Raw genomic sequence first — 72,089 nt, forward strand, 5'->3', positions numbered from 1 at the left:
CATTCCCAGAGCGGTGGCGAGAGCGGTTGGCGGCATCTTTCTGCCCTGAAGACGGATGCGTGAAGAGGCTGTGAGGGGGGAGCGTTTCTCCTGAAAGCTTGCTGGTCGCTTTTACCTCTGTTCTGTTTTACTTTTGGCAAATTACCTAGTGTGTTTACTTTTGGGGTGTTGGTCTTTTTTGTGTTAATTTCTTAAGAAGACATTAACCTCTTGAAGTGAGTTCTTCCCCCTCAACAACGTGAAAAGTCTTGGGAGACGTGTGTAGCTGTTCCCCATTGATGAGCCGGTCTCCACAGGCAGTAGATGTGCTTGGACCAGAACCCACGTACAGGCGTCGGCAGGACTTCCAGCGCTTGTGCGGGGCGGGGGTGTAACTGGGGTACAGTGGGGGAGGGGCAGAGAGACCACGCACAGAGTCCCTGGGCCCCGACCAGTCGTTTCCCGACGATCGAACGGCATGGATCAGGAAGAGGGGGGCTGTTCTGGGCCACAGGTTTTTGTGGCACTCCTTCGTGTGGTTCCCTGCCCATGATGTGGCACCTGAATGCCCTCTGTGCTCGTGGGACAGCTGCAGGGGACCCGCAGCACCTTTGGGAAGCCCTGCCCCCAAGAAGTGCCGTCAGTGCATCCATGGTGTCCGCCTTGGCATTGAGGTACATTTTCCCACCCAGGTTGTGGCTTGTGGGTCAGGAAGAGCCACAGTAGGTTCTGCAGCCAACACAGGAGCTGCTTTCGGGGCTCCACAGAGTCTGCTGTGCATGCTCAGGGCTGTCCACAGAGAACCACATCTCCTTTTGGGACAGTATTGAAGGGTTTGGTGTTAGTTTTGCTGTAAATGCCACTTTTAGAATCATAAACAAGATAAAAGGTGTTTGTACACTGATTCTGTATACTCTTAAGAAAGAATGAAAGTGAAGTCGCTCAGTCGTGTCCGATTCTTTGCGATCCCATGGACTGTAGCCTACCAGGCTCCTCTGTCCATGGGATTTTCCAGGCAAGAGTACTGGAGTGGGTTGCCATTTCCTTCTCTAGGAGATCTTCCCAACTCAGGGATTGAACCCAGGTCTCCTGCGTGGTGGCCAGATGCTTTACCGTCTGAGCCACCAGGGAAGTCCTCTTAACCTTGTATACTCTTAACTTTGCTGATGTTGAAGCTGAAACTCCAATACTTTGGCCACCTGATGCGAAGAGCTGACTTGTTGGAAAAGACCCTGATGCGTGAAGATTGAGGGCAGGAGAAGGGGTCGACAGAGGATGAGATGGTTGGATGGCATTACCGACTCAATGGACATGGGTTTGGGTGGACTCTGGGAGTTGGTGATGGACAGGGAGGCCTGGCGTGCTGCGGTTGGTTCATGGGGTCGCAAAGAGTCGGACATGACTGAGTAACTGGACTGAACTTTGCTGAAATCACTAAATGTATCTAGTGGTAGTTTGTAGACTCCCTGGGATGTGGATGTACATTGTGAGGTCTGCCCGTGAAGGGGGCTCATCACCTTCTTTCAGCGGGATCCCCTTTCTTCCTTCCTCGCCAGCTTTCCTGCCAGACCCCCATGGGTGTGGACGGTGGTCCCTGGGGGGTGTCTGTCCTTCACCTGTGGATGTGCTGTGAGCTGGGCGTCTCTGGGCACCTCAGGCTGAGGTGCTCCCTTCCAGCCCCATGTTGTTGGGGGCATTTTACACGAGAGGGTGTTGGGTTCTGTTGAGTTCCCTCTCTGCATCCACAGAGGTGGTCTTGTGTTAACTTGTTGGCTGAACCTGCCTTGCACTTGGTGGTTTTGGTTTGTTTCTCTGGATGGGACTGCTGAAGACACGCTGCGTAACTGGCATCTTTGAGTATCTGTCTCATCCACATTGTAGCATGGCGTAGGCTTTCACTCCCTGTGGGCTTGCCTGTCCTCCACATTCTGCTTCTGCATCCCCTGCTGATGTGGAGGTGCTCCCCTACTTTGAGCTGCTGTGAACATGCTATACACATCTCTTTGGAGATACACCCACAAGTGGAACTGCAGGACTGTGGTAAATACATGTTTAATATTTTGAAGAACCACCATACTATTTTCCATGGTGGGAATGTAAAATGGTGCTGCCTCCGATAGTGTGGAATAGTTCCATCTCTCGCCATCCTTGTCCTTGCCAACTCTTGTCAGGTTGTGGGGTTAAGTTTTGGGTTTGATAGTCATCATCCAAATGGGTGGGAGGTGGTATTTCATTGTGGCTTTGATTTGCATTTCTCTGTTGTGAAGTGATGTTGAGCATCTTTTCGTATGCCTGTTCAAGAACTTGCATGCCTTTTAATTGAGTTGTATGTGGTTTTGTTGTTGAATGTAGAAGGAACTACTACAGCTCTGGACACTTAAGCCCGTACCAGCTAGATGACTGGAAAATGTTCTGATTCCCTAGGTTGCCTTTTTCACTCTATTGATTGTGTCCTTTATGGCACAGACTCTTCACAATATGAAATGAAAGACATTTAGGTTAGAGTAGTGCTTTTTCTGAAAACTTAAGTGCATTCAACTGGCTGAACAGTCTGGCAGCTGGCCAACACCAACTGGACTGGGCTGGGACGGGATGGGACGTAACACAGTTACAAGCGATAAACACAGCTGTGGGGACGCACACTCACCACGAGGGCATCATGTGCAGGCCCCTCAGACACTCGTGGTGAAGCAGCAACTACAGGAAGTGGTGGTGTCTGTCTCTGGGGCATGGTGCCACAGAAGCCCCTCAGAGGGGTCCTTGCCTCACATCCACCACCAGAGCCACGCTTCTGCCAGACGGCAAGTGGCGGCCAGTCACTCAGCACCGTCTGCACCCACTGTGGGCTATTTTATCAGTGACAAAAATTTTAGCCAGTTCCTGTCTTAAAGCTTATTATAAATAGTGCCCTGCCTATCTTTTGTTCAGTCAAGAATCAATTAACCATACAATCTGGAAGGAACCTAAATGGCTAGAAGTAAACTGGGAGAGAGAAGAGAAGGCCCTTTGCCTACAAGAATCGGAAGTACCTGGTGAGGTGAGTGAGAACCCGAGGGTGGGGGTCTGAGGCTGCCACGGAGCCATAGGCCCCCAGTGGGCAGCGCAGAGCAGGACGTGGGGGAGGGCACAGGCCGCTAGACCGGCGAGGACAAGGCTGCCCGGGACACGCACCACTGGGAAGGGGGCTGGGGGGACGCGCGCTCATCACCCGGCTCGAGACAGCACCGCAGGTGCTAACCAGGTCCTAACGGGAGTCCGGGTTTCTCTCCAAGAGGCCCCTGTTTGGAAAGAAGAGATGAAACCTTAAAAGACGATTAAAGAACCTACTCAGGCTGGTGGCTGAAGGGGAGGCTTGCTTCAGACTCCCCCTCCTCAAGTGACTGGAAAAAAGCAGGGCCCAGGGCAGGCGGCTCAGACGTGGGGCTCTGCTGCTGCTAAGTCGCTTCAGTCATGTCTGACTCTGTGCGACCCCATAGCTAGCAGCGCTGATTACTCCGAACAGTGTCTGAAGGCCGTTCGTATGTAAAAGCTACATCCTGAGGTTGAAGTTGGTCATTTGTCCATGAATCTACACATTTCGTTGGCATCTTGAAAGACACTGAAAGTGTTGAGATGTCATCAGCTCTAAGTCGTCAGAAGCAGATGTCAATAACCATGCAAACTAACAGGATATAAACCATGTTTTTATTTTTAAAAAACTTCAGCATTATGGATGAATTCAACTTCCTTTAAAACCAATCATTTCCTGTTAATGACAAAACAACAGTCAAAAGAGCAGACACGTCATTCTTCAGAGAAGCTGTGCAGTTTACAGAATTGAAACAGACCCGCTCTCTCATCAGCCAGTGAATAAAATAAAGTCGCTTTGGTAAACTCCATCAAGAAAAAAATATCTTTCCCCCAAAGCACACCAATAAATATTTATATTAAAATCCAGTTATTTTAATCAGACACAACAGAAGAAGAATTCGTTTTTACATTAACGTTTGTAGATAAGAAAAGCATTATTCACGTGCATAATGCAACCCCCTCTGGCTTGCATTCGGTTGTGAGGAATGAGGGTCTGAGGGGCCCTTCTGCCAGCTGTGCGTCACGTGTGTCCCCAAGGGGATCGCAGGCACTTAGCATCACAGCACACCGGCACAGGCTCCCCGAGCTGGAGGCCGTCCCACCTGCCCCCCTACCCCGAGCGCTCTGCCTAGAACCTCAAACACACAAGTCCCTTCCCTGCACCTCATCACAGGATTAGCCCAAGATGAGCCCGAAGCTCCTGCTTCAGATAGCTCATCTCGGTCACAGCAAGTGTCTCTAGGGAGAAGGACTCCGGTCAATGAGCTGATCTGTTTACCTGAGGAAACACGGTTTTCAACTCCGCTATTAACCACTTCAAGGTTCTAACACAAACAGGATTTTACCACCACTCACATGTCCCCCTTTCAAGGCTCAGTGAAGTCAACTTATCTATTAGAAAGAGAAGGACATAGGTGATTTTGACAGACGCTACACAGATGACAGACACAGACGGTGAGGTGACACATGTAGATTGTGGCCAGACGGCTGGTAGATAGATGACAGAGTGTACACAGACTGATCGACCGAGAAATGGCAGGTGACAGGCAGGCACTCTGTCACCCCCTTCACCCCGTGGAGTCCACAGAAACACTAAATGGCACCCCTTGTGTGAAGTAGCACAGAATTGCTCACTGAATACCTTGAAGACTGTGGCTTTCACAAGAGAGGAATGCACAGTGTGACTGGAGGTTTTTCTTTTTAACCAAAAACCCCTCCACCTCTTCTGACCTCAGAGACACGTGGTCCTCCTGTGGGGTGGGTCTGTCTTGCTGAGGACGCACGTGCTGCGCACCTGACCTGGGGCCCACTCTGTCCAGGAGACAACAAGCAAGCTCGGAGACACAAGAGATGCTCAGTGATGCTCCTGAACCAGCACAACACACAGCTTCTCAGGCTCCCACAGTCTCGTCTGAAAAAACAAAACCCTGGGTGTTACAGAAAAGAGGCACTTTCAGCATTTTACCTACAATTTCAACTCTAACAAGCAAGTTAATATTTTCCAAACAAATTTAAGTGTCAAGTTATTAAAACTGATCCATGCTTTATAGCATAAGAGAACAAACTTTTAGAAGAAAAGAAACATCAGTATTTAAAAGTTCAGGAACCTCAAGATGGGAACACTGTCACCATCAAATATGCTCGTGGGAGGTGAAGCTGTGTTTGCAGACAGTGTATTTCTGGGGATCAGATACAGCCTTCACTTCTCCAGCATTTAATTTGCTTGCATATTTCACGGTTTAATACAAACGAAGAGCTAGCACAATGTGACGTGACCTTTGGAAGATTCACGTTACACCTGGATTGCACGTTTCTGGCAACAGAAAAGAAGTGTGTGGCCGCTACATTCTTGTGTCATAGAGTACAGGTATGTGCTACATGCAGAGACACGGATCAAGTCACAGAACACAGAACCGCAACTCAAGACACAGAAAGACAGTGTTGTGGCAAAAAGCAAATCCCCACTGTGGTGAACTTCCCATCTAAGGTCAGCAACACGCGGATGACAGGTGGACCCTGTGTGTGTCCACTGAGAAATCACAGGATGCCTGGAATTTCCTCACTTGGCATTTGAAGAGGAAAGCCAAATGAAATAGCAGAGAGCAGATCCTCTGTGATTTTCATCTGGGAAAGACCAAACAGGACACTATACTAATAAACACCACGACACCGCAGACTCTAGGAACGTGGAGGAGATGAGATACGAAGGTGCACGATCAGGCAGACTTGGTGTGAGGACACGTGGGGGCTGGGCGGTCACTCCAGCTCCTCCCAGTCGTCCGTCAGGTGGCCTCTGCTCTGACGGCGGATGCTGACCAGCTTCCCGGCCGACCTGAGGCTCCAGCGCGAGCTGCTCCCTGCACCAGCCAGGCTGGTGTACTTGGTAGAGCCCTTGGCGTCCTCCTGCCAGCCTGGCCGAGACACACGGTCACTCACAGGGCTGCCCGAGTCTGCTGCCACGTCTTCAAGGGCAAGTTTTGGAGGTTCCCAACCTTCTATCTCATCTGGTTTCTTTGACTGTATGTTCTGTTTCAAAACCAAATTGTCCCAAAATCCAGACTTCTTCTCTGTCTTCAACTCTTCTTTTAATCGTAAGTTAGTGCTATAGGAGACAAAAGAGTTAAGTGTTGGTGATCAGTCATCTTAGGATGTCAAGTTGTGTTTATTTTATAAATAAACTCAAACAGACACATATGTAAAACCTGAATATTAATATGGAAAATTCAGTCAGTACATGTGATTAATTTGTGAATGCCATATTTAAGGTACCACCACTTGGCAAAACTCAAGCAAAGTCAGCCTCAGAGGGAAGACAGAAAAGCAGACTGTCTCAAGGCACACAGAAGGCCGAGCTCGTCTCTGAAGATATGTGAGAAAAGAAGCCCCAGATCCCAGATTCAGAAACAGATATTATTCCATGTACCAAGTCAGTTTGCTATAGGCTTATTCAGCTGCAGCCTCAGATGTTCAGAGCACTGTGTGCCCTGAGGAAAACGCAGCCAACTGGAAGTGAGTCCCCACAAACGACACAGCGCCCTGGCCGCAGGTCCCCTGGCCTGGCTGCAGAGAGCATCCCCAGAACATAGGCCCAACCTTCTAAGTCCTGTTTAACTGGACTGAGGGGCAGAACACAGGCATAGGTTCAAGGCCCCCAGGAGACGCTGGCCTGTTGGCTGCCACCCAGACAGCCCAGAGGACTGACTTACACAGTCCTCAGAGAGAGGGTGGGGAGGTCACAGTCAGGGGTCAGAGGAGGGGAGGACTGGAGGCTCTGATGGTCCTGAGTGCTGCCGAGGTGCCCTGTCCATGGAGCAGCAGCCTCTCTATGGGTAGATTCCCCAGGATTCACCTGCTGTTGGTAACACCATTTATATTCTCAAATTTAAATTTATATTTTCCTCTTTAAGTACATTTTTTTGTTGGCCATGCCACATGGCTTGTGAGATGTTAGTTCACCCACCAGGGATCAAGCCCAGGCCCACAGCAGTGAAAGCACCAAGTTTTAACCATTGGATTACCAGGGAATTCCCTAAATATATATTTTTAAAATTCAAAATATTTAACTAGCAGTATTTTCAGCACATAAGTATAGTTTACAGGCAATCTTTGCATTTTTAACTGAGTTTTTCCTTGATTCTCTGGAACAGCTGCCACCTGCCCACCTTAAACATGTGGCTACCATCTGCTTTAAGGCTTGTAAGTTTAGTTTACGGCTGGAAGTTCAAGAGCTGGTCTGAGAAGCTTTTTTAAATTATTTTTTCCATTTTTCTACAGTCTTAGAACAACTCACTTCCATCTCCTCACAAGGGAGGAAGCCCCTCTTGTCCCCTCTCATGGCCCTGCCTCCGTCTCTGGAATGCCCGCTCCCCTGACAGCGGCTACTCACGCTCTGGACTTGGGGGATTTTCGTCCTTCCAGCAGCTGCTGCTCGTCATCCTTGTTAAACAGAGAAGTCACTTCTTTCCAGCCTCGGAAACTCGCTCCTGGAACCTAATGAAAGGTTAAGAGAAGATCAGACCTGATGCAGTAAGCACACAGGTCACAGCTGTGTCACCCAGGGGTCGTGAAACTGACGCTTCAGCAGAGAAGCTGGCCCACATCTCCCTATCTGTGTGTCTGCACAGCAAGTTCTCCCATCAGCTGCAGGTAGTCTCCATGTGGCTGAAGACAGTCACCCGCGTGTAGTAACTTCAGCTAAACAAGATCAGGTTGATGGGACTCCCAACCGAGGGCGGAGGGGTGCTGAAGGGTGGGGAGGCTGCACCACCACACATTTTGTAGATTCTTAGAAATGATTTTCTTTTTCCTTTCTGAAATCAGGATATAATTAATCCCTGGCACCTTAGAGTCAAAGAAATACAGTAATAAGAAGGGAGGGATGGAGAAAAGGAAGTGCATCTGCAGAGCTCTCCTGTCAAGTGCCTTTTCCTGGAGTCACTCTGATGGCTCTGGAGCCAGAAATCACAAACAGCAGGCAAATGTGACACCACCTAGTTCAGTTGCTCAGTTGTATCTGACTCTTTGAGACCCCATGGAATGCAGCATACCAGGCCTCCCTGTCCCTCACCAACTCCCGGAGTTTACTCAAACTCATGTCCATCGAGTCGGTGATGTCATCCAACCATCTCATCCTATGTTGTCCCCTTCTCCTCCTGCCCTCAATCTTTCCCAGCATCAGGGTCTTTTCAAATGAGTCAGCTCGTTGCATCAGGTGGTCAAAGTACCGGAGTTTCAGCTTCAACATCAGTCCTTCCAATGAATATTCAGGACTGATTTCCTTTAGGATGGACTGGTTGGATCTCCTTGCAGTCCAAGGGACTCTCAAGAGTCTTCTCCAACACCACAGTTCAAAAGCATCAATTCTTTGGCGCTCAGCTTTCTTTATAGTCCAACTCTCACATCCATACATGACCACTGGAAAAACCATAGCCTTGACTAGACGGACCTTTGTTGGCAAAGTAATGTCTCTGCTTTTTAATATGTTGTCTAGCTTGGTCATAACTTTACTTCCAAGGAATAAATGTCTTTTAATTTCATGGCACCTAAGGGAGCTAATAAAGCTTCAATAACTGACCCTAAAGAAATGTGGTACGTATGAACTATCAGGGAATTAAGAATAACCCTACTGAAGTTTAGTGAACCACAAATACACAAGATAGATAAATGAAATTAGGAAAACAACACATGGAACAAACAAATAGGAACCATAAAAAAAAATCTTAGAAGTGAAAAATATAATCACAAACCAAAAATTTTAATAGGGTCAAAAATATACTTGACAGTGCACAGAAACAAAGACATCTGAAATTACCCAGTAAGAGAAGAAAAAACAAAAAGAATGAGGAAGAATGAAGAAAGTCAAAGGGACTTGTGGAACGTGACTGGGAGAAACAGTACCTACACTCCTGGAATTACAGACAAAAGAGAAAGGACAGAGAGTATACTTAAAACAATAAAGGCTGAAAATATCTCAAACCTGGGGGGGAGAAATGGATATCCAGATCCATGAGACCAAATGGACCCCAGATAAGTGGAACCCAAGTTGATCAACACCGATACACATAATTGAATTGTTCAAAGACAAAGAATTTTGAAAGTAGTGAAAGAGACTAAATACATACAAAGGAACCCTTCATCCCAATATGGAGAGATTTCTCAAGAGAAACTTTTCAAGTTAGGAAAGGATGAGATGATATAGTCAAAAGATTTTTAAACTACTACCAAGGGAACATTTCATGCAAAGATGGGCTTGATAAAGGACAGAAATGGTATGGACCTAACAGAAGGAGAAGATATTAAGAAGAGGTGGCAAGAATACACAGAAGAACTGTACAAAAAAGATCTTCACGACCAAGATAATCATGATGGTGTGATCACTGACCTAGAGCCAGACATCTTGGAATGTGAAGTCAAGTGGGCCTTAGCATCACTACGAACAAAGCTAGTGGAGGTGATGGAATTCCAATTGAGCTATTTCAAATCCTGAAAGATGATGCTGTGAAAGTGCTGCACTCAATATGCCACCAAATTTGGAAAACTCAGCAGTGGCCACAGGACTGGAAAAGGTCAGTCTTCACTCCAGTCCCAAAGAAAAACAATGCCAAAGAATGCTCAAACTACCGCACAATTGCACTCATCTCACACGCTAGTAAAGTCATGCTCAAAATTCTCCAAGCCAGGCTTCATCAATACGTGAACCGTGAACTTGCAGATGTTCAAGCTGGTTTTAGAAAAGGCAGAGGCACCAGAGATCAAATTGCCAACATCCGCTGGATCATGGAAAAAGCAAGAGAGTTCCAGAAAAAACATCTATTTCTGCTTTATTGACTATGCCAAAGCCTTTGACTGTGTGGATCACAACAAACTGTGGAAAATTCTGAAAGAGATGCGAATATCAGACCACCTGACCTACCTCTTGGGAAACCTGTAATGCAGGTCTGGAAGAAACAGAACTGGACATGGAACAACGGACTGGTTTCAAATAGGAAAAGGAGTACGTCAAGGTTGCATATTGTCACCCTGCTTATTTAACTTATATGTATAGTACATCATGAGGAATGCTGGGCTGGAAGAAGCACAAGCTGGAATCAAGATTGCCTGGAGAAATATCAATAACCTCAGATATGCAGATGACACTACCCTTATGGCAGAAAGTGAAGAGGAACTAAAAGCCTCTTGATGAAAGTGAAAGAGGAGAGTGAAAAAGTTGGCTTGAAGATCACATTCAGAAAACTAAGATCATGGCATCTGGTCCCATCACTTCATGGGAAATAGATGGGGAAACAGTGGAAACAGTGTCAGATTTTATTTTTTGGGGCTCCAAAATCACTGCGGATGCTGATTGCAGCCATGAAATTAAAAGACGCTTACTCCTTGGAAGGAAAGTTATGACCAACCTAGATAGCATATTAAAAGCAGAGACATTACTTTGCCAATCAAGGTCCGTCTAGTCAAGGCAGTGATTTTGGAGCCCAAAATAAAGTCTGACACTGTTTCCTCTGTTTCCCCATCTATTTCCCATGAAGTGATGGGACCAGATGCCATGATCTTCGTTTTCTGAATGTTGAGCTTCAAGCCAGCTTTTCACTCTCCTCTTTCACTTTCATCAAGAGGCTTTTGAGTTCCTCTTCACTTTCTGCCATAAGGGTGGTGTCATCTGCATATCTGAGGTTTTGATGTTTCTCCGGGCAATCTTGATTCCAGCTTGTGCTTCTTCCAGCCCAGCATTCCTCATGATGTACTCTGCATATAAGTTAAATAAGCAGGCTGACAATATACAGCCTTGACGTACTCCTTTTCTTATTTGGAACCAGTCTGTTGTTCCATGTCCAGTTCTAACTGTTTCTTCCTGACCTGCATACAGGTTTCTCAAGAGACAGGTCAAGATGGTCTGGTATTCCCATCTCTTTCAGAATTTTCCACAGTTTCTTGTGATCCACATAGTCAAAGGCTTTGGCATAGTCAAGAAGCAGAAATAGATGTTTTTCTGGAACTCTCTTGCTTTCTCCATGATCCAGTGGATGACCAACCTAGATAGCATATTAAAACGCAGAGACATTACTTTGCCAACCAAGGTCCATATATCAAGGCTATGGTTTTTCCAGTGGTAATGTATGGATGTGAGAGTTGGACTGTGAAGAAAGCTGATCACCGATATATTGATGCTTTTGAACTGTGGTGTTGGAGAAGACTCTTGAGAGTCCTTGGACTGCAAGGAGATCCAACCAGTCCATTCTAAAGGAGATCAGTTCTGGGTGTTCATTGGAAGGACTGAGGCTGAAGCTGAAACTCCAATTCTTTGGCCACCGCATGCGGACAGTTGAGTCACTGGAAAAGAGTCTGATGCTGGGAGGGATTGGGGGCAGTAGGAGAAAGGGACGACGGAGAATGAAAGGCTGGATGGCATCAGCGACTTGATGGACATATGTTTGAGTGAACTCCGGGGGCTGGTGATGGACAGGGAGGCCTGGTGTGGTGTGATTCATGGAGTCACAAAGAGTTGGACACGACTGAGCTACTGAACTGAACCTTTTTCTTAATTTACTTAATGAATTGTTGTTACCATAGGATATTATAACAAAAGAAAAAAACCTATCAATCAAGATTTCTATATCAGCAAAACCGTTCTTCAGAAAAGAGGGGAGATAAAGACTCTCCCAAACAAACAAAAGTGGAGGGAGTTTGTCACCACTAGACCTGCCTAACAGAAACTGCTTAAAGGAGTTCCATGAGTGAAAATAAACACGAAGGTTGAGTAAAACTCTCTAGTACAGGTAAATTTATACTCAAGAGTGTAATACAGTAATGGTGGTGCATAAATCACTTATAACTCTAAGTTAAAATTAGAAAAAAAGCACTAAAAATAATTCCAACTACAGTCATCTGTCCTTGGATACACAAAAATATGTGTAAACTGTAATGGGTTAACAAGACCCAACTATAAGCTTCCTACAAAGAGACTCCCTTTAGCTTTAAAGACAGACATAGCCTCAGTGAACTGATGTAAAACTAACTTCAAGCAAATGGTGATCCAAAAACAGGAGGGATAGCTATACTTACGTAACAGAAAACAGACTTTACAAATGATGAAGAGGGAGAAAGGAGGTCAGTATATAATGATAAAGGGGTCAATTCTATCACAAAGATCCATTTATTAAATATTTATGCACCCAACACTGGAACACATAAATGTATAAAGCAGAAATTAACAGAATTCCCTGGTCGTCCAGTGGTTAGGGCTTAGCCTTTTCACTGCTGAGGGCCTGGGTTTGATCCCTCGTTGGGGAACTAAGATCCCACAAACTGCATGCTGCAGCCAAAACAACTACTGCTAACAGCTAAAAAGAGAAACTGCAGTACAATAGCAGCTAGGGAATTTAATATCACACTCTCAACAATGGATACAGATCATCCAGACAGAGAATCAATATGGAAACCGTCTGGACAACCTTACAGATGAAATGAACCTCACAAACACATACAGAATATTGTATAACGTGACTGCAAAATACACATTCTTTTAAGCACACATGGAACCTTTTCTATGACAGACCATATATTAGGCCACAAAACAAGTCTGAGCAAATTTAGGAGACTGTAAGCATAGTATCTTTTTTGACTGCAACATATACCATCAGAGGAGGAAAAGTGGAAACTGCATGAATACATGCAAACTAAACAATACTCTCCTGAACAATGTCAAAGAGGAAATAAAACTATTTATTTGAGACAGACAAACACAACATACTAAAACTTACAGGATGCAACAAAAGCAGTTCTAAGAAGTTCACAAGTCAAAATAATGATCCCGAATAACATAACTCTATGCCTTAAGGGATGAGAAAAAGAAGAACAAACTGAGCGCAAAGTTAGTAAAATAGAGTGATAAAGAGGAGAAAAAGAGAACAAGGAAATGACAGAAAAGATTTATAAAACTAACAGTTGGTTCTTTGAAAACATAAACAAAATTCACAAACCTTTAGCTAGACTCACCAAGGAAAACAAAGAACCAACTCAACAAAATTCCAAATGAAAGAAACATTACAGTTGATACCATGTAAATACAAGGATCATTAGAAGTTACTGTGAGATTACAATTATCACTCTGCTCCCCAGATGGGGGCTCTGCATTCATCCAGCTGACCCTTTTAATCTGTTAGGATGACACTCAGCAGTAAACTCTACAGAAATTCCTTAGACTAAGTAGAGAAACAGCTAAGGCTTCACGTGGCTCGCTCTGAAAACTACGTACTGTACAATGGTCTGCTGTGGACCTGCTCGTCAGTGGGAATGCACAGATCACAGTGGCTCACCAGCAGAGCACAAGGAGACCCGCACTTGTTGTAGAGTGTGTGTTTGCTAATAGTAACAAACACACGTAGTAGTCCTAAAATGTGAAAATTGTTCCCGATCAACCGCCAATTAAACTCTGAGTTCTTGGTTTGTTTGGTCACTTGTGCAACAATGTTTGTATCTTGTCAAAACCCAAATCAGTTGTCAGTCAATTCAATTATTCATGCTAATAGAAGAGAAAAGAGAGGTTCCTGACTCAAAGCCAAGTGCATCTTTGTGCCAAAAGCATGAGCAGGAAAATGCACTGTGGAATCCTGAGGGGGTGATCTGAATGTCTGTCAGCTGAGGCCTCTTTAGGCAGCCAGAAGGGGCTGTGGGGACTAACCCAAGCCCACCAGCTAGACACCAATGTACTACCAGCTATCCATGCAAATCTAGGAACTCACACGCTCCCTTTTTGTACATGTGACATCTGTGTGCATATTAACACGTCCTGTGCTTATACATTATATGCAGATAGGACCTCTAGAGGAAAGAGCCAGAGCTGTGAACTGGAGAACTGGGTGGCAGGCAGAGATGAGACTCACCACATCCCCTTCAGTCCATTTTCAGTCTTAGATCATGTGTCCCTGCTGGAAGGAGCAGGAAACAGGGCATCCTGGAGTGGTGGACTGGCCATGGGAGGAGGCGGCCCCAAGAAACTAAACGACAGATGGTGGGCAGAAAGAGCATGAGGTGTTGCCAAGCAGGTACTGAGTTTTCTGGGAGGAGGAGAACAGGGAAAGTCACCAGATAGAAACTGGTGCAGGGCAGAGCTCAGACACTCAAGATATAAATGCAGTTAAGAGGAGTTTTGTAAGGAAAATCAATAAAAGGCAGATGCGCAGTGGCCACGAGAAGCAGCCTCCGGTTCAGAACAAAGCTCCCCACTGTGGGGACCACTCAGCCACTGGAGGACAGTGCCCACCTGGACACTGCAGAGAGGGACATGTCCAGCAATGCAGACTCAGGTGTCAGCAGACATCTGACCTGCAACAGAGGCCGTGACGAGTGGTGTCTTCCAGGGGCTGAGGGCAGGCACGTGCCTACCCAGAAATCTAGCAAGTCCAATCAAACACACCTCACCCTGCCCCCGGGGAAACATCTCTCTGATGCAATGGAAAAGACTGCTCTGAATAGCGCCCTCCTCTGAAACACAGTAGCAAACAGTTCACATGCACAGGGGTCGGTCTCTAGGGAGACTGCTTTCCACAGGGTCCCACTGCAATGTGAGACAAGCACTGAGCTTGCAAACCGGCTCGCAAGTATCTTGAGAAAGAGCTTCAGCATTAACAGTGGTAACTTCTGAGAGCAGAATTCATGGTGGGGAGGGGAGAAATGGGTACTCTTCTTTTAATTATAAACTTCACAGTTCTTTCCGAATTTGAAAAACAAAAAGACAAGCTACTTTGCTAGGAAAGATAGTAATGTATAATGATAAAAATCTAATGTCTTTAATATAAAGAGTTTTATAGAACAATTAAAAAAAAAAATCAAATGACCTAGTAGGAAAATGGGCAAAACAAAACAGAATCTTTTGACTTGGGAAGGCTGAGTATTTGGGAGAAGCCAGTCATGTGACTACGTCTTCAGGCCGGGTGCCTCAGGAGGTGACCCTGTCAGGCAAGCCTTCTGGTTCTGGACCAGAGGGAAGGGTGGGCTCTGGGCCTGAAAGGACCTGGATTTTCTGTCACAGACAGCACCTAGCAGCTCTGCACCCCCTGCTGCCCAGGACACTGTCTGCTCGGTAACATGCCCTTTTTTCCTTTGGTTTTCTTTCTCTTGTTTAGCTTTGGGGTGCAGTCAGGAAGTGTTATTAAGAGTCCTGAAGCTGGTAAAAAGTCCCCAGCAAATCTACTTACCACATGAGGTGTGAACTGAGATCTCCAGGAGGCACAGGGTGGTGGACACTGTCCCCAGAGAGGTGGGTGGGTCTCTGCACCTGCTTGGGCACCACCTTGTCAGCACCCAGCACCTCTGGAGGGGGAAGGCCAGTGCTTGGCTGCCCCATGAGCACTCGGCCGCCTGCAGGCCCGGTTCCCCGTGAGCACTCGCCGTCTACACGCCCGGTTCCCCGGGAACACTCGGCCGTCTACACTTCCGGTTCCCCGGGAACACTGGGCCCTCTACACGCCCGGTTCCCCGGGAACACTCGGCCGTCTACACGCCCGGTTCCCCGGGAACACTGGGCCCTCTACACGCCCGGTTCCCCGGGAACACTGGGCCCTCTACACGCCCGGTTCCCCGTGAACACTGGGCCCTCTACACGCCCGGTTCCCCGGGAACACTCGGCCGTCTACACTTCCGGTTCCCCGGGAACACTCGGCCGTCTACACGCCCGGTTCCCCGGGAACACTGGGCCCTCTACACGCCCGGTTCCCCGGGAGCACTCGGCCGTCTACACGCCCGGTTCCCCGGGAGCACTCGGCCGTCTACACGCCCGGTTCCTCGGGAACACTCGGCCCTCTACACGCCCGGTTCCCTGTGAGTACTCGGCCCTTTACACTCCCAGTTCCTCGGGGGCACTCAGCCGTCTAGGCTTCCAGTCTCCCACAAGCACTCTATATTCCCGGTTCTCTGCAAGCACTGCCCACCTACACTCCAGGTCCCCGATTTCTTTGTGCTTCACTGTCTCAGGAAGCGAACACAGAGATCTCAGTGTGTTTAGATTGTAACATACCAGAAGCTATTCAGAGACAGTGATGAGATGTAAAACAAAACAACTTGTCCTCTGCGTTTGCACATTTGGGAACCAAATATAATACATTCATTCAGAGTTTTTAAACTGCATTTTCAATCATTTCATTACTAAAAACTTCCACTTTATGTCCTTTTAAGAGCTATTTGAAAACTAAGTGGCTAACAGTAGTGGTAATTAATTGTGGCAATTACTTTTTCAGAGTAGGATTACAGTGGGGAAAAGCAAATTTTTCCTTTCCACACCAAATTTTTTAACAAACTGTTTAGCTGAAATAAAAATTAACCTTAAATGATGACTTAATTTATGTAACTAGTATAAATTACAACCTTCACATAATTTTGTAGGCCTGATGAAAACAACCATCATTTATACATGTGGTGTACTCATGGAACTGAAAATCAGAACCTCTGCACATGCCCGCTACAACCTTCCTCGATCTAAACTGTGCAGCAGGTCTGCAAGTGCTGGAAAGGACCCACCCAGCAGGAGCGTTAACTGCCCATGTGAATGCACACTGGCCATGGAGTGCTTGACGGCTTTAATGACAGGTACACTCTGGGGCCAGAGGGCCTGCCAAAGGGAGAAACGTTGGTCTTCGGCTCATCGAAGGCAATGGTCTAAATGGATGTCTCGCCCCATAATTCCCCTGCTGGAATCCTAAACTGGGACGTGATGGTATGTGGGGGTGAGGGGTTGATCAGGCCATGCAGGTAGAGCTCCGTGATGGGATGGGACGCAGCCCAGCAGGAAGTGTCCTGCTGGTCTCACCAGGGACCTTTGAATCCCAGTCCCTGGTATTATGTTACAGCAGCCTGATCCCATGAACACAAAGGTGCCACAGAGAAACTGGAAAAAGCAATCCCGATGAAGAAACACAGGTCTTCACTTTGCCAACCAAAATCCAAAATATGTGGGGTTTTTTGCTAGAAATATTTTAGACAGATGAACTTAACCTGTTGAAAGAAGCCAAAGGAAAATTCCATCTGCTCCCCCCACTTCCTGCAGCCTCTGAATACCCTGAATACAGCAATGGGAATAAAAAGCTGACAAAACCCAACATTATCAGATAACCAATACATCAACGAGGCTTAGGTAGAGCAAAAGCAAAAACAGCTCTTCTCAGAGCCCAGACTTCATGAGGCACGGTGTGTATGCCCTCTGGGGGGGGGGGAGCCCTGGAAGGAGGGGGCTGCCAGGGAGTAGCACAGCCAGGTGGGTCCTGGGCCCAAGGGCACTTGGGGCACTGGCTCCTGCTGTCTTCCGGCTGGCCTTCCTGCTTCCTGTGAGCAATCCGCCCTTTGCTCTGGCCCACCTGGGAGGGGGCGGCTCTGGTGCCCTGCCAAAGTGGGAGGGGGAGTCCCGCCTTTGCACTGGGTCCTGGGCTGTTTCCACCTCCCTTTTGAGCCAACGGCACCACCACCCCCACCACTGTCCTGGCCCGTCCTGCCCAGCCACCATGGGCCTCGGTCCCAAGAGAAGGCCAGCTCAGCCATGGCCTCGAAGGCAAGCCGCTGAGCTCTCACAGTCAGAAGGGGTGCCAGTGAGCTGGCGGCAGTGGGTGGAGCAGGAAGCAGGAAGGGAAGCTGGTGGAACACCCACCAGGTGCCCCTCAGAACTGTCCACAATCCTATCAGAAATTTAGGTTCCATGCTCCACTCCAACAGTGAGATGACAAGCTAATCGTTAACTGTATATAACAACCATATAATCATGAGCAATACTAGAATTTTAAGTATCTGCAATGATACAACTAAAAATAGTAGTAAGAACCTAACCCAATTTGTTAGGTTAACCTAACCTAATTTGACACCTAAGTGTCAAAACAGAGGAATTCCAAATTGCATAAATAAACATATAAAACAAACAAAACAAACATATAAAACTCAAACCAAAGGAAGCCAGTGATTACAGGTCATGGCAGTATTCTAAGTTACTACTGTAAAAATAAACTTAAAAAGATGGATGGGTATATGTAAGAGCTGGAAATAACAATAAAGAAAATAAATCACATCTTAATCCCTTGTTCCCTTTGAAAGTTATTGGAGACAGAAAAATACACTCAATAGCACTGATTCTAAATGCTGATTTGAAACAATTGATTCCAGCAGCAATGATAAACGAGAGTCCGACCTCAGAGCAGAGCTGTGCCGGCAATCATAGTGTGGCAGAGGGGCATCCTCTCTCCACACAGCCAGATGAATGCCAGGAACAGCGGAATTAACACAAGACTTCTACCTCACACACTCCCACCCCTCCATCATCATTTTGACAAATGAAATTCATTAACTCAAAATTAAGAAAATGTACAGAAGGCATGAGAAACGCTGGGCTTGAGGAAGCACAAGCTGGAATCAAGATTGCTGGGAGAAATATCAATAACCTCAGATATGCATATGACACCACCCTTATGGCAGAAAGTGAAGAGGAACTAAAGAGTCTCTTGATGAAAGTGAAAGAGGAGAGTGAAAACGTTGGTTTAAAGCTCAGAAAACTAAGATTCAGAAAACTAAGGTCATGGAATCCGGTCCCATCATTTCATGGCAAATAGATGGGGAAACAGTGGCTGACTTTATTTTTCTGGGCTCCAAAATCACTGCAGATGGTGATTGCAGCCATGAAATTAAAAGACGCTTGATAACTGGAAGGAAAGTTATGACCAAGCTAGACAACATATTAAAAAGCAGAGACATTACTTTGCCAACAAAGGTTCGTCTAGTCAATGCTATGGTTTTTCCAGTGGTCATGTATGGATGTGAGAGTTGGACTATAAAGAAAGCTGAGCGCAGAAGAATTGATGCTTTTGAACTGTGGTGTTGCAGAAGACTCTTGAGTGTCCCTTGGACTGCAAGGAGATCCAACCAGTCTATATCCTAAAGGATATCAGTCCTGAATATTCATTGGAAGGATTGATGTTAAAGCTGAAACTCCAGTACTCTGGCCACCTGATGCGAAGAGCTGACTCATTTGAAAAGACCCTGATGCTGGGAAAGATTGAGGGCTGGAGGAGAAGGGGAGGACAGAGGATAAGATGGTTGGATGGCATCACCGACTCAATGATGGGTTTGGGTGGATTCTGGGAGTTGGTGATGGACAGGGAGGCCTGGCATGCTGCAGTTCATGGGGTCGCAAAGAATCGGACACGACTGAGCAACTGAACTGAACTGAACTAAACAAAAGGCAAGCAAGCCCTGGTTGCACCTGAGCCCAACCACAGCCCCCAGACCCCTGGCTGGCTGTAGCACAGAGTCCAGTCTCCCCCAGCCCCCTGGTGAGGGGCTGGGCTTCTGCACTTCTCATCCTGAGGCTCCCCAGGAGTGGGCCCTAGAGGGGCTCCTTCCGTCCATCCAGCCCCCCTCAAGGGTCAGAGGCTCACCTGGCCTGGCTCATGTAGTGGCATCCAGAGTGCATCAGGAGACCCCAGGCTGCTGCCCACCCCCCAGCAAGTGCTTGGCTCCGAGAGTGGGTGCCACTCAGAGAGAAGCCTGTCATGGCCTCTACACCTGCTCCAGAGCCCGGCTCAGAGAGCCTGCAGGAAGAGCAGGACATGAGACACTGTGAGCCTGTAGGAGCTTCTGGAGCCGTGGACCAGAGACCCTCCCACAGGCACCCACCTCGCTGTAACAGAGCACAGAGGAGCTTTCCAGAGCAGTTCCCACCCTCCGCAGACTATCAGTGAAAATAACTGAGCCACAACCTGAGGAAGAAATGGGCAGAGGATCTCAGCACGTTTTCAAAGACAGCATACAGCTGGCCAACACGCATGTGAAAAGATACTCAACGCCACCAGTCCTCAGGGAGATGCAAGTTAAAAATCACAAGGAATCACCTCACACATGTGAGAATGGCTCTTATCAAAAAGACAAAAAATAACAAGCACTGGTAAGGATGTGAAGAGAAGGGAACCCTTGTGCATGGCTGGCGGGAATGTAAATTGGTGCAGGCACTATAAAAAACAGCATAGGGATTTCACAAAAAATTAAAAATAGAATGACCCAGCAATTCTTCTGTGTATTGATCCAAAGGAAATGAAAACACTAACTGGAAAAGATATATGGAAATATATATGTACTTCATGTTCACTGCAGCGCTATTCACAATAGCCAAGACATGGAAACAACCTAAATCTCCATCAACAGATGAAATGAATAGACAATGTGATGTGTACACACACACACACATGGTTTACTATTCAGCCATAAAAAAGAATGAAATCTTGCTGTTTGCACCATGGATGGACCTTGGGGACATTATGTTCAGTGAAATAAGTCAGATAGATAAGGACAAATACTGTGTGATCTCACTTATATGTGGAATCAAAAACAAAACAAAGTAAAACAAAAAAGAACCCAGCACATAGGGCTTCCCAGGTGGTGCTAGTAGTAAGGAACCTGCCTAACAGTGCAAGAGACTAGAGACTCGGTTAGAAATATCCCTTGGAGGGAAGACACAGCAACCCACTCCAGTATTGGAGAATCCCATGGATGGAGAAGCCTGGTGGGCTACAGTCCCCACAAAGAGTTGAAGCAACTTGGCATACACACAGTTCTCACAGAGACGGAACAGACTGTGGTTGTCAAGAGGCAGAAGGGGAAAAGGCACAAACTTCCAGTTATAAAATACGTTAAGTCATGGGCATGATGGTGTAATGTACAGTGTGGTGACCACAGCTAACAGTACTATATGTGTAAGTTATCATCACAAGAGAAAGCTCTTAACTGCGTACAGTGATGGATATTGACTAGACTTATTGCAGTGCTCATTTTGCAGTATATGTATCAAATCTTTATGCTATGCACCGGAAACTAATATACTGTTATATCCTAGTTACACCTTAGTTTTTAAAAATTTAAATAGAATAAAATGTCCATTTTCTAATGAAAAATTCTGAAGCAGCCAAAAAAGGAGGAAAGAAGACCCATGGACCAAAAAGAAAGTGGACAAACAGACTCTGAGAGCAAACCAGATTTTGATTTGACAAAATGGCCATCACAAACACATTCACAGGACAGAAGGAAGTGCCATTAAAGAATCAAAAGAAGGCATGCCAGCACTGCGGCACCCAATAAAAAAGGGCAGAGGCAGAAGCAACCAAAGAGAACCAGGCAGAAATTCTGAGGTCAAAAAGTACAATAAAATTAAAAATTCACTACAGGGGCTCAAAAGTTGGTCTTAATTTGGAGAATAAAGAATTATTGAACTTGAAGCCAAAAACCAGAAAGAAAAAATGAAAAAGATGAAGAGCCTCAGAAAAATGCCTGATACCATTAAGTACATCAACATATTCAAAATAGAGTACCAGAAGACAGAAATTAGCAAAAAAAAAAAAAAAAAAGAAATAACAGAACATTACCAAATTTATTGAAAACCAAAAATCCATACATCAGGAAGCTCAAGAAACTCCAAGTAGGATGAACACAGAGACCCACAAGCACACACACTCTAGTAACACAGAGTCAGAGCCCGCACCAATCCTGAGACCCATGAACACACACACTGTAGTAACACACAGCCAGAGTCAACATCAATGCTGAGACCCACAAACACACAGACTGTTGTAAAGCAAAGTCAGAGTCAACATTAATCCTAAGGCTAACCACCTGGAGTCTGTTTCGGACTCAACAAGTTCAAGGCTCAGTCCCCCTCAAGACTGTCTTTACCAAAGTCACCTGCCTCACTTCAGGGGCTCACTTAACCTGCACTTCTGATCAAAGGGATATAAATTCAGAGGATGGGGAATGCGGAGCTTCTCGCAGTCTCCCTGTGAACTCAGAGCCAGCCTGGGTGCCTCTCTCTCTCACACACACACATCAACATGTTTACCAACCATAAAGCTCCACTGAGTCTTTACTGGAATTTCATTATGTCGGCATGATTGATTAAATCATTAACTATGTGAAAGAATTCAGTCTCTAGCCCTCTCCATTCCCTGGGGGTGATGGCTGAAAACCCTAAACCTCTATTCCTATGCCTAGTATTTGGTACCAGAACCAAGCCCCATCCTTATGCTAATGGAGGGGCACAGGGGAGTCACATCCCTGGTATAACAATGACTCCTAGCCCTCAGGAATCCCAAGGGTTTAGAACCTTTGTGCTAGGAATGGGGGTTGGAGAGAAGGCCAGACATCATCTTTACCACAGCATATAAAAAGAAAGTCTTGAAAACTACAAGAGAAAAACATCTGGTCACTTACCAAGGAAGCTGCAGTCAGAGTAGGAGCTGACTCTCAGAGAAATAATGAAGGCCAGAGGGAGTAAGACAACATACTCAAAGCACTGCATGAAAACACTGAAAAACAAGAATCCAGAGCCCAACAAAGCCATCGCTCAGAAATGAAGATGAAATAAAGGCTTCCCCAAATAAGCAAATCTGAAAGAATTTGTTGCGAGCAGATCTGTCTTATGCTGCTGCTAAGTTGCTTCAGTCATGTCCGACTCTGTGACCCTATAATAGAGGGCAACCCACCAGGCTCCCCCGTCCCTGGGATTCTCCAGGCAAGAATACTGGATCTATCTTATAAGAAACACTAAATAACGGTCTAGACTGAATCAAGTAACTCCAAATGGTAATTCAAACCCACGTGAGGAAACAAGGACCACTGGTAAAACTAATTATGTAATTATCAACATAAAACTAATTATGTAATTATCAACATAAAACACAGTAAAACGCATGGTTTTTACTACTTATAACTAACTTAAGTAAGTATATACACTAATATATATTTAACGTAATGCTGGACCTATGTAACATAGGTGTAATGTATTTGCCAGTAACAGCATAAAAGAGGTAGGTGGGAATATTGGACTACAGATGGTAAAACAATAAGATATTAAGATGTTCAGTTCAGTTCAGTTGCTCAGTCATGTCCGACTCTGTGACCCCATGAATCACAGCATGCCAGGCCTCCCTGTCCATCACCAACTCCCAGAGTTCACTCAAACTCATGTCCACAGAGTCGGTGATGCCATCCAGCCATCTCATTCTCTGTCGTCCCCATCTCCTCCGGCCCCCAATCCTTCCCAGCATCAGAGTCTTTTCCAGTTAGTCAACTCATCGCATGAGGTGGCCAAAGTATTGCAGTTTCAGCTTCAGCATCAGTCCTTCCAATGAACACCCAGGATTGATCTCCTTTAGGATGGACTGGTTGGATCTCCTTGCAGTCCAAGGGACTCTCAAGAGTCTTCTCCAATACCACAGTTCAAAAGCATCAATTCTTCGGTGATCAGCTTTCTTCACAGTCCAACTCTCACATCCATACATGACCACTGGAAAAACCATAGCCTTGACTAGACGGACCTAGGTTGGCAAAGTAATGTCTCTGCTTTTTCATATACTATCCAGGTTGGTCATAACTTTCCTTCCAAGGAGTAAGCGTCTTTTAATTTCATGGCTGCATCAGCATCTGCAGTGATTAAGATGTTACATTAGAAATCTTCCCTACCCAGAGACTGAACCCAGGTCTTCTGCACTGCAGGTGGATTCTTTACAGTCTGAGCCACCAGCAAAGTCCTGGTGGACTTTAGAAAAATATACATTTAATACAAAAGAAAGGACTAAAGGAGGAATCATGGGACAAAAAAGACACGAGACATATAGAAAACAAAAAATGGCAATATGATTTCAACTAAGCAATAATACTATTAAATGTAAACTGATTAAACAATCCAATCAAAGGCAGAGATTGTATTTAAAAACTGATCCAAATAAATGTTGCCTACAGGAGACTATTTGCGATTCAGAAATAAAAAAGATTAAATGTAAAAGGAAGGGAAAAGATAAATCATGCAAATAGCAACCACAAAAAAAGCTATAGTGGCTATATCAATAAGATAAACATTAAAATTTTTGAAGTTACTAAAGATAAAGAGATTATTTTATAATAATAAATGGAAGGAATGGAAATTGGATAAACAGAAGCTGTTATATTTTATCATCAGAAGTATATAACAAAACATATGGGCATATAATAACAGAAAAAATACAGGAAGGAAAAATGCCGAGAAATTAAAAGAGAACTAGACAACCCAACAACAGAAGAGACTTCAGTATCAACACTGGATAGAACTAGACAGAAAATAAACAACGGAGGACATGAAAAACACTACTACAGCCATGAAATTAAAAGACACTTACTCCTTGGAAGGAAAAGTTATGACCAGCCTAGATAGCATATTAAAAAGCAGAGACATTACTTTGCCAACCAAAGTCCATCTAGTCAAGGCTATGGTTTTTCCCATGGTCATGTATGGATGTAAGAGTTGGACTGCGAAGAAAGCTGATCGCCGAAGAATTGATGTTTTTGAACTGTGGTGCTGGAGAAGACTCTTGTGAGTCCCTTGGACTGCAAGGAGATCCAACCAGTCCATTCTAAAGGAGATCAATCCTGGGTGTTCATTGGAAGGACTGATGCTAAAGCTGAAACTCCAATACTTTGGCCACCTCATGCGACGAGTTGACTCACTGGAAAAGACTCTGATGCTAGGGGGGATTGGGGGTAGGAGGAGAAGGGGACGACAGAGTACGAGATGGCTGGATGGCATCACCGACTCGATGGACATGAGTTTGGGTGAACTCCGGGAGTTGGTGATGGACAGGGAGGCCTGGCGTGCTGTGGTTCATGGGGTCACAGAGAGTCAGACACGACTGAGCGACTGAACTGAACTGAACTGAACGAGACCTAATAGATATCAATAAAACACTCTGTCCAACAGTAGAATACACATTCTTCTCAGTGCACGTGGAACACGGACCATATGCTACTCCATAAAATAAACATTTAATACAGTTAATTAGGATAAAATTGTTCATAGTTGTCAGATCATTCCTCTGACACAGAGGAATGAAACGTCAATAGCAGGAAAAACTCACAACTAGGTAGAAGTTAAATAACACATGCCTAAATGACCAAGGAGTCAAACAAGAACTCAAAAAGGAAATGAGAAACAGTTTGAAATGAATCAAAGTAAAGACACAAACATTCAAGTTTTAACTGTAACTTACACATATTGCATAGTTATAATAGAACTGTCACTGTATGCTCTAAGTATGGCAGCAATAAGTTTTCAGTGTTTCTTTTGCTTGGTATGCATTTAAAAAATCAATTAGTATTTTTTTTTTTTTAAAGAGAGCTCCCTCAATCTGATAGTGAGCATCTATGAAAAACTCACAGCTAACATTAGAGTGTATGGTGAAATACTAAAAGCTTCCCCGCTAATGAGGAATGAGACAAAGATGCGTACTGCTACTCAACACTGGGCTGAGGGTGCCAGCAAGGGAATTAAACACGAAGAATAAATAAAAAAGATCCAGATTCGAAAGGAAAAAGTACAACACTTCTATTTGTAGATGACATATTTTACAGAGAAAATCCTAAGGAATCCCCTAAAAACTTACTAGAATAAACCAGTTCAATGAGGTGACAGGATACATGATCAATATACAAAATCAGTTGTCACTATATACCAGCAATGAACAATCAAAGAAAGAAAAGTGCCATTTACAAACACATCAAAAAGAATACTTAGGAATACAGCTTACAAAAGTTCAAAGTTTCTTTCCTGAAAACTACAAAATATTACTAAAACTTTTAAAAGGTCTGAATAAATGAGAAAATCATACAATGTTCATGGATCAGAAACTATAACACTGTTAAGACAGCAATTCTCCCCCTAAACAGATCTACAGATTCAATGCACTGCAATTCTATCTGATTTCTTTGTAGAAATTGTTAAGCTGATTCTAAAATTCATATGGACTCACAAGAGACTCAAATAGTCAAAATAATCTTGAAAAAGAACTCATACTTACTATTTCAAAACATTCTACCAAGCAATAGTAATCAAGACACTACTGGCAAATGGAAAAATAAACTGATCAATGAGACAGGACTGAGAATCCACAAACAAACCTACACCTCCAAGCTCAACTAATTTTCTTGAAAAGGAGCCAAGACAAACAGGAAAAGAATCGTGTTTTCAATAAATGGAACTGTCACAACGGGTAATAATAGGTAAAAGAACAAAACTGGACTGTTATCTCACATCATATACAAACATTAACACAAAACGGATCAAAAAAAAACAACTAAATACAAGAGCTAAAATTATAAAACTCTTAAAAGAAAACATAGGGGTAATCTTTATAACCTTAGATTTGGATATTCTTAGATAAAATGCTAAAACCATGAGCAACAAAAGAAAAAATAAACTGATTAATCAAAATTTAAAACTTCTGTGCTTCAAAGGACACTAGCAAAAAAGTGAAAACAATCCACAGAATGAAATAATTTACAAATCATATATCTGATAAAGTTCTTATATGTATCTAGAACACACATAGGAACTTTACAACTCAATAATAAAGAGGTAACTAAATATTTTTACATAAACAAGGCATCAGAATAGACACTTCTCCAGGAAGTTATACAAACAGCCAGGAAGTACACAAAAAGATGCTCAGTACATGTGTCATCAGAGAAATACAAGTCAAATCACAGTGAAATACTACTTCACACCCACAAGGATGGCTAGAATCAAGAAGTCAGAGCAATACATATGTGAGGAAGTAGAGAAATCACACTGCAACACACACTGGGGGAATGAAAAGCAATGCCATCACGTGGAGGAAACAGCCAGCAGGTCTGTAAAATGATTACATGCAGAGAAACCATGTGACCCAGTGTCTCAGTCCATCTGCACTGCTGTTAACAGAAGACCATGGACTGGGTGGCTTATAAACAATGGAAGTGTACTCCTCACAGTCCAGAGGGTAGGTAGTCCAAGATGAGGTGTTAAGGCTGAGTGGTGAGGCACTCTTCTTGCCTCACAGCTGGCTACGCTTGGTGTATTTCCATGTGGTAGGAGAGGCAGGGAGCTCTCAGGGTCCTGGTCATGAGGGACACATGACCCTCCCAAAGGCCCCACTGCTTAGCCCCCATCACATGGGGTAGGATTTAACATGAATCTGGGAGAATAAACATTCAGTCTGAGGCACCTAGGAATTCCACTCCTAGATATATACCCATCAGAAATGAAAACAAGGCCACAGCCATGCAAAATATTTTACACAAATGTTTATAGCAATGTTATTCATAATAGCCAAAAAGTGGAAACAACCAAACATTTGTGATAAATTGATAAAATGGAGCATCAGTCAGTCAAAAAAAGTAACTAAGTACTGACATAAAATACAGCACAGATGAACCTTTTAAAACATTGTGCTCAGTGAAAGTGGTCAGTCACAGAAGCCCACACATTACACGATCTTCTGATCTTCTGTTCAAATAAAAGTCGAGTAATGAAGATGCAGTGACACAAACAGAGCAGCAGCTGCTTGGGGAGGGAAAACGGGGGGAGAGCCACAGGGCTTCTTCCTGAGGTCCTGAAAGCGTCCTAAACTTGGTAGGTTGTAGTCACATATCTGTGACTACACGGAGATTTGTTTAGTTGTACCGTTTCAGTGAATGAATTAAGGGAGATGCTTGTACTTTAACGTGCTGTGGAAGGCGTGCAGGACACACCCAGAAGTCAGAAAGCTTCTTCCCACACCTCCACCAGCCTTGGCCAACAACAGAGGAAGATGCTGGGAATATCGGGTCACATCACAAAACTCTTAACGGCAGGTTCACAGGTGCTGCAGTGCACAACAAAAGCACGGCATGCACTAGCCTTCTCGCTCCTCTGTGAAGATGCCTGAACACGACACCCACTGCCGTGATGCTCCTGACATGCCTGAGTCCTGGCAGCAGCACACCCAGGGCCCACAGAGCCTGGCACAGACAACTAACACCAGCCACCACTTAACACACACACAAATTTAACAGAAAAATGCGTCCAACGGCATGAAGACTGAGGGATGGGACTCCACACAGAGCCCGCGTGAATGACCCCCAGGAAACTGGACCACAGCGGACCTGCCAGGGACACACTGGCCACAATCACATTAAGCTCCTCTAGACCAACATGCTCAGCAGAAACCCAGTGGCCAGCAAGCCTCTGCCTACCCTGCTAACTCCTCAGCTCACAGCTCACACATGCTGACACAGGATGCCGTCTGGACTCGAAGCTCCATATCAGCACATGGGAGGTTCTCTGTAAGTGGCTGCGGGGACTGGCAGGCCTCAGAGGCACTGGGAAATGGCAAACTCAGTTTTCCTGCTCCAGGGGCAGGAGTCCCATCGAGACCACGGGGACATGGGCTGAGAGAGACCACTGGCAGCTCTCCTGAGCCACCACCCTCACCCCCCCACCCCTGCCAGAGGCTGCCACCAACACGCTAAGAGTATTTGTTTCTGCCCTTGAAGGGCCACCTAAAACAAAGATCTTCATCTCATAAGTCAGTGGAACTAGATCTTGATGGACTCTATCCTAAAAAAAAAATCTAGGAAGGGAAACATTTTGCAATTCAGATTTTCCTACACTTCAGCTAATATTTCTGAATAAAGATACCATAAATACTGGGAATGCAGGTCAGGTCAGGGCCCCATGTACATCTGTAGCCTACCAGAAAAGTAGTACCTACTCAGCCAAAAACTCATTAAACTTGGCAAATGCTGACCTCTGCCTGAAGAGACAGCCATGGGACTGGATCTTAGGTCCCTCCACCACCCTCACTTTAAATATAGCTACTGATCTACATTTTTGATGATTTTTAAATACTCACTAATCAATCTCTTGGCCAGCCAAAAAACTGTATCTATGAAACCTACCTCTGATTAAACTTACAAATGCAGGCATTCAAAACATTGTACGTATGAGAATGCTTACAGTACTATCAAAATAAATGATATTCTACCCGGCATAACCCAGTAAAGTCAGAAAAAAGATATGGCCACCCTCCCACATTATTACTCAGTATTATTCTGTAAGTTCTAATCAGTACAAGGCATAAAACAGAAAAGAGTTAAAACTACTGGGAAGGAAAATACAATCACTATTATTTAGGCAAAGACCATATAACTAGAAGATGGAAAAAGCATCAAATGAAGAACCATTAGACCTAATGAAATGGCTAAATATAAAAAAAAGTACAAAACTAAATAACTTTCTTGCAATTAAAGACAATAGAAAAAATACTGTTCTGGAGAGAACATTTAAAATGTTCAGAAAAAAACTTTTAAATGTTACCTAGATAGATTATGTGCAAAAATTTTAATAAATGAAGATAAAAAAATCTTAGAATAAATATTCAGTTCAGTTGCTCAGTTGTGTCTGACTCTTTGTGACCCCATGAATCGCAGCATGCCAGGCCTCCCTGTCCATCACCAACTCCCGGAGTCCACCCAAACCCATGTCCATCGAGTTGGTGATGCCATCCAACCATCTCATCCTCTGTCGTCCCCTTCTCCTCCTGCCCCCAATCCCTCCCAGCATCACGGTCTTTTCCAATGAGTCAACTCTTCGCATGAAGTGGCCAAAGTACTGCTTTAGCATCAGTCCTTCCAATGAACACCGAGGACTGATCTCCTTTAGGATGGACTGGTTGGGTCTCCCTGCAGTCCAAGGGACTCTCGAGAGTCTTCTCCAACACCACAGTTCAAAAGCATCAATTCTTCGGCGATCAGCTTTCTTCACAGTCCAACTCTCACATCCATACATGACCACTGGAAAAACCATAGCCTTGACTAGACGGACTTTGGTTGGCAAAGTAATGTCTCTGCTTTTTAATATGCTATCTAGGTTGGTCATAACTTTCCTTCCAAGGAGTAAACGTCTTTTAATTTCATGGCTGCAGTCACCATCTGCAGTAATTTTGGAGCCCCCAAAAATAAAGTCTGACACTGTTTCCACTGTTTCCCCATCTATTTCCCATGAAGTGATGGGACCAGATGCCATGATCTTCGTTTTCTGAATGTTGAGCTTCAAGCCAACTTTTCACTCTCCTCTTTCACTTTCATCAAGAGGCTTTCTAGTTCCTCTTCACTTTCTGCCATAAGGGTGGTGTCATCTGCATATCTGAGGTTATTGATATTTCTCCTGGCAATCTTGATTCCAGCTTGTGCTTCTTCCAGCCCAGAGTTCATTAGGAAATATTAATTTCTTCTCAGATACAGGTCTGGTAGTTTGCTTTCCACATGGGGCGGGGCAGAGTCAGAGAAGAAAGTCTAAGCCCTGGGCTTCTCCCTGAGTCCCTTCAGGCAGTGAGCTGCCGTCCCTACCGGCACCACGTCACAGTCCTCAGGAGTGTGGACTACAAAGAAAACAGTGAAAATTCTAGAGAGAAGAAAATCCACAGACTTGAAGAAAACATCTGCAGAAGACACACCTATCAGGTATTAGAATAATGTCCAAAACACACAAAATACTGACACCACCAAATGCTGGTGAGGATATGGAGCAACAGGAACTCTCATTCACTGCTGGCAGTAATGCAAACTGGAAAAGTCACTTTGAAAGAGTTTGGAAGTTTCTTATGCAAATAAATATACTCTAACTAACTGGAAAAGACTCTGATGCTGGGAAAGGTTGGGGGCGGGAGGATAAGGGGACGACAGAGAATGAGATGGCTGGATGGCATCACCGACTCTGTGGACATGAGTTTGAGTGAACTCCGGGAGTTGGTGATGGACAGGGAGGCCTGGCGTGCTGTGATTCATGGGGTCGCGGAGAGTCGGACACAACTGAGCGACTGAACTGAACTGAACTGACTGAACTATAAAGTACCCCCTTCATGGATCACACACAGCCTTGTCATGGCAAAGAGTCTTGCATAACTCAATGAAACTATGAGCCATGCTGTGTAGGGTCACCCAAGATGGATGGGTTACAGTTAAGAGTTCTGACAAAATATGGTTCACTGAAGGAGGGAATGGCAAACCACTAACGTATTCTTGCCGCAAGAACCCCATGATAAGGCAAAAAGATATGACACTGGAAGATGAGCCCTGCAGGTCGGAAGGTATCTAGTATGCTACTGGGGAAGACCAGAGAAATAACTCCAGAAAAAATGAAGTGGCTGGGCCAAAGCAGAAACAATGCTCAGTTGTGGATGTGTCTGTTGGTAAAAGTAAAGTCCGATGCTATATAGAACAATACTGCATAGAAACCTGGAAAGTTAGGTCCATGGATCAAGGTAAGAAGGACATGCTCAACCAGCAGTTGTCAAGAGTGAACACTGACATCTTAGGAATGGGAATGGGTGAATTTAATTCAGATGACCATTATATCTACTACTGTGGGCAAAAATCCCTTAGAAGAAATGGAGAAGCCCTCATAGTCAACAAAAGAGTCCAAAATGCAGTACTTGAGTGCAATATCAAAAACAACAGAATGATCTTGGTTTGTTTCTCAGGCAAACCATTCAACATCACAGTATTCCAAGGCTCTGCCCAACCACTGAAGCCAAAGAAGCTGAAGGTGACTGGTTCGATGAAGACCTGCAAGACCTTCTAGAACTAACACCTTTTCACCATAGGGAATTGGAATGTAAAAGTAGGATGTCAAGAGATAGCTGGAGTAACAAGAAAGTTTGGCCTTGCAGTACAAAATGAAGCAGGGAAAACAATAACAGAGTTTTGCCAAGAGAACGCACTGGTCATAGCAAACATCCTCTTCCAACAATAAAAGAGATGATTTTACACATGCACTCACCAGACAGTAAATGGCAAGATCAGACTCATTTTATTCTTTGCATATGAAGATGGAGAATTCTATACAGTCAGCAAAAACAAGACCAGAAGCTGACTATGGCTTAGATCATCAGCTCCTTATTGGAAAATTTAGGCTTAAATAGAAGAAAGTAGGGAAAATTCAGTTCAGTTCGGTCGCTCAGTCGTGTCCGACTCTCTGCGACCCCATGAATTACAGCACGCCAGGCCTCCCTGTCCATCACCAACTCCCGGAGTTCACTCAAACTCATGTCCATCCTGTCGGTGATGCCATCCAGCCATCTCATTCTCTGTCGTCTCCATCTCCTACTACCCCCAATCCCTCCTAGCATCAGAGTCTTTTCCAGTGAGTCAACTCGTCGCATGAGGTGGCCAAAGTACTGCAGTTTCAGCTTTAGCATCAGTCCCTCCAATGAACACCCAGGACTGATCTCCTTTAAAATGGACTGGTTGGATCTCTTTGCAGTACAAGGGACGCTCAAGAGTCTTCTCCAGCACCACAGTTCAAAACCATCAATTCTTCGGCGATCAGCTTTCTTCGCAGTCCAACTCTCACATCCATACATGACCACGGGAAAAACCACAGCCTTGACTAGACGGACCTTGATTGGCAAAGTAATGTCTCTGCTTTTTAATATGCTATCTAGGTTGGTCATAACTTTCCTTTCAAGGAGTAAGCGTCTTTTAATTTCATGGCTGCAATCAGCATCTGCAGTGATTTTGGAGCCCCCGAAAATAAAGTCTGATACTGTCTCCACTGTTTTTCCATCTATTTCCCATGAAGTGATGGGACCAGATGCCATGATCTTTGTTTTCTGAATGTTGAGCTTCAAGCCAACTTTTTCACTCTCCTCTTTCATTTTCATCAAGAGGCTTTTGAGTTCCTCTTCACTTTCTGCCATAAGGGTGGTGTCATCTGCATATCTGAGGTTATTGATATTTCTCCCAGCAATCTTGATTCCAGCTTGTGCTTCTTCCAGCCCAGCGTTCCTCATGATATACTCCGCATATAAGTTAAATAAGCAGGTGACAATATACAGCCTTGACGTACTCCTTTTCCTATTTGGAACCAGTCTGTTGTTCCATGTCCAGTTCTAATTGTTGCTTCCTGACCTGCATACAGGTTTCTCAAGAGGCAGGTCAGGTGGTCTGGTATTCCCATCTCTTTCAGAATGTTCCACAGTTTATTGTGATCCACACAGTCAAAGGCTTTGGCATAGTCAATGAAGCAGAAATAGATGTTTTTCTGGAACTCTCTTGCTTTCTCCATGATCCAGCGGATGTTGGCAATTTGATCTCTGGTGCCTCTGCCTTTTCTAAAACCTGCTTGAACATCTTGGAGTTCACGGTTCACATATTGCTGAAGCCTGGCTTGGAGAATTTTGAGCATGACTTTACTACCGTGTGAGATGAGTGCAATTGTGCGGTAGTTTGCACATACTTTGGCATTGCCTTTCTTTGGGATTGGAATGAAGACTGACCTTTTCCAGTTCTGTGGCCACTGCTGAGTTTTCCAAATTTGCTGGCATATTGAGTGCAGCACTTTCACAGCATCATCTTTCAAGATTTGAAATAGCTCAACTGGAATTCCATCACCTCTACTAGCTTTGTTCGTAGTGATGCTTTCTAAGGCCCACTTAACTTCACTTTCCAAGATGTCTGGCTCTAGGTCAGTGATCACGTTATCGTGACTATCTTGGTTGTGAAGATCTTTTTTGTACAGTTCTTCTGTGTATTCTTTCCTCCTCTTCTTAATATCTTCTGCTTCTGTTAGGTCCATGCCATTTTTGTCCTTTATCGAGCCCATCTTTGCATGAAATGTTCCCTTGGAATCTCTAATTTTCTTGAAGAGATCTCTTGTTTTTCCTATTCTGTTGTTTTCCTCTATTTCTTTGCATTGATCACTGAGGAAGGCTTTCTTATCTCTCCTTGCTATTCTTTGGAACTCTGCATTCAGATGCTTATATCTTTCCTTTTCTCCTTTGCTTTTCGCTTCTCTTCTTTTCACAGCTATTTGTAAGGCCTCCTCAGAGAGCCATTTTTCTTTTTTGCATTTCTTTTCCATGGGGATGGTCTTGGTCCCTATCTCCTGTACAATGTCACGAACCTCCGTCCAGAGTTCATCAGGCACACTATCTATCAGATCTAGTCCCTTCAATCTATTTCTCACTTCCACTGTATAATCATAAGGGATTTGATTTAGGTCATATCTGAATGGTCTAGTGGTTTTCCCTATTTTCTTCAATTTGAATGGTCTAGTGGTTTTCCCTACTTTCTTCAAGTCTGAATTTGGCAATAAGGAGCTCATGATCTGAGCCACAGTCAGCTCCTGGTCTTGTTTTTGCTAACTGTATACAGCTTCTCCATCTTTGGCTGCAAAGAATATAATCAATCTGATTTCGGTGTTGACTGTCTGGTGATGTCCATGTGTAAAGTCTTCTCTTGTGTTGTTGGAAGAGGGTGTTTGCTATGACCAGTGCATTCTCTTGACAAAACTCTATTAGCCTTTGCCCTGCTTCATTCCGTGCTCCACGGTAAAATCTGCCTGTTATTCCAGGTGTTTCTTGACTTCCTACTTTTGCATTCCAGTCCCCTATAATGAAAAGGACATCTTTTTTGGTGTTAGTTCTAAAAGGTCTTGTAGGTCTTCATAGAACTGTTCAACTTCGGCTTCTTCAGCATTACTGGTTGGGGCATAGGCCTGGATTACTGTAATATTGAATGGTTTGCCTTGGAAATGAAGAGAAATCATTCTGTCATTTTTAAGATTGCATCCAAGTACTGCATTTCGGACTCTTTTGTTGACCATGATGGCTACTCCATTTCTTCTAAGGGATTCCTGCCCACAGTAGTAGATATAATGGTCATCTGAGTTAAATTCACCCATTCCAGTCCATTTTAGTTCACTGATTCCTAGAATGTCGACGTTCACTCTTGCCATCTCCTGTTTGACCACTTCCAATTTGCCTTGATTCATGGACCTAACATTCCAGGTTCCTATGCAATGTTGCTCTTTACAGCACCGGACCTTGCTTCTATCACTGGTCACATCCACAACTGGGTATTGGTTTTGCTTTTGCTCCATCCCTTTATTCCTTCTAGAGTTACTTCTCCACTGATCTCCAGTAGCATACTGGGCACCTCCCGACCTGGGGAATTCCTCATTCAGTATCCTATCATTTTGCCCTTTGATACTGTTCATGGGGTTCTCAAGGCAAGTATACTGAAGTGGTTTGCCATTCCCTTCTCCAGTGGACCACATTCGGCTGTGGTCCATGTGATCAGATCGACTAGTTTCCTGTGATTATGATTTCAGTTTGTCTGCCCTCTGATGCCCCCTTGCAATATAAGTAGGGAAAACCACTAGGCAATTCAGGTATGACCTAACTCAACTCCCTTATGATTATAATACAGTGGAGGTGTCTAACAGACTCAAAGGATCAGATCTGGAAGACAGAACGCCCGAAGAACTATGGATTGGGGGTTCACACGGCACAGGAGTCAGTGACACAAACCAGTGAAAAAGAAATGCAAGAAGGCAAAGTGGTTGTCTGAGAAGGTTTTACAAATAGCTGAGGAAAGAAGAGAAGCAAAAGGCAAGGGAAAAAGGGAAAGATATCCCTACTGAATGTAGAGTTACAGAGAATAGCAAGGATAAGAAGGTCTTCTTCAAAGAACAGTTCAAGGAAGTAGAAAACAACAGAATGAGAAAGACTAGAGATCTCTTCAAGAAAACTGGAGATGGCAAGGGAATTTTCATGCAAGGATCAGCACGATGCAGGACAGAAATGGTAAGGACCTGAGAGAAGTAGAAGAGATTAAAAAGAGGTGGCAAGAATACACAGAAGAGTTATACAAAAAATGTCCTTGACAGCCACAACGGTGTGGTCACTCACCTAGAGCCTGACATCCTGGAATCTGAAGTCAAATGGGCCTTAGGAAGCATTACTACAAACAAGGCTAGTGGAGGTGATAGAATTCCAGTTGAGCGATTTAAAATCCTGAAAGATGAGGCTGTTACTGTGCTGTACTCAGTATGTCAGCAAATTTGCAAAACTCACCATCTCCAGTTTTCTTGAAGAGATCTCTAGTGGCCACAGGACTGGAAAAGGTCAGTTTTCATTCCAATTACAAAGAAGGCAGTGCCAAAGATGGTACATACTACTGTAAAATTCAACTCATTCTGCATGCCAGTAAGGCTATACTCAAATCCTTCAAGCTAGACTTTAGCATTACATGAACTGAGAACTTGCAGATATACAAGCTGGGTTTAGAAAAGGCAGAGGAACCAGAGATCAAATTGTCAACATCCACTGGATCAGAGTAAAAGCAAGAATATTCCAGAAAAACATGTTCTTCTGCTTCATTGACTACGCTCAAGCCTTGACCGTGTGGATCACAACAAACTGGAAAATTCTTAAAGCGATAGGAATACCAGACCACCTTACCCATCTCCTGAGAAACCTGTATGAGGATAAAGAAGCAACAGTTAGAACCAGACATAGAACAACTGACTTGTTTAAAATTGGGAAAGGAGTACGACAAAGCTGTTTATTTAACTTCTATGCAGAGTATATATCATGGGGAATGCTGGGTTGAATGAATCACAAGCTGGAATTAAGAGTGCCCAGAGAAGTAACAACCATAGATATGCAGATGGAACCACTTTAATGGCGGAAAACAAACAGGAACTAAAGAGCCTGTTGATGAAAGTGAAAGAGGAGAGTGGAAAAAGTTGGCTAAAACTCAACATTCATAAAACTAAGATCAGGACTTAACCACTGGTGGTTCAGTGGTTAAGATTCTGAGATTCAGTGGTTCTCAGTGGTTAAGATTCTTTGCCCACCCAATGGACGGGGCATGGGTTTGATCCCTGGTTGGAGAACTAAGATCCCATATGCTGCATGTTTAATAAATAAATAAAATAAAACATTAAAAAAAAAAAAAAAAAACTAAGATCATTGTATCTGGCCCCATCACTTCATGGCAACTAGATGGGGAAAAAGGGAAAGCAGTGACAGATTTTACTTTCTTGGGCATCACTGTGGATGGTGACTGTCGCCATGAAATTAAAAGACAACTGCTCCTTGGAAAGAAAGCTACGATAAACCTAGACAACATATTAAAAAGTAAAGACATCCCTTTGCTGACAAAGGTCCATATGGTCAAGGCTACGTTTTTCTGCTAGTCGTGTATGGATGTGAGAGTTGGATCATAAAGAAGGCTGAGCGTCAGGAACTGATGCTATGAACTGTGGTGCTGGAGAAGACTCTTGAGAGTCCCTTGGACAGCAAGGAGATCCAGCCAGTCCATCCTAAAGGAAATCAAGCCTGAGTATTCATTGGAAGGACTGATGCTAGAGCTCCAATACTTTGGCCACCTGATGTGAAGAGCCAGCTCACTGGAAAAGAATCTGATGTTGGGAAAGATTGAGGACAAAAGAAGGAGGCGACAGAGGATGAGATGGTTAGATGGCATTTCTGACTCAATGGACATGAATTTGAGCAAACTCCAAGAGACAGTGAAGGACAGAGAAGCCTGGCATGCTGCAATCCATGTGGTTGCAGAGTGAGACACAACTTAGCAACTCAACAACAACAACAAACTGTAAGGTCCAGCAATCACTGATGCTAAAGCTGAAACTCCAATACTTGGGCCACCTCATGCGACGAGCTGACTCACTGGAAAAGACTCTGATGCTGGGAGGGATTGGGGGCGGGGGGAGATGGGGACGACAGAGAATGAGATGGCTAGATAGCATCACTGACTCGATGGACATGAGTTTGAGTGAACTCTGGGAGTTGGTGATGGACAGGGAGGTCTGGCATGCTGTGATTCACGGGGTTGCAAAGAGTCGGACACAACTGAGCGACTGAACTGAACTGAGCAATCCCATGCTTTAGTACTTAACTAAAGGAATCAAAAACATATGATCACACATAAACCTGCACATGGATGTTTACAGAAGCTTCATTCTTAACTTCTAAAACTTGGAAGCAACCAAGACATCCTTCAGCAAGTGAATGGACAAATAAACCTAGTATTTCCAGACAATGGGACATTAGTCAGCTGAAAAGAAATGAGCTACCAAGGCATGAAAAGACATGGCATGAAGGAAAGTTAAATGCATACTGAGTGAAAAAAGCCAATATAAAAAGACCACATACTATACATTCCAACTGTGTGACACTGTGGAAAAGGCAAAACAGTGGAGACAGTAATAACACCAGGGTTTGGAGGAGGGAAACTTCCCTGGTGGCTCAGACGGTAAAGCGACTGCCTACAATGCGGGAGACCTGGGTTCGATCCCTGGGTCGGGAAGATTCTCTGGAGAAGGAAATGGCAACCCACTCCAGTATTCTTGCCTAGAAAATCCCATGGACGGGAAGAGCCTGGGGTGTCCATGGGGTTGCAAAGAGTCAGACACAGCTGAGTGACTTCACTTCACTTGGAGGAGGGAAGGTGGAGCACAGAGGATCTCTGGGTCACGAAACCCCTCTGTGTGACATCATAATGGTAGATCTGTGTTGTTACATGTTTGTCCAAACCCACAAAATGGGCCAGGAGTGAACCTTGATGTAAACCATGGACTGGGAGATGACAATATATCCAATTGTAACAAACACCCCATCTGGTGGGGATGGTGACAGTGGGGAGGCTGTGCCTGTGTGGGAGCAGGAAGTGGAGGACTGGGGCTCACGGGAAACCTCTGTGCCTTACCCTCAGTTTTGCTGTGAATCTAAAACGGCTCTCAATGAAATAAAAAGCATATTAAAAACAAAAAAGAAGATAATAATCTAGCTTCCGTTCCGTTCCGTTCAGTCGCTCAGTCGTGTCCGACTCTTTGCGACCCCGTGGACTGTAGCCTACCAGGCTTCTCCGTCCATGGGATTCTCCAGGCAAGAATACTGGAGTGGGTTACCATTTCCAGTAACATACAAAAAGTAAACAGGAAAGCGTCAACTGGAAGAAAAAAAACACAACCTAAAGTTGACAACAGTTTCATCTGAAGAACTTCCTGAGGGCGCAAGCCTGGGGCAGCTCCCAGGTAGCCCTGAGGGACTGCTCTCAAGAGTAAGACAGCAGCAGCTGGATCTATACGAATTTTTGCAACACAGACCAGGTAGTGGGAACATCCAAAGATTACTGACAATTAAAGAAAACCAAGGTAAGGAATTTAGTGCTTCTCTATGCATGGCAAGATGTAAGAGTCTGGGCTCACTGAAATCATTCCTCTGCTGTGCACCTCACTCTTTGGGGCCAGAATCCTGTGCTTTGCCAGCCTGAGTCCCCTCTGGGCTCACCACTGGGCAGCTCTAGTGGTTTGATGGCTCAAAAAATCTGTTTTTTAAGAATGTGGCATGTAATGTTTTTAATTCACAAAAACAAAGACATTTTAAAAAGGCTAAAAAAAAACAATTTGTGCCACCAGTTATGAAATATATTATAAAACTTCAGTAAGTAAGCTGTGGAAAGGGAATGAGAATACCCAGAGTTCAAGAGAAGAGAAGCGAAAACCCTACAAACCCTAACAGAGAAGAAGTTTAGTAAGAGCGATGTGACAAAGAGGGTAAAAGAAAAATGATTTAAAGAAAAACAAAACAGACTTAGAACAATCGGTTATCTATTGTGAGAGGAAAAACTTAAATCCTTATTTTCACAGAAAACTTAAATTCCACACAGATGAAAGAGCTGTTCCTTTTAACTGAAGCCATAAAGGAACTAAGGAGAATCTGATCTCAAGGAAGGAAATGCCTTTCTCAGCAAAATAGCAACAGGAAAAAAACACAGAGAAAAATTGAGACTTCATCTTTTTTTAAAAGATTTTAAAGAAAACATTTACATATTTTAATAAAAAGTCTAACTTAAAATCCACATATATTTACAATAAATCAAATACTGGGGATCTAGTACAGTAAAAAAAAAAAAAACCACTTGATCTTTCCTGGCACAAAGTCACCAAAGTCTGGGAATTTATAGTCTTTTGAATGCTAATATGATGACACAGGAGTCTTGGGGGCTTCAGAACTTCAGGACTGGGGGTGGGGTGGAGTGGGGTGGCTGGTCACCAGAAAAGCGACTCCTGCAGTCACAACTCTCCTTCAGTACCACCGCCGTGCCTCCCCTGATGGCTGAGAGAGGCTACACTGACTCTGAGCAGTGACCAACCAGTCATTTAACCTATCCTGCTCAGTGTTGGAAAACTGAAAGCTTTATAGGATATATATATAAAATATATATGTAATATGTATAATCATGATGACCCTCTTTGTCTCTTGTGAGGATCTTTGACTCAAATTTTTGTTTGATGTACATGCATACTTATTTTTTACATTTATTCTGCTACTCTGCATCTTTTGATTGGGGAGTTTAAGACATTTACACTGAAAGTAATTACTGATAGTGAAAGTGAAAATGTTAGTCGCTCAGTTATGTTTGACTCTTTATGACCCATCTGGCTACTGCGTCCATGGGATTCTCCAGGCGAGGATACCAGAGTGGGTTGCCATGCCCTTCTACAGGGGTTCTTCCTGACCCAGGGACTGAACCCAGATCTCTTGCATTGCAGGCAGATTCTTTTCCATTTGAACTACCAGGGAAGCACTTACTATTTCCGTTTTGTTGACTGTTTTTTTGTCTTACAGTTTATTTGCTCCTCTTTTCTTTCTTGCTTCCTGCCTTCATGCTTCCTTGGTGTTCTGCAGTGACATGCTTTGATTCCTTTCTCATCTTCCATCTATATCCTATGGGTATTTTCTTTGTGGGGAGGTTACATAGCACATTATATAGTTACAATAGTTTTTTAAACTAATTACTGCTTAATTTTGATCACATACAAAGATTCTACTCTTGTACATCTTCCCCCATTTAGTTATTCACATCACAAATTACATCTTTTTATATTTTATAGTCACTACAGTTACCGGTTTTTATTTTTTAATTTATGTACCACCATGATGGTATTACAGATTTTGGACCTTTCTATATGGGCTTCCCAGGTAGCTCAGTGGTAAAGAATCCACTTGCCAACAAAGGAGCCCCAGGAAACGTGGGTTCGATCTCTGGGTTGGGAAGATCCCCTGGAGGCAGAAATGGCAACCCACACCAGTATTCTTGCCTGGAAAATCCGATGGACAGAGGAGCCTGATGGGCTACAATTCATGAGGTCACAAAGAACTGGACATGATTGAGTATCCACACACCTGTCTATATATTCACCTTTAACAGAGTGTTATGTTTTCATGTGCTTTCACGTCACACCTTGCATCCTGCCATTAGCATTTCTCTCAAATCAAGTCTAGCGATGTGCACTCCCTCAGCTTTTACTTCTCTTGGAAAGTCTTATTTCTCCTTCACTTTTGAAGGACAGTTTTGCAGATCCAGTTTCCTTGGCTGGCGCTCTTTTCTTCTAGCGCTTTGAATACGTCGCCCCACTCCCTCTTGGCCTATGATGTCACTGCTGAAACACCTGCTGAGAACCTTATGGGAGCTCCCCTGTGACAACTCGCTTTTTTCTTGCTGTTTTCAAGACTCTCTCTTTGCCTTGGCCTTGTGAGTTTTATTACAATATGTTTCAGTCCAGGCCTCTTTTAGGCATCTTGAATTTGGATGTCCGTGAGTTTCAGAAGCTTCCTGACCTTTCTCCTAGGTCTCCCACGTGACATACACCGGTCTACTTGTTCGCGTTCCATAAGCCTCCGAGGCTTTCCACACTCTTCATCATTCTTTTTCCTTTTTTGCTCCTGACTTAATAATTTCAAGTGACTTGCTTTCAAATTCTGATTCTTTCGTCTGCTTGGTTAATTCTGCTGTTGAACATGCTAGAGAATTTTTCAACTTAGTTATTGTATTCTTCAGCTCCAGAATTTGTTTGGTTCTTTTTTATACTTTCTCTTTCTTGATATTTGCTTCCCTGGCGGCTCAGACGGTAAAGAATCACCTGCAATGCAGGAGACTGTGTTCGATCCCTGGGTTGGGAAAATCCCCTGGAGAAGGGAATGGCAACCCGCCCCAATATTCTTGCCAGGACAATTCCATGGACAGAGGAGCCTGGTGGGCTACACAGTCCATGGGGTCACAAAGAGTTGGACATGACTGAGTGACTACATTTTCTTTTCTTTCTTCTGTTGGTATTTACATTTTGTTCATTTTCACAACTGCAGTTATTTCACTATGCTCTCTTGTAGCATTCTACAGTTTAAGAGTATTATTTTGAATTTTTCGTTAATTCACACACCTTAGCTTCTTTAGCGGAGAAGGCAATGGCAAGCCACTCCACTACTCTTGCCTGGAGAATCCCATGGATGGAGGAGCCTGGTAGGCTGCAGTCCGTGGGGTCGCTAAGGGTCGGACACGACTGAGCGACTTCACTTTCACTTTTCACTTACACATTGGAGAAGGAAATGGCAACCCACTCCAGTGTTCTTGCCTGGAGAATCCCAGGGACGGGGGAGCCTGGTGGGCTTCCGTCTATGGGGTCACACAGAGTTGGACATGACTGAAGTGACTTAGCAGCAGCAGCAGCAGCTTCTTTAGGGTCAGTTTCCGGATATGTATTTTGATCCTATGACTGGGCCACATTTCCCTGTTTCTTCATCTGCCTCATTATTTTTAGCTGGGACTTGGGCATTTATAAAAACTGCCACCTTTCCCAGTCTTTCTGAACTGGCTGCATACGGGGAAAGACTTTCACCAGTCAGTCTGGCTAGATCCTGGGAGCCTCCAAACCTTCTCTGGGGATGTGTCTTCTCTCCACCTGCCACTGCCCAGGGCTGTAAGCTGCTTCTCCCTGCAGCATCCATTTCTGGGGCTGCAGGTTCTCTGGCCACAAGCAGCTGAACTCTCCTTGTTCTCAGTGGCCCCAGGGGTGCCAGTCACGTGAGAGAAATCGACCTGTGAGGAGCTTCTCTTTGGCATGTAACCAGAAGCTGTTCACTGAGTGTCCTGCTGAGGGGCACTTGTGGATGTGGCTCTTGTGAGTGAGGTAAGTGGAGCAGCCTGTCACCACTTCAGTGCAGCTGCTCTTGGCTTTCTGCTGGCCTGGATGACTGTAACTTCTTAACTGGTTTCTCGAGTCATAAAAGCTTCTCTGGACCATTTATTGTTAAGGCAATGTGACTGAGGGTGAACAGATCTGGGTTCCCTTTGCACCATCATGCTGGCTTCGCTCCTCTTCTGTTTGCCTGGCCCACCCGTTGGCGGCTGACTTCTGACGTGAGGGCAGTTGTATGGGACTGAGCCCGTAACCTGAGGGGTCTGTGCTAACTTGAGGCTGAGTCAGAACGGAACTGAATTGGACGACACCCAGTTGGTGTCAGAGGGCTGGAGAACTGCCTGGCATCAGGAAAAAAATCAACATGGGGATATACATATTTCTTATAATAAAAATGGAAATGTGTGAAGATGACCACTCTTCTGTTTTTTCTCTATAAAATTTCTTAGCACACTTTCTTGCCACATCAACCAATGTCTATAATTACACCTTAGGACAAAACTTCTCCATTTATTGTTTAAAACACCACTATAAAACAACTTTCTTTTTAAGAAGTATTATCTTCAGTCAATAAACTTACTGTGAGCTATAGCTAAATACCTAGCAAAGAAAATCTAAAATGAGATATAATAGTTACAAGGAAATACTAAAGTTTTATTTTAAAGTTTAACTGATATAGAAGAGGGAGAATGAAGTAACTGGTACATGACATAAAGCAGGTCACTAGGTAGATGCAAAGAAATAGAGGAAAACAATAGAATGGGAAAGACAGAGATCTCGTCAAGAAAATCAAAGATACCAACGGAACATTTCATGCAAAGATGGGCACAATAAAGGACATAAATGGTGTAGACCTAACAGAAGCAGAAGACATAAGAAGAGGTGGCAAGAATGCACAGAACAACACAAAAAAGATCTTCATGACCCATATAACCACAATGGTGTGATCACTCACCTAGAGCCAGACATCCTGGGATGTGAAGTCAAGTGGGCCTTAGGAAGCATCACTACCAACAAGGCTAGTGGAGGTGATGGAATTCCAGTTGAGCTATTTCAAATCCTAAAAGATGATGCTGTGAAAGTGCTGCACTCAGTATGCCAGCAAATTTGGAAAACTCAGCAGTAGCCACTGGACTGGAAAAGGTCAGTTTTCATTCCAATCCCTAAGAAAGGCAATGCCAAAGAATGCTCAAATTATCACACAACTGCACTCATCTCACATGCTAGCAAAGTAATGCTCAAAATTCTCCAAGCCAGGCTTCAACATAACGTGAATTGTGAACTTCCAGATGTTGAAGTTGGATTTAGAAAAGACAGAGAAACCAGAGATCAAATTCCCAACATCCGTTGGATCACTGAAAAAGCAAGAGTTCCAGAGAAACAGCTCCTTCTGCTTTATTGACTATTCCAAAGCCTTTGACTGTGTGGATCACAACAAACTGTGGAAAATTCTTAGAGATGGGAATACGAGACCACCTGACCTAACTCCTGATAAATACGTATGCAGGTCAAGAAGCAACAGTTAGAACTGGACATGGAACAACAGACTGGTTCCAAATCATGAAAGGAGTACGTCAAGGCTGTACACTGTTACCCTGCTTATTTAAGTTACATGCAGAGTATATCATGAGAAATGCTAGGCTGGATGAAGCACAAGCTAGAATCAAGATTGCCAGGAAAAATATCAGTAACCTCAGATATGCAGATGACACCACCCTTATAGCAGAAAGCGAAGAAGAATTAAAGAGCCTCTTGATGAAAGTGAAAGAGGAGAGTGAAAAAGTTGGCTTAAGACTCAACATTCAGAAAACTAAGATCATGGCATCTGGTCCCACCAATTCATGGCAAATAGATGGGGAAACAGTGGAAACAGTGACAGACTTTATTTTTTTGAGCTCCAAGATCACTGCAGATGGTGACTGTAGCCATGAAATTAAAAAACGGTTGCTCCTTGATAGAAAAGATATGACCAACCTAGACAGCATGTTAAAAAGACATTACTTTGCAGAGACATTACTTTGCCAACAAAGGTCCACTAGTCAAAGCTATGGTTTTTCCAGTAGTCACGTATGGATGTAAGAGTCAGACCATAAAGAAAGCTGAGTGCCAAAGAATTGATGCTTTTGAATTGTGATGTCTTCGTGGACTGCAAGGAGATCCAACCAGTCCATCTTAAAGGAAATCAGTCCTGAATAGTCACTGGAAGGAATGATGCTGAAGCTGAAACTCCAATACCTTGGCCGCCTGATGCAAAGAACTGACTCATGTGTAAAGACCTTGATGCTGGGAAAGATTGAAGGCAAGAGGAGAAGGGGATGACAGAGGATGAAATGGTTTTATGGCATCACCAACTCAATGGACATGAGTTTGAGAAAACTCCAGCAACTGGTGATGGACAGGGAATCCTGGCCTGCTTCAGTCTACGGGGTGGAAAAGAGTCAGACATGAGTGAGCGACTGAACTGAACTAGGTAGATGTATGTCATAAAGCCTCTCAGTTCAGTTCCGTCGCTCAGTCGTGTCCGACTCTTTGCGACCCCGTGGACTGTAGCCTACCAGGCTTCTCCGTCCATGGGATTCTCCAGGCAAGAATACTGGAGTGGGTTACCGTTTCCTTCTCCAGGGGATCTTCCCGACCCAGGGATCGAACCCGGGTCTCCCGCATTGGAGGCAGACGCTTTAACCTCTGAGCCACCAGGGAAGAGCAAATAGTAAGCACCATAAAGCCTCTAGTTATAATAAAATTTGCCGCAAGAATACAGCACAATAGAACAGAGCACTACACCAACACCATACCCCACCTTACCCCCATCCCCTCTGGGGCAAAGGACAGCCCCACCATCATTGACCAAAGTTCCAAGGGAATGGGAAGCAGGAGGGCAGGCGCACTTGGTTCCTCCCACGTGACTACCCAGACCTGGAAGCAGAGCGCTTGCTGGTGCAAGGCATGCTGGGAGTGAAATCTCCAGTTAGTGGGAAGTCAGCAGTCTCTCCCAAAAGGGCATCTGCCAGTACCTAGGCTCTGAAGAACTAAGATGAACACCACTATGGTGCTGCTGCTGCTGCCGCCAAGTCGCTTCAGTTGTGTCCGACTTTGTGCGACCTCATAGATGGCAGCCCACTAGGCTCCCCCGTCCCTGGGATTCTCCAGGAAAGAACACTGGAGTGGGCTGCCATTTCCTTCTCCAATGCGTGAAAGTGAAAAGTGAAAGTGAAGTCGCTCAGTCATGTCTGACTCTTAGTGACCCCATGGACTGCAGCCTACCACGCTCCTCCGTCCATGGGATTTTCTAGGCAAGAGTACTAGAGTGGCTTGCCATTGCCTTCTCCGGAACACCACTATGCACAGTTCTTAACTGTCAACAAAATGCCTCCCAGTTCCCTTCGCCTCCAGGTGCTGTTTGGGTTGAGATGATGCACAAGATCACTGTGCTGTTCTTAATGTTGTCTCCTTGACTATAAAGCATGACTCATTTCATCATGGAATGAGAAGTAAAGGATCAGAGTAGACAATTTATGTGAAAGCACAGAAAGATACACAAATGTTCACTGGCCAATTAATAAAATGTAAGCCCAGGAAGAATATAAATGAACTCCAACATCTGCCATTAATTTCCAAATTTAGCAACTAAGACTTCCTATTTGTACCCTAATCACAACAAATTCCACACTGAAAAACTCTGATGAATTAGGTTGCCTCATAATTAGCATAGACTTCAAAGATCCTTTATTCTAAACCAGGGTCAGCAAAGAATGGCCCAGCCCTGCCCGTGTAAATACAGTTTTACTGGAGCACAGCCACGCTTGTTCACCAACACAGGTCATAGCTGTCTGCACACGACAGCTGCAGAGTCGCAAGTCTGTGACGGACACCGTGTGGCCCTTTACAGTCAGCTTCTCCACTCCTGCTCTAACCCTCTGGCTTAGAACAGCGCATCTGCAGATGAATAATGCACTCACTGGCCCCATGTATCACAACTGCTGCGGGGGGGGAACCAGGACTGTCTGCTGACACCAGGCTACCGACTCCCTTTCCAGTGGTCCCAGTTCATTCATCAACGGAGATCCAGGCTCTTGCAGTTTCTCACAAATGATGAGTCCTCTGGCTCCTACCCAGCACTCTACCTGTGTGGTTCAGCCATGGGGGTGTCTGGCAGAAGCTGCTTCTAAGTCACATGTCCACAGTCAACGCACCCAGGCAGGATTCCCTGCTGCTCAGAGGTGACATCATCTTCCCCATCACTCCAGGTGCCCTTCAGCCTCTGACCTTCACTTCAAAAGGCACCAGGTCTCTTTTCCATTGGCTTGGCAAGCTCGCTTCCTCCTGCTTGTCCTGAACCGAATCCATCTAGAATTCAGGCTCTTATTTGAGCCTGATCTTCGATACCAGGATCCTACCTGTTTTACCTGCACCTCGCCTCAAATTTCTCCTCCCCAGACAAGAATTCCTGGTGAAGTGGCAGGAAGCCATTACTCAGAGGCCTTCAAAATTTACCTCCAAGGTGAAGTCTAACCACCTCAGTGGGGTTTCACAGTTCTCCCTGTACAAAACTTCTATACCAATTAAACTGGCTCGTTTTCTATTCCCCAAGCTATTTGGGGTCCAAAGCTATGCCATTTCCTCCCTCCCTCCCTATCTTTCTTCAAGAATCAGCTTAAATTCTACTGCTCTTCTTCAAATAATGAAGTTAAAAGGGAGGTGAATAAAGAAAAGGGTGTGTGCATGACAGTTCTTTATTTCACCTGCTAATTCACCAGAGAGCCATTTACCTTCCACAGTAAGACTTCTATAAATATACTCATTATTACAATAATGAGTATATTTAAGCACAGCAAAAAAAAAAAAGTGTATTAGGATGTTTGTTACACTGAAATTTGAGCCAAGACATAATTTTATCAATGCTTTTAAGGCACTAATTATTGAAGCCCTAGTACTTTAAATACAAAATATGAAACTTAGATTCAAATTCCTGTTAGTAGCTACATAACTCTACACAAGTTCTTTAGCTTCCTTAAGTTACTCAAATGTAAAATACAGTTGATTTTCAATATTCAAGACAGCTATGAATCAGCAAATAATGAATTACTGCTCTTACAGGAAATATGGGGTCAGGTTCCTGTGAGCCTCTGGTTACATTTTCTTCAATCGTTCAATATATATCCTTGTTTTGTGTGTGTTTCTGTAAGAAACCTTGTTGTTGTTGCTGTTTAGTTGCCAATTCGTGTCTGACACTTTTGAGACCCCACAGACTGTAGCCCGCCAGGAAGACTCCTCTGTCCACAGGATTTCCCAGGTAAGAATACTGGAGTGTGTTGCCATTTCCTCCTGCAGGAGATCTTCTCAATTCAAAAGACTGAACCCATGGTCTCCTGCAATGGCAGGTAGAGATTCTTTCCCACTGAGCCACCTGGGAAGTGTATAAAATTTATTTAACATATATTGCATAGTTATTAATGTTGAGCTCACAGGCAACACACTAACTTACCATAAGAGACTTCAACAGACCCCTCCCAGCACCACACAAGAAAGAGTCTGTGTTATCTCAACTAAAAACTCTTGGTTTTTCCTATCCTCAGAGCAGCCTGAAAAGTTCTCTGACTTTTTTTGGAATGCCTACAGAGTATGTCTAAGCCTTTTAAACTTTTAAATAAAGTCTTTAAAATTTTTAAATAAAGCTTTTTCATATTTAAATGAAAATACGCCCAAAATGCCCTGAGTTTTGTTTCTGAAGACGTTCAACTGCAGCTGGAGAAGGAAATGGCAACCAACTCCAGTATTCTTGCCTGGAAAATCCCATGGACAGAGGAGCCTGGTGGGTTGCAAAGAGTTGGGCATGACTGAGTGACTAACACTCACGACCCTGTCCAGTGCAGCTTGAAGCAAGTGAAAACCAGCTGAACCCTCCCTCATGTGGATTATCTCAGACCAACTTTTCCTCTTACCACTCACACAGCTCCCAGGAGCAGCGCCTAAAGACAGCCACCTCCACATCCATCAGGAGAGGCCCAACCTGATAAATTTTGGCATTTAATAATACCCAGCCTTAAGGATGGTTTTTTCCCAGCTATAGGCCTGAGACAGGAAGTGCCCCGTGATACATATATTATTTATCGAGGGAAGCATTCCAAGTACACAAAAATGTTTGGGGTGGAAAAGGAAATATGTGATTTTAAACATACATTTATGTATGTACATAAATGCTTCATGGATAGCTATATTAAAAAAAGTAATGGTACTTCCTACTGGAAAGAGGAAGAAGACCCAATATTGAACATCCAGAAATGTTTTACTATATGCATAGCAGATGCTGTGTAAACTAACATTAGATTCATTAAAACTTCTAAATCTCTTTTTAAATGATTACAATAAACGTTTCAGCTTAAAAACCTACTGTTATACCTTAATACAAAATAGATGCGTATTCATGACAAAAAAAGCTAATCGCCTACAGAGAGGCTCAGATAAATTTGCTTTCTATAATGTTACAGCTATTTTAGTAACAGCTAAGTGTTCCTTAAATCCAAGGAATGACTGAATGCCTCACATTTCAAACTTACTGAACCTAACATTAAGCTATTTTTTCTTTTTTTAAAAAACGACACAGATTATAGTTGTGTGACCTGATTTTCAAGTAAGTCGACTGACCAGATTTGAACACAAATTAAATGCCTTTCTGGAATAAGACAAAGTGCACTCCCAGCCTACATGTTTTAATATGAACTGACTTTTTTGAGGGCACACGGAGGGGTAGGGGGAAGGTACAGACTGAAAATGAAGTAAAATGAGAATGAGGCATGAGAATGTCTTTCTAATGAGACACAATTTAACAGATCCATTAAATCCTTCTGTATTAACTCCTACTTCTTTCAACTTTAAAATAAAATTTTGTAGGCAGAAGTTTTATGGTAGACTTGTCAGAACTAAATTTAGAGTATGACTAACTTGCCACAAAAAGTCTTTGTTTTTCTATAGCAAAGTTTTTCAACACATCAAACTACAGATACACTTGATAGAGTAAGATAGAAACTGCAGTCACATCTCACTCTTGGAAGGTAACCCAGGATAAAATGCAGACGCCTTTGGGAAACACCACCAAAGATGTAATCTATGAAAGGGGTAACTGATAACCCAGACTTCATTAAAATTAAAAACCTCTGCTCTGTGAAATATTATGTTAAGATAATGAAAAGATATGTCATAGACTGGGAGAAAATATTTGGAAAGACACATCTCATAAATGCTGCTGCTGCTGCTAAGTCGCTTCAGTCGCGTCCGACTCTGTGTGACCCCATAGACGGCAGCCCACCAGGCTCCCCCGTCCCTGGGATTCTCCAGGCAAGAACACTGGAGTGGGTTGCCATTTCCTTCTCCAGTGCATGAAAGTGAAAAGTGAAAGTGAAGTTGCTCAGTCGTGTCCGACCCTCAGCGACCCCATGGACTGCAGCCCACCAGGCTCCTCCATCCATGGGATTTTTCAGGCAAGAGTACTGGAGTGGGTTGCCATTGCCTTCTCCATCTCATAAATGACACATCCAAAATACACAAAGAATTCTTAAAACTCAACAATAAGGGGGAAAAAGCAACTCAACTAAAAAATGGGGCAAGAAAATCTGAACAGTCATCTCACTGAAGGAGACATGAGTGAGTGAAAGTCAATCAGTCATGTCTGACTCTTTGTGACCCCATGGAATATACAATTCATAGAATTCTCCAGGCCAGAATACTGGAGTGGGTAGCCTTTCCCTTCTCCAAGGGATCCTCCCAACCCAGGATTCAAACCCCAGTCTCCTGCACTGCAGGCGGATTCTTTACCAGCTGAGCCACAAGAGAAGCCCAAGAATACTGGAGTGGGTAGCCTATATGGATGGCAAATGAGCAAGATGAAGAGATGCTCTGCATCAGATGTTATCAGGGAAATGCAAATTAAGCTAGAGTGAGATGCCAGTACACATCGATCAGAATGACCAAAATCCAGAACACTGACATCACATGCTGGCAAGCGCAGGAAGCAACAGGAAGTCTCACTCATTGCTGGTGGGCATGCAAACTGGTACAGCCACTGTGGACACAGTCTGGTTCTAACAAACAAAATATACTCTTACTCTATGATCCAGGAATCACACAGTCCTTGGTATCTATCCAAACGAGTTAAAAACTAACGTCTACACAAAACACTGCACATGATATTTTACAGCAGCTTTATTTATAATCGCTAAAACCTGGAAGCAACCAAGATGCCACTCTGCAGTGAACTAGTAAACTGGTACTCGAGACAATGGGATATTATTCAGCATTAAAAAGAAATGAGCTATCAAGGCGTGAAAAGACACAGGATCCTTAAATGCACACTGCTCAGCCAGGAAGAGAAGTCAATCTGTAAAAGCTGCATATCTTATGCTTCAACTCTGATATTCTGGAGAAGCAGAACTATGAAGACAGCAAAAAGATCAGTGGTTGCGGGGGGCAGGGGAGGGATGAACAGGCAGAGCAGAGGGGATTTTTAGGGCAGTGTAACTATACTACATGGCACTATAATGGCGAATTCATGTCATTACACACTTGTCTAATCCACAGAATAGACAATACCAAGAGGGAACCTTAATGTAAACTGTGGATTTTGGGCAATAATGATGTGCCAGCGGAGATTCCATGGCTGTAACAAATGGGATTTTCTAGGATGGGGAGGCTGTACATATGTGGGGACAGGGGGTATATGGGAACTCTGTTTTCCACCGAGTTTGTTGTGTACCTAAAAATAAAAGTCTAGTAAAACACACATACAACTATACACAGAGGAAAAAAAGGTATAGACTATAATTCTGTAAACTTGCAGAGACACAGGTTCGATCCCAGGGTCAGGAAGATGCCCTGGAGAAGGAAATGGTAACCCACTCCAGTATTCTTGCCTGGAAAATCCCACGGACAGAGGAGCCTGGAGTCCGTGGGGTGGCAAAGAGTCGGAAAGGATTGAGTGACTAAACAACAATGGTTATGTCTAGGTAGTATATACGTGGGTGCTTAATCTCCTATCCTTCCAACTTTTCTCTGTTAAAGGACAGAAATGGTATGGACCAAACAGAAATAGAAGATAGTAAGAAGAGGTGGCAAAAATACACAGAACTGTACAAAAAAGATCTTCACGACCCAGATAATCATGAAGGTGTGATCACTCACACTCACCTAGAGCTGGACATCCTGGAACATGAAGTCAGGTGGGCCTTAGGAAGCATCACAATGAACAAAGCTAATGGAGGCGATGGAATTCCAGTTGAGCTATTTCATATTCTAAAAGATGATGCTATGAAAGTGCTGCACTCAATGTCAGCAAATTTGGAAAACTCAGGACTGGAAAAGGTCAGTTTTCATTCCAATCCCAAAGAAAGGTAATGCCAAAAAATGCTCAAACTACCACACAATTGCACTCAATTCACACACTAGTAAAGTAATGCTCAAAACTCTCCAAGCCAGGCTTTAGCAACATGTGAACTGTGAACTTCCAGGTGTTCAAGCTGATTTTAGAAAAGGCAGAGGAACCAGAGATCAGATTGCCAACATTTGCTGGATCATGGAAAAAGCAAGAGAGTTCCAGAAAAACATCTATTTCTGCTTTATTGAGTATGCCAAAGCCTTTGACTGTGTGGATCACAATAAACTGTGGAAAATTCTGAAAGAGATGGGAATACCAGACCACCTGACCTGCCTCTTGAGAAACCTGTATGCAGGTCAGGAAGCAACAGTTAGAACTGGACACGGAACAACAGACTGGTTCCAAATAGGAAAAGGAGTATGTCAAGGCTGTATATTGTCACTCTGCTTATTTAACTTATATGCAGAGTACATCATGAGAAATGCTGGGCTGGAAGAAGCAGAAGCTGGAATCAAGATTGCTGGCAGAAATTCAATAACCTCAGATATGAAGATGACACCACCCTTATGGCAGAAAGTGAAGAGGAACTCAAAAGCCTCTTGATGAAAGTGAAAGAGGAGAGTGAAAAAGTTGGCTCAAAACTCAACATTCAGAAAACTAAGATCATGGCATCCAGTCCCACCACTTCTTGGTAAATAGATGGGGAAAGAGTGGAAACAGTGGCTGACTTTATTTTTCTGGGCTCCAAAATCACTGGGGATGGTCTGCAGCCATGAAATTAAAAGATGCTTACTCCTGGAAGGAAAGTTATGACCAACCTAGACAGCATATTAAAAAGCAGAGACATTACTTTGCCAACCAAGGTCCGACTAGTCAAGGCTTGGTTTTTCCAGTGGTCATGTATGGATGTGAGAGTTGGACTGTGAAGAAAGCTGATCGCCAAAGAATTGATGCTTTTGAACTGTGGTGTTGGAGAAGACTCTTGAGAGTCCCTTGGGCTGCAGGGAGATCCAACCAGTCCATCCTAAAGGAGATCAGTCCTAGGTGTTTATTGGAAGGACTGAAGCTGAAGCTGAAACTCCAATACTTTGGCCACCTCATGCGACGAGTTGACTCACTGGAAAAGACTCTGATGCTGGGAGGGACTGGGGGCAGGAGGAGACAGGGACGACAGAGGATGAGATGGTTGGATGGCATCACCGACTTGATGGACATGAGTTTGAGTGAACTCCAGGAGTTGGTGATGGACAGGGAGGCCTGGCATGCTGCGGTTCATTGGGTCGCAGAGAGTCAGACACGACTGAGCGACTGAACTGAATTTAACTTAAAAGGGGAAAGAAACGTGTTTGGGATTCATTAGGAGACACAAGCAGAACACAGAAGAATAGATTATAAAATAGATTAATAATTTTAAGTTCATTCAGAAACAAAACTGCTTATCTTTGACCAATAATAGTTATTTGCAGAATTAAATATCTCTGTAACCATATTTAAACTGCACTTAAATTCTCAACATTATATTTAAGAAAGTTGTTGTTTAGAATAACCATAAAATTTAGAGATTTAAAAAAGTAAATAGTAGGGTGAGCACTAAAACTACCAAAAACTGGTTTCTGAAAGACCCTTCAGATAGGGATCATATTTAAATGCTTATCCAAGGGTATGGTGGCTCAGAGGTTAAAGCATCTGCCTCCAATGCGGGAGACCCGGGTTCGATCCCTGGGTCGGGAAGATCCCCTGGAGAAGGAAACGGTAACCCACTCCAATATTCTTGCCTGGAAAATCCCATGGACGGAGAAGCCTGGTAGGCTACAGTCACGGGGTCGCAAAGAGTCGGACACGACTGAGCGACGGAACGGAACGGAAAAAAAAAAAATCCAAATGAAGCAACTTCAGTTCCAAGGGAAGTTATTTAGAACCAACTGGGAAAGAAACAATCTCGTGAACTATTTCCAAGTGCCGAGAAGAGAGGCACAGATCACCATCAACTTCCGTCTTAAGCCAACAGCAACAGGAGAGGGTTTCCAAACATTTAACAAACAAGAAGTTGTATGACCACCGTCATTTTAAAAATAAAAAGCTGAATTTATGACCTAATTTCACTGCATAGGAAAAGGAACACTGCGTTGGGGGTGGGGTGGAGGGGAGCGTACTTAACGCGCACAGGATCCACCTGGGGTCCTTTTTAATTAAAAAATTCTAAACATTCCAGGCATATCTCCGAACCTGTAACGGCAGTGTCTGTCTAAATAAAGGCCATCTGTCTTCTTCCTCCAACCGAGAATTTAAACAGAGGTGAAGGTCTGTTTGTTATCTGAAGAAGTATTGAGCGCACTCGGCGCGCCCGCTGCAGTCCCCAGAAGCTCCTGACCTCGCCGGCGGGCCTCTGCCCGCCTCCAGTCCAGGCCTCGCCGGTGAGTCCAGCCCAGCGCGGCGCGAGGCCCCGGACTCGGCGCTGGACTGATGGGCCCGGGCCAGGGCCAGGGCCGCGGCCACTCGGCAGGCAGGTCCCCCAGCGCTGCTGGAAGGCCACGGCCCGAGGTTCCCACCTCCGGGGGCTGCGCCCACCGTCCCAAACCCGCGCGAGGGGCGGCGGGGCGCTGGGTTCAGCCACTCGTAATGTGGCGGTGGTGGGGGGGCGGTCACCGCGGGGCACAGCGGCCGGGCCCGGACCGGCCTCGGGAAATTAACGGGCCGCGCGGCGCGGGCCTCACCTGCGCGCCCCACCTGTGCGCCGCCCCCACTGCGCGGCCGGGCCGCAGCCGCGCGCATCCCGACCCGCACCCCCCTCCTCGACCCCGGCCTCCCGCGCCCCGGCGCCCCCTCACCTGAGCGGCGGCGGGGGCGGCGGCGGGCGGCGCACCCCCCCGCAGGCCGTCCTCCTCCTCGGGGGGCTCGTCCAGGAGCACCCGGCTCCGGCCCAGCTTCCACATGCTGCAGGCGGGCGGGCGGGCGGGCGGGAGCCGGTGTCCGTGCGTGCCCCTCCTCGGCCGGCCCGCGGCACGGACGCCCGGGCTGCGGCTCCTGGAGGACCGGACGCCGCCAGTGGGGCCGGGCGGGGCCGGGCTGCGGGGCGGGCCCACCCCCAGGGCCGGGCCCTCCCCAGCCCAGCCCGCCCCTCCCGGACAGGGCTCGGTCCCCGCACCCAACCAGACCCGGCGTCCGTCCGGGCCCGGGCCACACCCCCCGGGCCTCCACTTCCCCGGCTCGCCACCGCCCCGCCCCGCCAGGCCCTGCCCCCGGCCGACCACCCCCCCAGAGGCTCCGCCTCCTCTGAGCAGTGCCCACCCCCGAACCTAATCCTGCGAGGTCCTTTCCGCAGGCCGCCCGCCCAAGCCGACCCTCTCTCGCCCCTCGCCCCTCACCCAGGCTCCCGTCACCTAGCCCCCACTTATCTCGGACCCTCTCCGTCCACCCCTCGACCACAGTCCCCGCAACCCGGCCGACCTGCTCACCCCTCACCCCGTGATACCGCCTCACCCCGAGGGCACCCCCACCCCGAGCTGACCCTCTCACCCCTCACCCTTCACCCCGCGCTGGGTCGCGGCCAGGCCCGCCGGGCGGCGGCGCGGGGGGCGGGGCGGCCGGGGCTCCGGTCACCATGGCGACAGCCACCGGACGCGGAGCGGGCATGGTGCGCATGCGCACACCCCAGTGTCCGCGGCTGCTCGGGGCGCGGTGGGTGGGGCTGGAGGCGGTGGCCGCTCGCGTTCCCGCTGGGTCGGCCCGCCCCCGAGCCTGGTGGTCCCGGGGGTGCGCAGGCGTCCAGCCCCGTGGGTAACAGCGCGAGTGCTGGCCGGCACCACAGAGGGTGGAGGCACTGGGCATGCGGACCTGCCACCGAGGCGAGGTACGGCCAAGCCCCGGGATGGACCGCAGACGGTGGACTCGGCCCAGGCGGGTGCGGGGAGCGGGACGGGAACGTGTCTGCGTTCAGAGCGGAAGGCCCGCGGGGAAGGCGGGCACTTCGCTGGCCACACCACCTTGGAAGCCGCCGTGTTGCGCGCCGGACGGTTGCTTTCCGGGAGCCTGACGTTGACCAGCAAGTAAGATGACCCACACGTGATGTAGTTAACGGGCAGTCAAGGGGACTTTGTGACAGCCAATTATGACAACCGAGATTTGTTACTTTTTCTCAGTATTGCATTTTACAGTCACAGTCATGGCGAGTAAACCCCAACCTGTGGCAGAGGAGGCCCGGCTCACCAGGCTCTCTGGCCTCTTACCCAAACCCCAAGTACAGTACAGGATGACTTTTACTTCTGCCTCATAAAGGAGCCATACAATGAAATATAAAAGATATTCAACTCCAGTGTAATCAGTTCAGTTCAGTTGCTCAGTCATGTCCGACTCTGCGACTCCATGGACTGCAGCACGCCAGGCCTCCCTGTCTATCACCGATTCCCGGAGTTTACTCAAACTCATGTCCATTGAGTCGGTGATGCCATCCAACCATCTCTTCCTTTGTCGTACCCTTCTCCTGCCTTCAATCTTTCCCAGCATCAGGGTCTTTTCAAATGAGTCAATTCTTAGCATCAGGTGGCCAAAGTATTGGACTTTCAACATCACTCCTTCCAGTGACCATTCAGGACTGATTTCCACTAGGATGGACTGGTTGGATTTCCTTGCAGTCGAAGGGACTCTTCAAGAGTCTTCTCCAACACCACAGTTCAAAAGCATCAATTCTTCGGTGCTCAGCTTTCTTTATAGTCCAACTCTCACATCCATACATGACTACTGGAAAAACCAAAGCTTTGACTAGACGAACCTTTGTTGGCAAAATAATGTCTCTGCTTTTTAATAAGCTATCTAGGTTGGTCATAGCTTTTCTTCCAAGGAGTAAGCGTCTTTTAATCATGGCCGCAGTCACCATCTGCGGTGATTTTGGAGCCCAAAAACAAAGTTTTGGGCTCCACTGTAATCAGGGAAATGCAAATGAACATGAGAACCCTTTTCTGCTCATGAACATGAGGCTCTTTTCTCCCCTATCAAGATGGTGAAAAATTGCAAGGATGTACCCTGTGTTATTATCTATTACAATTTAAACTCGCGAACCCTCTGCCTAGCAAATTAACACCCGCAGAGAAACTTTTTACTTATGTGATTATACTTCAGTATTGCTTGTATTTTCACAACAAATGTGTCTTAGTTGAGAAATCCAGAATCATTGGCTTCTATAACATTTTCTTAAGCTTTGTAATTTTACTACTCCGAGGGGGGAAAAAATCAGCTGTACCTTTTGGGATTTTCCAGATGTAATGGCCAGGAAAAGTTTTAAAATGAAGAGAGGCTCTGAGTTTGTCTTTGGGAGAGCCTGCAGAAGCCCCAAGAAAAGACCCAGTGGTGAGTGGCATGGGAGTCCTTGCAGGGTTAGCGGTTAGGGCATGTGAAGTGAAAGTGTTAGTCACTCAGACTGTAACTCTCCAGGATCTTCTGTCCTTGGAATTCTCCATGTAGGAATACTGGAGCAGGTTGCCATTCCCTTTTCCAGGGGATCTTTCTGACCCAGGGATCAAACCCAGGTGTCTTACATTGCAGGCAGATTCTTTACCATCTGAGTCACAGCATGGAAGGGGAAAATTTACCTATCAGCCAGCTACCTGGAACCCAAGCCTGTGGCAAGAAGCCCAGGAGACCCCATCCTCCCTTCTCAGTGAGTCAGGAGGATCATGAGATAAACACACAGGCACACCCACCAGAGCCCCACATATCTCTGGCTCCACAAGGCACAAATACCCAAAACTGGTGTAGGACCAGAGAATACCTACTGAAGAATACTGTACCCACTAGAGATTAAAGAACTCTTTCTTCATGGGACTATATAAGAATGTTCAAACTGTATAGATATATACATTTTTCAAAGGATCAAGACCATCCCCAAGAAAAAGAGATGCAAAAAGGCAAAATGGTTGTCTGAGGAGGCCTTACAAATAGCTGAGAAAAGAAGAGAAGCGAAAGGCAAAGGAGGAAAGGAAAGATATACCCATTTGAAGGCAGAGTTCCAAAGAATAGCCAAGAGAGATAAGAAAGCCTTCCTCAGTGACCAGTGCAAAGAAATAGAGGAAAACAATAGAATGGGAAAGACTAGAGATCTCTTCAAAATTAGAGATACCAAGGGAACATTTCATGCAAAGATGGGCACAATAAAGGACAGAAACGGTAGGGACCTAATAGAAGCAGAAGATATAAGAAGAGGTGGCAAGAATACACAGAACTACACAAAAAAGATCTTCATGACCCAGACTTCATACCACAATGGTGTGATCACTCACCTAGAGCCAGACATCTTGGAATGCAGAGTCAAGTGGGCCTTAGGAAGCATCACTACCAACAAAGCTAGTGGAGGTGATAGAATTTGAGTTGAGCTATTTCAAATCCTGAAAGATGATGCTGTGAATTAGCAGTGGCCACAGGACTGGGAAAGGTCAGTTTTCATTCCAATCCCTAAGAAAGGCAATGCCAAAGAATGTTCAGACTACTGTACAATTTTACTCATCTCCCACGCTAGCAAAGCAATTCTCCAAGTCAGGCTTCAACAGTGCAGGAACTGAGAACTTCCAGAGGTTGAGGATGGATTTAGAAAAGGCAGAGAAACCAGAGATCAAATTGCCAACATGTGTTGGATCATTGAAAATGCAAGAGAGTTCCAGAAAAACATCTCCTTCTGCTTTATTGACTGTGCCAAAGCCTTTGACTGTGTGGATCACAACAAACTGTGGAAAAGTCATCAAGAGATGGGAATACCAGACCACCTGACCTGCCTCCTGAGAAATCTCAGGTCAAGAAGCAACAGTCAGTTCTAAATTGGGAAAGTAGTACGTCAAGGCTGTACATTATCACCCTGCTTATTTAACTTATATGCAGAGTACATCATGAGAAATGCTGGGCTGGATGAAGAACAAACTGGAATCAAGATTGCCGGGAGAAATATCAATAATATCTCAGATATGCAGATGATACCACCCTTGTGGCAGAAAGTGAAGAACTAAAGAGCCTCTTGATGAAAGTGAAAGAGGAGAGTGAAAATGTTGGCTTAAAACTCAACCAACATTCAGAAAACTAAGATCATGGCATCCGGTCCCATCACTTCATGACAAATAGATGGGGAAACAGTGGAAACAGTGACAGGCTTTATTTTTTTGAGCTCCAAAATCACTGCAGATGGTGACTGCAGCCATGAAATTAAAAGATGCTTACTCCTTAGATGAAAAGTTATGACCAACCTAGATAGCATATTAAAAAGCAGAGACATTACTTTGTCTACTAAAGTCTGTCTAGTCAAAGCTTTGGTTTTTCCAGTGGTCATGTATGGATGTGAGAGTTGGACTCTAAAGAAAGCTGAGTGCTGAAGAATTGATGCTTTTGAACTGTGGTGTTGGAGAAGACTCTTGAGAGTCCCTTGGACTGCAAGGAGATCCAACCAGTCCTGGATCTCACTGAAAATCAGTCCTGAATATTCAGTGGAAGGACTGATACTGAAGCTGAAACTCCAATACTTCAGCCACCTGATGTGGAGAGCTGACTCATTTGAAAAGACCCTGATGCTGGGACAGATTGAAGGCCGGAGGAGAAGGGGACGACAGAGGATGAGAGGGTTGGATGGCATCACCGACTCAATGGACATGAGTTTGCATAAGCTCCAGGAGGTGGTGATGAACAGGGAGGCCTGGCGTGCTGTCCATGGGGTGGCAAAGAGTCAGACATGACTGAGCAACTGAACTGAACTGACTGACACATCTTTTCAAACCAGGTCAATTAACCTTCGTCTTCTGGACTGGAAAGATTTCAGGATGGAAACACTGTGTGTGAACGTGGTGGTGATTCTAGGATATGTGACCTACACACAATAAATTTGTACTCCAGGGCCCATAGTGTACTGTCAGAATAAACACACTGCAAACACAAACAGTGATAAAAGTAAAAAAAAAAAAAAAAAAATGTAGAGGCTACAAAACAAAGCCAGGATCCAAACATAGCCCCTTCAAAGTCACTACAAACAAAATATGGAAAACCAACTCGGAACACTTCCAACAAATAAACACAGATGCCTTTACTCTTGCCAGGAGAGCATGGGGCCTATGCTCGCCCACTGGCCTCCTTTTTCTGGTATATCTGCATTTCTCAGTTTTGAGATTTTTCTTTATAAATTAATCTGTAACCTCCTGCAAATGCAGGCTAATCTGGGATAAGAAGGCCAGGTAACTAAATAAAACAGCTCAATTCCAGATCAGTTATACAGTGTCTTGCATTAACTTCTAGGAGAGCTCTTCAGGGAAGGCCTGCTCTTTAGGCTAAGGTCAGCAGGAGGGCCAGGTGGCTGAGCAGCAGGCAGCCTGGGCCTCTGAACACTTCCAGGGAGTTCTAGGAGTCTGACCCTACTCACTCATTCATTCACGTATGAATTTTATAAAATTAAGTCTTGCCGTGGTGAAAGTGCCATACAAATGCGCTTTTCACAATCCAGTGTCACAAAACACAATGCCTACACTTAAGAATCCACTTTTGGATCTAGAAAGACATGGCTAACCTTTCATTTACTGAGTCCTCCTTGCAGAAAGCTACTAATTTTAGCCTGAATTGCCTGTATTGGCTAATGGAGTCCTGAAAATTCACTGGATTGGAGTAGGAACTCTGTTAATAAAGATCTAGTGTGCCATCACTGTTTGAAGGCTCAACTTAGTGGGATTTTACTCTGACAAACTTAGTGTTAAAGGAAAGCGCTGTCTGGGGCACGAAAAGAACCTCTTAGCAACCAGAGCCCCAGTGAACTCACGGCAGGTTGTCACCCCAGGAGGGGATGGTGCAGAGGCCCATCTGGGTGACAAGGCAGCCCAATGTGAAATCCCATTATTCCGGTTATGGGGGCCATGAAGCCAGGGGTATCCAGTGGCGTTTGAGCTGCCACGTACTGGTGGTTCTGTTAGTGGAAAACTGGGTTCACCTCTTGGTGGGTGTCAGCTAGCAGACAGCATCAAGCCAGAGACTGGGAGAAGGAAGGGTCTGCAACAATTAGAACCAGACATGAAACAATGGACTGGTTCAAAATTGGGAAAGGAGTACAACAAAGCTGTACATTGTCACCCTGCTTATTTAACTTATATGCTGAGGACATCATGTGAAATGTGGGACTGGATGATTCACAAGCTGAAATCAAGATTGTCAGGAGAAATATCAACAGCCTCACATATGCAGATGATAGCACTTTAATGGCAGAAAGCGAAGAGGAAACTAAAGAGCCTCTTGATGAAGGTGAAAGAGGAGAGTGAAAAAGTTGACTTAAAACTCAACATTCAGAAAACTAAGATCATGGCATCCAGTCCCATCAGCTCATGCCAAATAGATGGGGAAAAAGTGGAAACAGTGACAGATTGTATTTTCTTGGGTCCAAAATTGCTGTGGATGGTGACTGTGGCCATGAAATTAAAAGATGCTTGCTCCTTGGAAGAAAGCTATAACAAACCTAGATAGCATATTAAAAAGCAGAGGCATGACTTTGCCGACAATGGTCCATATAATCCAAGCTATGGCTTTTCCAGCAGTCATGTATGGATGTGAGGGTTGGACCATAAAGAATGCTGAGCATCAAAGAATTGATGTTTTTGAACTGTGGTGCTGGAGAAAACTCTTGAGAGTCGCTTGGACAGCAAGGAGATCAAACCAGTCAATCCTAAAGGAAATCAACCCTGAGTATTCATTGGAAGGACTGATGCTGAAGCTGAAACTGCAATGCTTTGGCCACCTGATGCGAAGAGCCAACTCACTTGAAAAGACCCTGATGCTGGGAAAGATTGAAGGAAGCAGAAGGGGACGACAGAGGATGAGATGGTTGAATGGCGTCACCGACATGAATTTGAGCAAGTGCTGGGAGATGGTGAAGGACAGGGAAGCCTGGTGTGCTGCTGTCCATGGGACTGCAAAGAGTTGGACACGACTGAGGGACTGAACAACAATAACAAATGGCTTTTCCAGTTTTCATGTATGAATGTGAGAGTTAGACCATAAAGAAAGCTGAGTGCTAAAGAATTTCGAATGAGTTTTCGAACTGGGGTGCTAGAGAAGACTCTTGAGAGTCCCTTGGACAACAAGGAGATCAAACCAGTCAATCCTAAAAGAAATCAACCCTGAATATTCATTGGAAGGACTGATGCTGAAGCTCCAATGCTTTGGCCACCTGATGCGAAGAGCCAACTCATTGGAAAAGACCGTGATATTGGGAAAGATTGAGGGCAGGAGAAGGGAGCAACAGAGGATGAGATGGTTCGATGGTATCACTGACTTAATCTGCCTGCAATGCAGGAGAACTGGGTTTGATCCCTGGGTGGGAAGATCCCTTGGAGAAGGACATGGCAACCTACTCCAGTATTCTTGCCATGGCAGGGAAGCCTGGTGGGCCACCGACCATGGGCTTGCAAAGGGACATGACTTAGTGACTGACCAACAGCTTTCACCAGCAGCAAATAAGGAGAATGCCAGGGATCTTTCCAAAAGCAGTGTTACCTGAACAGCACAACTGGAGAGGTCTTAAGCTTTAAGCTAAGATATATGCGTATTCATGAGGGACTTGAGTAGGGGAGTAGCATAGAACTGGGGAAAGGTCAGCAGAATCCACACTTTAGTTGTCTGCCTTCTGGAGGGTCAACCCCATTTTTCAAACTCCTCCTAGTGAGGGCCTTAGTTCCCATAGAGCTCAAAGATGTATCATTACGTCTATCCCTTGAAAAGGAACTGCTGTTTGTTGATTAGTCACTCAGTCATGTCCAACTGTTTGCAACCCCATGGCTTCTAGCTTACCAGGCTCCTCTGGGAAATTCATGGATTTCCCAGGCAAGAATACTGGAGTAGGGTGCCATTTCCTTCCCCAGGGGATCTTCCCAAGCCAGGGATCGATCCTGTGTTTCCTGCACTGCAGTCTGATTCTTTATGATTGAGCTACCTGGGAAGTTCTCCCTTACCGGTTGGTATTATTAAAATGACATTCTGTACCCTTCACATCCTCTCAAGTACATCCTGTGTGATGCTGAGAGCAAAACTTGCACCAAGAATTCACAAACTGCTTACTAATTCCATTCAGCTGTGTCGACAGAAGTGAAACACAACTGCAGCTTACTGAGGGCTACCGAACACCAGGCATTCATTAGTACTTTATATACATTGTCCTATTTAATGGAAAAAAAAAAACAGAATTTGGAGCACATTAACCTGGATTACAATTTTAGCTCTCCTTAAAAGAAACAGAGCCTCAAAGGATTTGCACCAAACTTCAGTACTGGCTACCTGTGGGAATTAAGCTTGAGAATCAGTAACAAAATTCCACTTTGACTTCTGTAGTTTTATATATATATAGATATGAATTTTGACATATTTAGATAGCAAATTATGCATTATGTGTATTATGTATCTAGTCTATATTGGACTTCCCTGGTGGCTGAGACGGTAAAGAATCTGCCTGCAGTTCAGGAGACCTGGGTTCGATCCGTGGGTGGGGAAGATCCCCTGGAGGAGGAGATGAGAACCCACTCCAGTGTTCTTGCCTGGAGAATCCCGTGAACAGAAGAGCCTGGTGCGCTACAGTCCATGTGATTGCAAAGAGTTGGCCACCCCTGAGGGACTAACACAAGGACAAGTATATATGCAAGGTAATCAAAAAGTATTTGCTGTTTTCAATTTTTAAGAAGTTTGCCACTCTATAAAATATAAACAGCTTTCACATTGCAACAGATATGAAATTTACAACAAACAATTGATTTGTTCTAATTTATCTTATTTTTCATGTTAAAATCCTACGGTAACTTCAGTGACTATATCCAAATTTATGCATAATGATAGTGAAAGTATAAAAGCTCAACATTTCTACCATTAAATGTAATGTACAGCATAAATGTTGCTAAAATCACGTGTATATTTTTGGGAAATTTGTTTTCTATTATTGTACTTTCGTTGTTCAGTGATGTCCAACTCTCCGTGACCCTATGGACTAAAGCACGCCAGGCTTCTCAGTCCTTCACTATCTCCCAGAGTTTGCTCAGATTCACGTCCATTGAGTTGGTGATACCATCCAACCATCTCATCCTCTGCTGCCCGCTTCTCCTTTGGCCTTCAATCTCTCCCAGCATCAGGGTCTTTTCCAGTAAGTCATCTCGTTGCATCAGGTGGCCAAAGTATTGGAGCATCAGTCCTTTCAGTGTTGATTTCCTTTAAGATTGACTGGCTTGATCTCCTTGTAGTCCAGAGGACTCTCAAGGGTCTTCTCTAGCACCACAGTTCAAAACCATCAATTCTTTTGGCATTCTGCTTTCTTTATGGTTCAGCTCCCACATCCATACATGTCTACTGGAAAAACAAACTTTCACTACCTGGACCTTTGCTGCTTTGTAATACGCTGTCTAGGTTTATCATAGCTTTTCTTCCAAGGAGCAAGCATCTTTTAATTTCATGGCTGCAGTCACCTTCTGCAGTGATTTTGGAGCCCAAGAAAACAAGATCTGGCACTGTTTGCACTTTTTCCCCATCTATTTGCTATGAATTGATGGGATTGGATGCCAGGATCTTTTTTGAATGTTGAATTTTAAGCCAGCTTTTCACTCTCTTCTTTCACCCTCATCAATAGGCTCTTTAGTTTCTCTTTCCTTTCGACCATTAAAGTGGAATCATCTATGTATGTTAGGTTGTTATTTCTCCCAGCAATCCTGATTCCAGCCTGGCACTTTGCATGATGTACTCTGCATGTAAGTTAAATAAATATGATGACAATATACAGCCTTGCCTTTTCTATATTTTTCAAATTAAAAAGTTCCTTAGGGGGTATAAATAGTTCTGCTCTTTGACTTACAAACTCTGTGACTCTGGGAGGTCATTTTGGTATCAGTAATGGGAAGGTTTCGTGGATGAGGTAAGGACGGCAGGGCATGTCCTCAGCATAAAGACACAACATGCACTTGCTGTGAAGCTCAGCAAGAGGGCCTTGCCCTCTGTGAGCCTCGGTGTTGCAGGTCAGTGTTCTGGGTCTAACCTTCCTCTTGCACTGTTAAAGCCCTGCTTCCAGACCAAATCTCTGGGTTAACTCGTGTGAAGCACTTGCTTCTGTGACCTGAGTCCTGTCTCCCGGACCCCTTCCACAAGAAGCCCTCTGTGAGGCACACAGCCCTGCTTCCCTCCCAAATCCGGCCCCTCCTGGCTCGACCCTGTGTCTGACTGTCAGCATTGGTCCTGCTGGCCTGTGTTGCCCAGTCTCAGCAAGAGACTCCCTGGTCAGCTCAGCAGAACTCTTGCAGACCCCCCAGGGAATCTGACCCCCTGGCTGTCTCCAGCAAGACCTCCAATGCCTGATGCTTTCTGTCAGTGGATTTCCATCGTGACTCTACCCTGCTCCGTCCTGGGATGGCCCCACCAGGCAGAACCCTGCTGGCGTAAAGCTCACCATCTTTAGCAACTGTCCAAATAACTCAGCCACCCAGGGAGCAAGCTTCAGTCTTGGTTCCCCTCACACTCTGGAACCATGAAAGCACAGAAAATTCCAAATCCGCAGTCCCCAGTCCCCCTCCCAGGAACGCTCCCCGCACTGATGACCTGCCCTCCCCTCCCAGGAGGAGACTGCTCTGCTGTCTCCTGCTGGCTGTTAGCAGTTCCTACCAAACTAAGGGCCTGGGCCTTTTAATTAACCCTGTTTTCTCCAAAGAAATAGGAGGGTAAATAAAACAATAAAACCCTGAGAGGAACAAGGAGTACCCTTACCGTCCAGCATCCTGCCTCCCCTAGCATCTTTATTTTTAAAGCCTTTTTGTATCTGCTGTACTTTCTGAATCATTCCCAACATCTTAATTAACAAGTATAATATTTATTTCCCTTTGATTTTATTTTTTATTGAACTACAGCTGACTTACAAAGTTGTTTTGGTTTCAAGTGTACAGCATATTGATTTGGTGTTTTGCAGATTATATTCTGCTGTAGGTTATTACATGACAGTGTAATTAATCCCTGTGCTTTTCAGTAAATCCTCCTAGCTTATCTCTTTTATGTATCGTAGTTTGTATATTTCTTTGAAAAATTATAATCGTGATAAGAGGTTTACTGTATCTAAAGTTATTTTACATGCTGAAGAAATGTGGAAAGGAAAGTCATAAACCTGTGAGTGTTGGGGACACAGCTGTCAGCACAGGCTCCGCAGGGAGCTACGGGCTTTGAGGCTCTGGGCAGAGCCTCTTCTCTCCGCAGGGATATCTGCCCTGGGAGGCAGCAGAGGGGCAGGTCTCATCTCCCCGGGCGGCCTAGGGCCAGCGGGCATGCAGAGCAAAGGACTAGGGCGGGCAGGTGGCTGGGGGCGCCCTGGGGCCATCTCCCCTCCGGAGCCCAGTCCTGCAGACTCCCCTTCTCTTGGGTCCTCCTTGCCCCCAGCCTCCCAGAGGCCTCGCCACCTCCCTGGGGACCGCCCCTCCTCCCAGGAGCGTGGAGATGGGGGTGCTGCTCCCTGGCTTCTGCACTGACTTTGGCACCAACTCGGTCTGCGGTCTCCACCCAGGGGCTCCTCAACAGGCCGCTGAGCCTGGCTTATAGGTGGGAGGTGCTCGGGTGGCAGCGGGTACTTGGGCCGGGGTCCTGCCGACATTGCCGCCTTGGTAGTGACTTCAGGGGTGGCGTCGGTCCATGCCCACCTACACCCCGCCTCAGCGCAGGTGCCACATTTGTACCACATACATTCTGCGGGCACCGTACACAACATGGACACATACTGCAAAACCCCACAACACACACACACACACACGCGCCTGGGCAGCGCAGAATCTCTTACTTTCACACACACACACACACGAGAGCCCACTACACTGACCTTTTGTGGCATACACACACACACACACACACACACACGAGAGCCCATTACACTGACCTTTTGTGGCCCTGGGCAGCGCAGAATCTCTTACTTTCACACACACACACACACGAGAGCCCACTACACTGACCTTTTGTGACCCTGGGCAGCGCAGAATCTACTTTCCCGGACCCACAGTAGATTTCATCTCATTACTGAATCACTCATTTTTTAAGGTGTCAAAAAAGCAACAGGGCAGAACGACCACACAGTCTTTACAAGGGCTGTGGACCCGGAGGAGGGAGCCCAAGCCTGCGACCCTGATGACGGGTGACCCTGGTGACCTTGGCGACCCTGGTTTCCCGGCGCCGGTAGTTTCCGCTGCTGTGTCAGGATGCGGCCGTCTTTCCTTCTTCCTTCCTTCTCCTCCCTTCCTTCTTTTCAATAATTGTATATTTACTTTTTCTTGTGCAGTTTGCCTGTCCCTTTTCATTCTGTTTAATAGGAACATATTTCTTACACTGGTGTTAAAAGAGTCAGTATCTTTTAAAAATATTCACTTTTTTGTTCCTGTTTACAAGGATAATGCAAAACCATAATAGGCCACCTGGTAAATAATGAAGAGCACAAAGTAACAAGGAATTATCCAATCTGCAGTGACTTCATCACCCAGTGAAGCAGCCAGGCCGGAGGGAAGGTGCAGGGCTGGCCGCCGCAGGCTTTGGGGTTTAACCAACCTGACTCCAGGGCTCCAGCAGGGGCCTAGCAGATGCCTCCAACATGACTCTCCCAGTCAGCCCCTTCCCTGAGAATTCTCCATCTACCTCATCACTGATGACAGGGCATCCCTTACACCATAGACTCCTGCTCAAGGCGGATTTTACTCAGTTGTCAAGTGGATAACCCATCCTAACTAAGCCAATCACAGTCTCCATTGACAGGAATTAGGTTTTGCAGGCAGTAAAAGCTTTCTTCCACCCTCTTAGGCTCTGTGATGGTGCCTGAAAATTAAACCAATATAAGACATTTTAACATGAGAAAAGCATACAGATTTTATTTAATATTTTTGTCCACATGGGGAGTCTTCATAAGAAAAACAAGGACTGAAGAAGTGGTTAGGATCCAGAGCTTGTAAAGTTTTTAAACAAAAATATGATAAGTCCTGGGGCTGTGACAAAAGATAAATGGTGGGAGAAGACTAGGAAACATAAGGGACCCAGTGGGGGATCAGAGTTGTTACTGGGTTTGCCCAGATCCCTTTCTGATTAAAATGTTCTGCTCCCCCTGGTACAATAGGGCTCCATCCTCATGGGCAAGTTCATGTGCTGCTTTCAGGAAGAAGGAGGTCAGAAAGCCCCTACTATAACTGTGGCATCTCAGGTGACTTGGCCCAGAGAGATCAAGATGCCAACTTGGGGCTTCAGGGAGTAGGGGAGTCGTGTTCTGAATGCCTTGTGGAGATCCAGAGACCACAGTCTAGAGATTGGAGACCAGCACGTGAGCCGAGAGTGGTGCATGTCACATGGAGGCCAGCCCAGTGATCACCCAGAGTGCCAAAGACCAGCCTGAAAAGGCTGAGGAGGATTGTCTAGGTTGTAAGGTGTCCTTGTAAGACCCTGTTTGTAATGCGTCAGAGGCGATGGGAAACTACTGTCAATTACAAATTGACACTTGCCAAGAGCCTTGCCAACGACAGAACAACAGAGGTATTTGCCATCTGCCTCTACAGAGACTGAACCCTGTGCTGCTATAGCTGTTGACCTTCAAAAACCCCTCAGGGAGTTCAGTAGTTTCCCATCGCCTCTGACACGTTACAAGCAGGGTCTTATAAGGACACCAGTTATCTTACAACCTAGAGTCAGGAGTCTGTAGCCAGTTTCCCTGGCCTAAAGTCAAGGCGTGGGCAGAGCTGTGCCCCTTCAGGAGGCCTGGGTGGGGGTCTGTTCCCATCTTGTCCAGCTTCCAGAGGCTGCTACCCTCCCTGGATCGTCCCGCCCCCTCCGTATTCAGCGGTGCTGCCCCTTTTCTGGGCTCACTCACATTATCCAGTCTAATCGCTTCATTATAAAGTCAGCTGTTAACACACCAGAAATTGCAGAACTCCATCTTCACCAAAACATGTATTGACCTTCCCCCACTTCTGCTTTGGAGCGGTCTCTCAGAGCTGTCTGAAGTGCTGCCTCCCAGGCTGCAGTCGTCATTCTGCCTTAAATAAAACTGAACTCACAGCTCTCAAGTTGTGCATCTTTTTAAGTTAACACTAACAAACATACATAACGTCCAATCCATTTGGGGAAACTTCATTCCAGATTTCTGCTTAAGGGTGTAAGAATTTTTCTGTTCACTCTTCTCTGTCTTTAAAAAAGAAAAAACAACTATACTCTCATATCAAAATTTTCATCCAGTGATTTTTGTTAAATGTCACATAGAAGTTTCCAGTGACATTAAAAATTCTCAAGACTATAAACAATTCTTTGGTACTCAACTTTCTCTATGGTCCAACTCTCACATCCATACATGACTACTGAAAAAACCATAGCTTTGACTAGATGGACCTTTGTTGGCAAAATATGTCTCTGCTTTTTAATATGCTGTCTAGCTTTTCTTCCAAGGAGCAAGTGTCTTCTAAATTCATGGCCACAGTCACCATCTGCAGTGATTTTTGAACCCAAGAAAATAAAGTCTGTCACCGTTTCCATTGTTTCCCCATCTATTTATCATGAAGTGATGGGACCGGATGCCATGATCTTAGTTTTTTGAATGCTGAGTTTTAAGCCAGCTTTTCCACTCTCCTCTTTCACTTTCATCAAGAGGCTCTTAAGTTCTTCTTCACTTTCTGCCATAAGGGTGGTGTCATCTGCATATCCGAGGTTATTGATATTTCTCCCAGCAATCTTGATTCCTGCTTGTGCTTCCTCCAGCCTAGCATTCCTCATGATGTACTCTGCATAGAAGTTAAATAAGCAGGGTGACAATACACAGTCTTGACGTACTCCTTTCCCAATTTGGAACCAGTTTGTTGTTCCATTTCTAATCCTAACTGTTGCTTCTTGACCTGAATACAGATTTCTCAGGAGACAGCTAAGGTGGTATGGTATTCCCATCCCTTGAAGAATTTTCAACAGTTTGTTGTGATCCACACAGTCAAAGGCTTTGGCATAGTCAATAAAGCAGAAGGAGATGTTTCTCTGGAACTCCCTTGCTTTTTCGATGATCCATTGGTTGTTGGCAATTTGATCTCTGGTTCCTCTCCCTTTTCTAAAACCAGCTTGAACATCTGGAAGTTCTTGGTTCATGAACAGTTGAAACCTGGCTTGGAGAATTTTGAGAATTGCTTTGCTAGTGTGGGAGATGAGTAAAATTGTACAGTAGTTTGAGCATTCTTTGGCACTGCCTTTCTTAGGGATTGGAATGAAAACTGACCTTTTCCAGTGCTGTGGCCACTGCTAAATTTTCCAAATTTGCTGGCATACTGAGTGCAGCACTTTCACAGCATCATCTTTTAGGATTTGAAATAGCTCAACTGGAATTCCATCACCTCCACTAGCTTTGTTCGTAGTGATGCTTCCTAAGGCCCACTTGACTTTGCATTCCAGGATGTCTGGCTCTACGTGAGTGATCACACCATCGTGGTTATCTGGGTCATGAAGATCTTTTTTTTAGTTTTTCTGTGTATTCTTGCCACCTCTTCTTGATATCTTCTGCTTCTGTTAGGTCCATACCGTTTCTGTCCTTTACTGAGACCATCTTTGCAAGAAATGTTCCCTTCGTATCTCTAATTTTCTTGAAGAGGTCTCTAGTCTTTCCCATTCTATTGTTTTCCTCTATTTCTTTGCATTGGTCACTGAGGAAGGCTTTCTTATCTCTCCTTGCTATTCTTTGGAACTCTTCATTCAGATGGATATATCTTTCCTTTTCTCCTTTGCCTTTCACTTCTCTTCTTTTCTCAGCTATTTTAAGTCCTCTTCAGACAACCGTTTTGCCTTTTTGCATTTTTTTCCCCCTTGGGGATAGTCTTGATCACTGCCTCCTGTATAATTTCATGAACCTCCGTCCATAGTTCTTCAGGCACTCTATCAGATCTAATCCCTTGAATCTATTTGTCACTTCTACTGTATAATTGTAAGGGATTTTATTTAAGTCATACCTGAATGGTCTAGTGGTTTTCCCTACTTCTTCAATTTAAGTCTGAATTTTGTGATAAGGAGTTCATGATCTGAGCCACAGTCAGCTCCAGGTCTTGTTGTTGTGGACTATATAGAGCTTCTTCATCTTTGGCTGCAAAGAATATAATCAATCTGATTTCTGTATTGACCATCTGGGGTAGAGTCATCTCTTGTGTTGCTGTGTTTGCTGTGACTGGTGTATTCTCTTGGCAAAACTCTGTTAGCCTTTGCCCTGCTTCATTTTGTACTCCAAAGCCAAACTTGCCTGTTACTCCACCCGGAGTAACTATTAACTTCCTACTTTTGCATTCCAGTCCCCTATTATGAAAAGGACATCTTTTTGGGGTGTTAGTTCTACAAGGTCTTGTAGTTCTTCACAGAGCCGTTCAACTTCAGCTTCTTCAGCGTTAGCGGTTGGGGCATAGACTTGATTTACTGTGATGTTGAATGGTTTGCCTTGGAAATGAACAGTGATCATTCTGTCATTTTTGAGATTGTACCCAAGTACTGCATTTTGGACTCTCTTGTCAACTATGGGGGCTACTCCATTTCTTCTGAGGGATTCTTGCCCACAGTAGTAGATATAATGGTCATCTGAGTTAAACCCACCCATTCCAGTCCATTTTAATTCAGATTCCTAAAATGTTGATGTTCACTCTTGGAATCTCCTGTTTGACCACTTCCTATATGCCTTGATTCATGGACCTAACATTCCAGGTTCCTATGCAATATTGTTCTTAGTGCATCCAAATTTACTTCCATTGCCAGTCACATCCACAGCTTTTCTTCATGTTCACTTTGGCTCCATCTCTTCATTCTTTCTGGAGTTATTTCTCTACTCTTCTCCAGTGGCACATTGGGCACCTACCAACCTGGGGAGTTCCTCTTTCAGTGTCAAATCTTTTTGCCTTTTCTTGCTGTTCATGGGGTTCTCAAGGCAATAATACTGAAGTGGTTTGCCATTCCCTTCTCCAGTGGACCACTTTTTCTCAGAACTCTCCACTATGACCTTTCCATCTTGGGTGACCCTACACATCATGGCTCATAGTTTCATTGAGTTAGACAAGGCTGTGG

General features: G+C 44.9%; 1 protein-coding gene across 1 annotated transcript; it reads right to left on the bottom strand.

Annotated features, from left to right (window-relative positions):
• Nucleotides 1-2,966: 2,966 nt before the first annotated feature.
• On the bottom strand, nucleotides 2,967-55,268 carry TDRP (testis development related protein). Its single transcript, XM_055415976.2, has 3 exons — nucleotides 54,875-55,268; nucleotides 7,436-7,539; nucleotides 2,967-6,151 (listed from the first exon to the last, which is right to left on the bottom strand). Exons 1-3 carry the CDS (start codon nucleotides 54,977-54,979, stop codon nucleotides 5,806-5,808), a joined length of 555 nt encoding a protein of 184 aa, XP_055271951.1. The 5' UTR covers nucleotides 54,980-55,268; the 3' UTR covers nucleotides 2,967-5,805.
• Nucleotides 55,269-72,089: the final 16,821 nt, after the last annotated feature.

The sequence above is a fragment of the Moschus berezovskii genome, chromosome 1, assembly GCF_049115385.1.
Source record: "Moschus berezovskii isolate FMDL1 chromosome 1, NW_MosBer_1.0, whole genome shotgun sequence".
NCBI classification, from domain to species: domain Eukaryota; kingdom Metazoa; phylum Chordata; class Mammalia; order Artiodactyla; family Moschidae; genus Moschus; species Moschus berezovskii.

Coding starts and splice junctions, on each gene's coding strand:
- TDRP (XM_055415976.2), bottom strand. CDS start 54,979: ATGTGGAAGCTGGGCCGGAGCCGGGTGCTCCTGGACGAGCCCCCCGAG. Junction 7,540..54,874: donor CCGCCCCCGCCGCCGCTCAG/GTGAGGGGGCGC, acceptor ACCTTTCATTAG/GTTCCAGGAGCGAGTTTCCG. Junction 6,152..7,435: donor AAATCCCCCAAGTCCAGAGC/GTGAGTAGCCGC, acceptor TGTCTCCTATAG/CACTAACTTACGATTAAAAG.